The sequence below is a fragment of the Bufo bufo genome, chromosome 3, assembly GCF_905171765.1.
Source record: "Bufo bufo chromosome 3, aBufBuf1.1, whole genome shotgun sequence".
NCBI classification, from domain to species: domain Eukaryota; kingdom Metazoa; phylum Chordata; class Amphibia; order Anura; family Bufonidae; genus Bufo; species Bufo bufo.
In genome coordinates, this window is record NC_053391.1 from 368,665,507 (window position 1) to 368,717,774 (window position 52,268).

At 45.4% G+C, this 52,268-nt stretch overlaps 2 protein-coding genes across 5 annotated transcripts; one reads left to right on the forward strand and one right to left on the reverse strand.

Annotated features, from left to right (window-relative positions):
- The first annotated feature begins 8,512 nt into the window (after window positions 1-8,512).
- ZBTB8A (zinc finger and BTB domain containing 8A) lies at window positions 8,513-29,222 on the forward strand. Of its 3 annotated transcripts, none has more exons than XM_040424578.1 (5): window positions 8,533-8,637; window positions 12,151-12,272; window positions 15,518-16,452; window positions 23,165-23,334; window positions 27,782-29,222. In XM_040424578.1, the coding sequence occupies exons 2-5, from the start codon at window positions 12,211-12,213 to the stop codon at window positions 28,097-28,099; spliced, it is 1,485 nt and encodes a 494-aa protein (XP_040280512.1). In that variant the 5' UTR covers window positions 8,533-8,637; window positions 12,151-12,210; the 3' UTR covers window positions 28,100-29,222. The 3 variants fall into 3 exon arrangements, with proteins under 3 accessions (XP_040280514.1, XP_040280512.1, XP_040280513.1); XM_040424579.1 differs by lacking the exon at window positions 8,533-8,637 and adding an exon at window positions 8,668-8,696; XM_040424580.1 differs by lacking the exon at window positions 12,151-12,272 and having other exon boundaries at window positions 8,513-8,637.
- Window positions 28,536-38,896, reverse strand: ZBTB8OS (zinc finger and BTB domain containing 8 opposite strand). Of its 2 annotated transcripts, XR_005777587.1 has the most exons (8): window positions 38,767-38,896; window positions 38,655-38,679; window positions 36,893-37,014; window positions 36,140-36,222; window positions 36,011-36,063; window positions 31,884-31,920; window positions 28,898-29,221; window positions 28,829-28,840 (listed from the first exon to the last, which is right to left on the reverse strand). XR_005777587.1 is itself a non-coding variant. In XM_040424581.1 (7 exons), exons 1-7 carry the CDS (start codon window positions 38,846-38,848, stop codon window positions 29,135-29,137), a joined length of 489 nt encoding a protein of 162 aa, XP_040280515.1. In that variant the 5' UTR covers window positions 38,849-38,896; the 3' UTR covers window positions 28,536-29,134. The 2 variants fall into 2 exon arrangements, 1 of the variants encoding a protein (XP_040280515.1); XM_040424581.1 differs by having other exon boundaries at window positions 28,536-29,221.
- Between the last annotated feature and the right edge of the window lie 13,372 nt (window positions 38,897-52,268).

A 52,268-nucleotide genomic window follows, 5' to 3' on the forward strand; every position in this document is an offset into this window, starting at 1 on the left:
GAGTACCGGGATGTATTCGATAAGGTGCGCGCGGTTGCCCTACCTCCGCACCGCCCATACGATTGTGCCATAGAGTTACAATCTGGTGCCGTTCCTCCTCGTGGCAAAGTCTATCCACTGTCGGTAGCGGAGAATGAGGCCATGGAGGAGTACGTGAGGGAGGCGCTTTCACGCGGACACATTCGCAAATCTTCGTCCCCGGCAGGGGCTGGATTTTTCTTTGTGAAAAAGAAGGGCGGTGAGTTGAGGCCTTGCATCGATTACAGGGGTCTCAATCGCATCACGATCAAGAACGCTTACCCGATACCCTTGATTTCCGAGCTGTTCGATCGCCTTAAAGGGGCCACGGTCTTTACCAAACTCGACCTGAGGGCGGCATATAACCTGGTAAGGATCAAGGCGGGCGATGAGTGGAAGACCGCGTTTAACACCAGGACCGGTCATTACGAATCCTTGGTTATGCCCTTTGGGTTGTGCAATGCGCCCGCAGTCTTTCAGGAATTCATCAACGATGTTTTCCGTGACCTGTTGCAGCAGTGTGTGGTGGTCTATTTGGATGACATCTTGGTATATTCTGAATCCATGGAGGCTCACATTCTGGATGTCAGACGAGTGTTGCAACGGTTACGAGAGAACAAGCTGTTCGGTAAGCTTGAGAAATGCGAATTTCACCGATCCCAGGTAACCTTCTTAGGTTACATCATTTCCGCTGAGGGGTTCTCCATGGATCCTGAGAAGGTTTCGGCTGTCTTACAGTGGCCCCAGCCCAGTGGTCTTCGTTCCCTGCAGCGCTTTTTGGGCTTCGCCAATTATTATCGGAAGTTCATCAGGGACTTTTCCATGCTGGCCAAGCCTCTCACGGATCTGACCAGGAAGGGCAGTAATTCCCAGGTCTGGCCGCTCGAGGCCATCCGAGCTTTTGAGGCCCTAAAGTCCGCCTTTGTGTCGGCTCCGATTCTGTCGCATCCCAACCCTGGGTTGCCCTTTGTCCTCGAGGTGGACGCGTCTGAGACGGGAGTAGGCGCCCTTCTGTCTCAGCGTAGAACACCAGAGGGTCCTCTGCTTCCTTGTGGGTTTTACTCCCGGAAACTGTCTTCCGCGGAGTGCAACTATCAGATTGGTGACAGGGAGTTATTGGCCATCGTGCAGGCCCTTAAAGAATGGAGGCACTTGCTCGAGGGTTCGGTGGTTCCGGTTCTCATCCTGACGGACCACAAGAATCTGACCTACCTTTCTGAGGCCAAGAGATTGTCACCACGTCAGGCCAGATGGGCTCTGTTCTTGTCACGTTTTAATTACGTGGTCTCCTACCTACCCGGTTCCAAGAACATCAGGGCGGATGCCTTATCACGGCAGTACTCCGAGCTGTCCAGGGAGGAGTCGATTCCGACTTCGGTCATACCTCCGAATCAGATCCTGGCCGCCATTCGCACCAGCCTGACCTCTCCCCTGGGTGAGCAGATTTTGGCGGCTCAATCTGGTGCTCCCTCTGGGAGACCCAACGGCAGATGTTTTGTGCCTGAGGAGTTGCGCACTCGGTTGTTGCGAACCTACCATAACTCCAAGACCGCGGGGCATCCTGGAAAGAATCAGCTGTCCTGGGCTGTTTCACGTCTGTTCTGGTGGCCTTCCCTACGTTCCGACATCGCCGCATATGTAGCGGCATGCTCCGTTTGTGCCCAGAGTAAGTCCCCTCGGCACCTTCCGTTGGGCCTTCTGCAACCCATAGCCACCGGGGAGCGCCCATGGTCACACCTGGGGATGGATTTCATTGTGGACCTCCCTGCATCCCGAGGCCATACGGTCATTCTCATGATTGTGGATCGGTTTTCCAAAATGTGCCACTGTGTTCCTCTCAAGAAGTTACCCTCTGCACAAGAGTTGGCCACGATTTTTGCCAGGGAGGTCTTCCGGTTGCACGGTTTGCCCAAGGAGATTGTGTCGGATCGGGGGAGTCAGTTTGTGTCCAGGTTCTGGCGCGCCTTTTGCTCCCAGTTGGGGATTCATCTCTCCTTCTCCTCGGCCTACCACCCTCAGTCCAATGGGGCCGCAGAACGATCCAATCAGGCCTTGGAGCAATTCCTTCGTTGCTATGTCTCCGATCACCAAGACAATTGGGTTGACCTCCTGCCTTGGGCTGAGTTTGCCAGGAACACGGCGGTGAACTCTTCCTCTGGGACGTCTCCCTTCATGGCCAATTATGGGTTCCAACCTGCCGTGTTACCGGAGGTATTCTCTCCCCAGGATATTCCGGCTGTGGAGGATCACCTTTCCGTCCTACGTGCTTCTTGGGTACAGATCCAGAAGTCCCTTGAGGTCTCTGCGCAGCGCCAGAGACTCCAGGCTGATCGCAGACGAGCGCCTGCTCCTTCCTACCAGGTCGGAGACCGTGTATGGTTGTCCACCCGCAACCTCAACCTTCGAGTGCCCACTCCCAAGCTGGCGCCTCGCTTTGTTGGTCCCTTCCGAGTGCTTCGCAGGGTAAACCCGGTAGCCTATGCCCTTGCGCTTCCTCCTGGCATGCGGATCTCCAACGTGTTTCATGTCTCCCTGTTGAAGCCACTGGTGTGTAATCGTTTCACTTCCTCGGTTCCTCGGCCTCGTCCGGTCCAAGTGGGCAATCGTGAGGAATATGAGGTGAGCAATATCCTGGACTCACGCCTGGTCCGCGGTCGGTTGCAGTTTTTGGTCCATTGGCGTGGTTATGGTCCAGAGGAGCGTTCCTGGGTTCCCTCCGCAGATGTCCATGCTCCTGCCTTGCTCCGAGCCTTCCACGCACGCTTCCCTCAGAAACCGTTTTGTGCTCCGCGGAGGAGGGGCCCTTGAGGGGGAGGTACTGTCATGGTCTTACCTTCTTGCTGTTCTCCTTCGTTTGACATGTGCTGGCGGCCATCTTGGTTTCTGGGTTTCTTGTAGCCTTCCACCCTGCGGCTCCTCCTTCCCACTGGGAGGAGCTGGATGCCTAGCTCATATATATAGGAGGTCTGTGGCTTCAGTTCCTTGCTTGGTCCTCTTGTGTTCACATGCTTCTAAGACTGCTGCTGCTTCTGGTTCCTGATCCTGGCTTCGTCTGACTACCCTGCTGGTTCCTGATCCTGGCTTCGTCTGACTACCCTGCTGGTTCCTGATCCTGGCTTCGTCTGACTACCCTTCTGGTTCCTGACCTCTGGCTTCGCAAAGACTCTGCTCGGTTTCACCATCCGTTTGGACTTTTGCTTTACAGCTTTATTTTCAATAAAGCCTTCTTATTTTCACTTATCCCTTGTTGTACGTCTGGTTCATGGTTCCGTGACAAAAAAAGAGCCATTGTTTTTGTCACCTTACATCACAAGCGATCAAAAAGTCATATGCACCCTATAATAGTACCAATTAAACAGTCATCTCATCCTGAAAAAAAAGGGCCCCTACACAAGACAGTCGCCCAAAAAAATAAATAAAACTACGGCTTTCAGAATGTGGAGACACTAAAAAAACTTTTTTTTTTCAAAAATGCTTTGTTATGTAAAACTGAAACAAACAACCTGCTCTATAAAAATACCACATGATCTAAACTGTCAGATGAATGTTGTAAATATCAAAAAATAAAAACGGTGCAAAAACAGCTATTTCTTTTTACCTTGCCTCACAAAAAGTGTAATATACAGCAACTAAAAATCATATGTACCCTAAAAAAGTACCAACAAAACTGCCACCTTATCCCGTAGTTTCCAAAATGGGGCCACTTTTTTGGAGTTGTTTCTACTCTAGGGGTAAATCAGAGGGGGTTTCAAATGGGACATGGTGCTAAAAAACTAGTCCAGCAAAGTCTGCCGTCCAAAAACCGTATGGCATTCCTTTCCTTCTGCGCCCTGCCGTGTGCCCGTACAGCAGTTTACGACAACATATGGGGTGTTTCTGTAATCTACAGAATCAGGGCAATAAATATTGAGTTTAGTTTGTCTGTTAACCCTTGCTTTGTAACTGGAAAAAATGGATTAAAATGGAAAATCTGCCCAAAAAGTGAAATTGTGATACTTCATCTCTATTTTCCATTAATTCTTGTGGAACACCTAAAGGGTTAACAAAGTTTGTAAAATCAGTTTTGTATACCTTGAGGGGTGTAGTTTCTAAAATGGGGTCACTTTTGGGGAGTTTCTACTCTAGGGGTGCATCAGGGGGGCTTCAAATGGGACATGGTGTCAAAAAACCAGTCCAGCAAAATCTGCCTTCCAAAAACCATATGGCATTTTTCCTTCTGCGCCCTGCCGTGTGCCCGTACAGTAGTTTACGACCACATATGGGGTGTTTCTGTAAACTACAGAATCAGGGCCATAAATATTAAGTTTTGTTTAGCTGTTAACCCTTGCTTTGTAACTGGAAAAAATGGATTCAAATGGAAAATCTGCCAAAAAAGTAAAATTTTTAAATGTTATTTCTATTTTCTATTAATTCTTGTGGAACACCTAAAGGGTTAACAAAGTTTGTAAAATCAGTTTTGAATACCTTGAGGGGTGTAGTTTGTAAAATGGGGTCATTTTTGGGTGGTTTCCACTATGTAAGCCTGAACTGGTCCTGAAAAAGTGGGTTTTTAGAAATTTTCGGAAAAATTTCCAGATTAGCTTCCAAACTTGTAAGCCTTCTAAAGTCCCCAAAAAATAAAATCCAAACATGAAGTAGACATATGGGTAAAGTAATAACAATTTTTGGAGGTATTACTATCTATTATAAAAGTAGAGAAATTAAAATTTGCAAATTTTTCTAATTTTTTGGTACATTTTTAATTTTTTTATAAATAAAAATTAAACATTTTTGACTCCATTTTACCACGGTCATGAAGTACAATACGTGACGAGAAAACAATCTCAGAATGGCCTGGATAAGTAAAAGCATTTTAAAGTTATCACCACATAAAGTGATACACGTCAGATTTGCAAAAAATGGCCGGGTCCTTAAGGGGTTAAATCAGTAGCCCCATTCTGAAAAGCACTTTGTCCGTGAAGCACTATTGACCTTAGACAATAACCTATTTTTATTTAAAAAAATTAAATTGGGTAAAAATCCGGGATGCCCTTCTTAGGCCCCTTTCACACGGGCGAGTATTCCGCGCGGATGCGATGCGTGAGGTGAACGCATTGCACCCGCACTGAATACCGACCCATTCATTTCTGTGGGGCTGTTCACATGAGCGGTGATTTTTTACGCATCACTTGTGCGTTGCGTGAAAATCGCAGCAAGCTCTATATTTCACGCAACACAGGCCCCATAGAAGTGAATGGGGTTGCGTGAAAATCGCAAGCAAGTGCGGATGCGGTGTGAATTTCACGCACGGTTGCTAGGACACTATCGGGATGGAGATCCGATCATTATTATTTTCCCTTATAACATGGTTATAAAAGGGAAAATAATAGCATTCTGAATATAGAATGCATAGTACAATAGCGCTGGAGGGATTAAAAAAAATAAAAAATAATTTAACTCCCCTTAATCCACTGCTGACATCTCCTTCTGTCTCCTTCTTTGCTGAACAGGACCTGTGGTGATGTCACTCCGGTCATCACATGATCTTTTACAATGGTGATGGATCATGTGATGACCGGAGTGACATCACCACAGGTCTTGCTCAGCGAAGGAGATGCCGGGCTGCGCGAGCAAGTGGACTAAGGTGAGTTACATTTATTTATTTTTTAACCCCTCCAGCGCTATTTTACTATGCATTCTGTATTCAGAATGCTATTATTTTCCCTTATAACCATGTTATAAGGGAAAATAATACAATCTACACAACCCCGATCCCAAGCCCGAACTTCTGTGAAGAAGTTCGGGTTTGGGTACCAAACATGCGCGATTTTTCTCACGCGAGTGCAAAACGCATTACAATGTTTTGCACTCGTGTTCCCGCAACGCACCCGCACATTTTCCCGCAACGCCCGTCTGAAAAGGGGCCTTAGGCTACATGCACACGACCGTGCTGTTTTTTGCAGTTTGAAAAAAAAAATAAAAAAATCAGAAGCCGCCCGTGTGCCTTCCGCAATTTGTAGACATGCCTATTCTTGTCCGCAAAACGGACAAGAATAGGACATGCTATATTTTTTTTTGCGGGGCCACGGAACGGTGCAACGGATGCGGACAGCACATGGCAAAAACGGCAGCTCGGATGCGGACCAAAACAACGGTCGTGTGCATGAGGCCTTAGTTTGAGTGGGTATGGGTTATTTGGTGCTTAGAACCTCTGTCTCTACATGGCCAGACAATGCTTTTCTTATGCTCTTCTAGGGCATATGAAGGTCATAAATGTGGGGGGATCTCCCCACCAAGGACCCAGAAAATGGGCTATGACGAATTGTTCCCATTGTGGCATAGATATCATGTAATACTACATTGCTACAGCTTTTAGAAATGAGTTTACCTAACGGGAAAACCCCTTTTTAGGACATGTTCACATTACCATTTTGTTTTCTGTTCTTATGATCCATCAGAAGAACAGAAAAAAATAATCCTTCATTTTGAGCCTCTGTTGTGCTCATTTTGCAGAGATTTTTCTCGGTTCGGTTAGAGATGCATTACTTTAAGGCCTTAATGCACACAAATGTTGTTTGGGTTCACATCTAAGCCGCATTTTTTGCAGTTGGGATGCAGACCCATTCACTTCAACGGGGCCGCAAAAAAAGGACATGTTCCGCGGCCCTGCAAATTATATATTTTTTAAATAGAACATGTCATATTTTTGTCCATATCACGGACAAGGATAGGACTACTTAAGACCTGCCGTTCCGCAAAACACGGCTGTGTGCATGAGGCCTAAACAGGAGAAAAGGTTTTCCAGGCATACTTTTTCTCTTATCTAAAATACCAGATATCTGATGGAACTGACAAAAACAGATGCAAAATGAGGACAACGGATGGTCAAAATAACGGATCCGTTTTTTTTTTTTTGTTGTTTTTTTTTTTCCTGTTCCTCTAATGAATCAGAAGAACGGAAAACAAAGTGTGAGGTGAATGTGGCCTTATCCAGTTAGGACAGCACCAGTGTAATTACAGTATTTGGAGAAGCCTCCTGAGTGGGATATCCTCTCCGGTATGGACACCACTGTTTACTGAGGTAGCCTATCCCCCCAGCAATTAGCTGATAACCAGGGGTCGGGCTGATGCAACGCCTGCATGTCCGCAATGTAACTATATACTACTGGACGGAGCTGTCTGTGCAGGGAAAAGCTCCATCTAGTGTCTTCAGAACATATGGCCTCAGGCAGACCGTGCAGGGGAAGGTAAGAAGCCAACACTCCTGGTTTGTACTTAAAAAAAATTAAAATCACTGATTTCCAGCAGATAAGATTATCAAACAACCCTAATTTAGGCCTCTTTCACACGAGCGTGACGGACTGGCTCCGGATGCGTTCAGTGAAACTCGCACCATTTTGCAAGCAAGTTCAGTCAGTTTTGTCTGCGATTGCATTCAGTTTTTCACGCGCGTGATAGAAAAAAAAAACTGAAGGTTTACAAACATCTCCTAGCAACCATCAGTGAAAAACGCATCGCACACGCACTTGCTTCCGGATACAATGCGTTTTTCACCGAAGGCCCATTCACTTCTATGGGGCCAGGGCTGCGTGAAAAACGCAGCATATAGAACATGCTGCGATTCACACGCAACACAGAACTGATGCGTGAAAAAAAACGCTCATGTACACAGACCAATTGACATGAATGGGTCAGGATTTAGGGCGTATGCTAAGCGTTCACGTCGTGCATTGCACCTACTCGTGTGAAAGGGGCCAACCCTGAGCAGGTCCACGTGGCCATCGCATTGCTTCTAGGGGGAACCAGCTCTGTCCATACTGCTGTACACAGAGGTCATATCTCCTCTTGGTAGAGAGCCCCTTTAAGTGACTTACTATCTGCTAAATGTGTCACTTGGCTTTAGCACAATAGTGTGTACAAAGTCTATGGCCACCTGCCCACGGCGTAGAATACGTGCAGGTTTTTCACAAGAGTGTATTATAATCTCGTGTACACGTTGCAGATGTTTTCCGTGTGGAAATCGACCTGGGGTGTGGATTTTAGCATCCACAGCACGTCAATAACATTTGCGGTTTTTGCTGCGGATTTCAGCCTTTTCAATGGAAAGATGAGCTCTGCGACATTGAGGATATGCTGCAAAAAATGCAGATAAATCGGCACGGATCCTATGCGCACTGAGCCGCACTCGTGTTCAGTCAGAAACCAGTGACTCCAGTTATTACACAGGTCCAAACTAAGATCCTACTGTGTGGATCCAGAGGAAGGCAAAAATGAGGGAGACTACAACTCCTAGCATGCCAGTAAGCAGCTGGAGTGGCACTGGCTTTACCCATCATGCCAGTGTGGGATGTCTGGTCCAGGACCAGGTGAAGAGGTGCAGATACACGTGTGCTGGAGCAGAAAACGTTCCGTGCTTTATCATCACACCCCTCGGGTCACCAGAGGCATGCCACTCCTCCGGGTGTCTTGCACACCCCCCTTAGGCGCGGCCCCTTTAAGACAGTCTCAGCCCTCGGGCGTCGTCACGTGACGGTTCTTTGTCCGAACATTCGGGCGACGGAAACAACACCGGCGAAATCAAAAGCGGGTGAGAAGGAAAACGGAAGAGACAAAGACACCCGAAAGGGGGTGGCGTCTTCGGTATGTATATCTGCATGATGTCGGAACACTGCAGCCAGTAGAACAGTGCACCGACTCAGGTGACCCGGGTCCGGGCGGGGTGTGTGAATTTCAGCAGAATTCAAGGCAGGACTATCACAGGGACATCGGAGGCAGGCTTGGGCGTAATAGACCGCAGACCTGCACGGGTGACTGGCTTTTCGGGTCACTGGTCGCTAAAAATGGGCTGGCAGATGGATGAAAGATGACGGGAGAATATTAGCTATAGCACGCAAAGGAAGGCGGGAAATAGAAGTAGACCTATACCGGCACCGAATCTCCCGGTAAGGGTGTGGCATAAAATAGACAGCACCGGCTACCTATTACGTTTCTACGGTGCTGACGTCCCGCCTCTCCTTGAGTGACAGACAGCGGAGCGAATCGCTATGCGCATTCTTGATCCCGCCTTTACCGGCGTAGCTATTAGCCAATAGGAGCTGGAGTTAGAAGCTGAGTGTTGGTTTGATTGACATGTTACTCCGCCAATCAGTGACCTGTTTCGAGAGGCTTCATCTTGCGTGTGTGACAGCTATTGTGAAGTGTCAGTGGTGTTTATTGGAGGAAGGAGATGACTGGATGTGAAGAGCCACATTAGACCAGGCGTATCAATGCCCGTTATACCCTGTGCCCGGGGCGTGTAAAGGCACATATATAGATAGATATAAGCTTTCCGATACCCTAAAAAGAAAGAATCGCCCTGTTTTTCAGCACTGTAGCGCTGGTCCTGTTTACAAACTGCAGCGGTAATGTCCAGCCAGTCACTGAGGACAGCGATTGGCTGCAGTAGTCAAGTGCTAAATAGTTGGACGCCATTGACACTGTGAAGTGCAGGTGTACGGAACGTCACTGCTGCAGCCAATCATGTTGCCGAGAACAGTGCTGGTTGGAGTAAGGGTTGAGTGATTTTTTTTTTGTCTATTGCAGGGCTTGTACAAGATTTTTAAAAATCCCTTCAATGGTATAGTCACACATTGGATAACTGCTGCAGATTCAACACAGTTGGGCCACATTTATCAAGCTCGCCTGTTTTTAGGCATAAAATTAGACAGGCGCATTTGCTTCGTCTAGCTGTCTTTTGCCGAGTATTTCTAAAATGTCCCACAGCACTTCATGAATTAGGCCCCATTCACACATCCACAATTTCGTTCTGCATTTTGCGTAACGGAATTGCGGACCCATTCATTGCCCCGGCTCCGGAAATGCGGACCCGCACTTCCGGGTCCGCATTTCCGTTCCTGAAAAAAAAATAGAACATGTCCTATTCTTGTTCGCATTTGCGGACAAGAAAAGGCATATTCTATTAGTGCCGGTTATGTGCGGTCTGCAAAATGCGGAACGCACATTGCAGTGTCCGTGTTTTGTGGATCCGCAAAACACGTTACGGACGTGTTCAGACTTGTCGTATTGCTATTAGGGCTCATACACGCAACCGTATGTATTTTACGGTCCGCAAAAACGGATCCGCAAAAATACAGATGACGTCCGAGTGCATTCCGTATTTTGCGGAATGTAACAGCTGGCCCCTAATAGAACAGTCCTATGCTTGTCTGTAATGCGGTCAATAATAGGACATGTTCTATTATTTTGCGGAACAGACATACAGACTTCGTTTTTAGTTTTTTTTGCGGACCCATTAAAATGAATGGTTCCGCATATGGTCCACAAAAAAACGGACATGAAAAGAAAATACGTTCGCGTGCATGAGCCCTTAGGGCTCGTTCACACGACCGTGCTGTTTTTTGAGATCCGCAAAACATGGATGGCGCCCGTGTGTCTTCCGCAATTTGCAGAACGGAACAGGAGGCCTATTATAGAAATGCCTATTCCTGTCCGCAAAACGGAGCAACGGATGCGGACAGCACACAGAGTGCTGTCCGCGTCTTTTGCGGACCCATTCAAATGAATGGTTCCGTATACGGACTGTATGCAGAACGCAGAAAACGGCCCGTATACGGAACGCCAAATATGTTCGTGTGAACGAGCCCTTAGTCTGACCTCTGGTGGTTCTTTTTCAGTTCAAGAAAAAGGTGTTCTGGCTAAAAAAAAGATCGGTAGCTTAGTCCTGACGCACAGGGCTCAGTACCACCTCCATCAGCCAAAAACATTTTTAGACCAACATGTAGGCGCCAAACCACTATAGGTGGGTTTGTGATACTTAGAAGAAAAGTACCGTAGTGCTTAAAGGGCTTCTGTCACCCCCCAAATAGCAATTTTCAGTTTTGGACTTAATATATTTGCTAATGTACGCAGAGTCCATATATGCCCCTCTTACCTCTCTCTGTGCTGTAATTTCAGTAAAAATCATACTTTTGTGATATGCAATTTTCTTCACTACCAGCAAGTTGGGCGGACTTGCTGGTAGCCGCCGCATCCTCGGTCTGAAAAAAACGCCCCCTCCTCCACTTGATTGACAGGGCCAGCGAGCACTCTCATCCTCCAGCTGGCCCTGCCTGCAGCCTCAAATCCCGCGCCTGCGCCGTACCGGTCCTCATTCGGCACAGGCGCTCTGAGAGAAGGACGCTCGCTTGGCTGCTCCTTCCTCAGTGCGCCTGCGCCGATGACATCAGCCCTACACCCGGAAGCCCACTGCTGAATTTCTGTGGTGGACGTATGTTAAAGAGGTTGTCCGAAAAAAAGAAGGAGCACTGTTAAAAAAAAATAAAAAGATGTAAATAAGTTATACTCACCATTTTGAACCCCCTTCACTCCAGAATTTCGGTACGGCTGTCTGCGTCAAAATTACACAGAAAAAAAGATGTAAATAAGTTATACTCACCATTTTGAACCCCCTTCACTCCAGAGCAGCAGCTCCGATCTCATGACATAATGTTCTTGGCGACAGTGATGACGTCCTTGCCGCCAGTCCTGGCGATATACAGTACAAGACCTGTGAGGCCAGCTATTGGCATGTCACCACTGCAGTCATAGTACCTCTGGAGCAGAGTGATGTGATTATTATTATTATAGTACTTTCCTCGCCCTTTTTTTTATTTTTTATTCAGAAAATCCCTTTAAGGCCTCTTGCACACGACTGTATGTATTTTTCTGTATTTTTCGGTCTGTTTTTCACAGATCCGTTGTTCCTTTTTTTGTTTCCGTTCCCTATTTCCGCAAAAACATCTCCGTATGGTTTCCGTATGCGATCCGTTGTTTGCAGATCGCAAACGGAAACCTAAAATTTGTAATCATTACTGTAATGTTTGTAAACAGTAAACACATGGGCAAAGTGGGCATGGATCCGCAAAATACGGATGTGTTCCATATGCATTCCGTATTTTTTGCGGCCCCGTTGACTTGAATGGAGCGACGGAACGTTATTTGCGGACAATAATAGAACAAGTTCTATACTTTAGCGGGAACGGAAATACGGAAAGCACACAGAGTACATTCCGTTAAAATAAATGGTTCCGCAAACGGAAACCGCAAAAACGGAACAGAAACGGAAAAAAATATGTTCGTGTGAAAGAGGCCTAATACATATTTTCCTCTTCTCAGGCTCCATTCACACGTCCGTAGAATGGGTCCGCATTTTGCAAATTGCGGAATTCATTCTCTATGGGGCAGGAATGGATGCGGACAGCACACGGAGAAAGCAAGTGGCCGCCGGCAGAATTTCGGTACGGCTGTCTGCGTCAAAATTACACAGAAAAAATTGGCCCTGTGACCTGGCCCTTAAAAGTGTGTTTTAAAATTAGTGCATTTGTGGAAAGTAATTTCTGAAAGTGTAGCATGGAGCTTAGGCTATTTCACATTAGCGTTTTCAATTCCGCTATTGAGATCCGTCATAGGATCTCAATGGCGGAAGAAAACACTTCAGTTTTGTCCCCATTCATTGTCAATGGGGACAAAACTGAACTGAATGAAACTGAATGCACTAAAATGCATTTCGTTCCGTTTGGTTGCGTCCCCATCGCAGACAGAAAAACGCTGCAAGCAGCGTTTTTTTTGTCTGCGATGTGCTGTGGAGTAAGACACAATAGAAAACTGATCCGTCCCCCATTGACTTTCAATGGTGTTCATGACGGATCCGTCTTGGCTATAGAAGACAAAATACAACCGGATCCGTTCATGACGGAGGCAGGCGGTTGTATTATTGTAACGGAAGCGTTTTTCAGATCCATGAAGGATCCGCAAAAATCGCTAATGTGAAAGTAGCCTTAAAAGGGTTGGAAAGTTTCCTATTGGCGACATCCTCAGACTAAGCCATCAAAATCAGATTGACAGGGGTCCGACTCTGTGCACCCCCGCCAATCAGCTATTTGAAGAGAACACAGTGCTTGAGTGAGCACTGTGTCCTTCTCACTGTTTACCTGCTCGCTATCACAGAAGGGAGCAGGTGTAATTACAGCTCCTCCATCCCACCTAGGCTAGGGCTACACGACGACATGTGTCGCACCAATGTTGCGCGACAATTTTTCATAATGATAGTCTATGGTGTCGCACTGTGACATGCTGCGACACGACAGTAGCAAAAAAATCTATCCAAGATGGATTCTTCTGCGACTGTCGCGGCCGCAGCATGTTGCAGTGCGACACCATAGACTATCATTATAAAATTGTCGCGCCTCATCAATGTCACGAGACACATGTTGCAGTGTAGTTGTGCCCTATGTGTCGCGCAGCCCTTGCCTTACTCCAGGGCTCCTTCCCACTGAAGTGAATGGGATAGAGGAGCTGTAATTACACCTGCTTGCTGCTACAATGTCGACGGCAAAGAGAATGCAGCTCTCACAGGAGTGCTGTGTTCTCTTCAAACAGCTGATCGGCGGGGGTGGCGGGCATCAGACCCCCACCGATCTGATATTGGATAGGTCATCAGCATAGGAAGCCAGCCAACCCCTTTAATTAAGTTAGTGGTATTTGGCAATTAGGAAATGCCGATGCACAATTGCATTCTGACGTAGTCCCCCTTCCACCCCCTCACCACTGCTACATCAGGCCAGGCGTTCAGTCACCTGTTGCAACTTTTAGGCTAATTTCAGATGAGCATGTCCCCTGCAGGAAACTCGCTCTGTGTAGGAGCTTCATTTTCTGTCCTCTGACAGGACCACACACAGCATTAGGGCTCATGCGCACGATAACGACCAGCTCCTAGTAGAACGGGCCTATCCTTCTCCGGAATGCGGACAGGAATATAACATGTTCTATAATTTTGCGGATGGCACAGAATGGAAGTGAATGCGACCCGTTGAAGTGAATGGGTCCACATCAGACCCGTAAAGAATGCGGATCGGATGTGCACCAAAAATATGTTCGTGTGCATGAGCCCTTACAATGATTTATAATGCTGTGTGTCCTTGCCCGACCTTGGATCTAATGCATTGTACTATTGGCATTATGTCAGTATAAGGCTACTTTCACACTAGCGGTTTGCTTTTCCGGTATTGACACAATAGAAAACGGATCCGTCCCCCATTGACTTTTAATGGAGTTCATGACGAATCCGTCTTGGGTATGTTAAAGATAATACAACCGGATCCGTTGATAACGGATGCAGACGGTTGTATTATCAGTAACGGAAGCATTTTTTCTGAGCCCTGCCGGATCCAGTAAAAGCACTAGTGTGAAAGTAGCCTCATACCATATGGTCTTGGGGATCGTGTTTCCTGCGGTGGACACACTCGTCTGAAATTAGCTTTAGAAATGGCGCATTTGATAAGGTGGAAAATCACTTCTGATGCCATGCCCGCGAAACAGCTGGACTGCATAAACTGACTTAGGCTACTTTCACACTGGCGTTTTGGTTTCCGTTTGTGAGATCCGTTTCAGGGCTCTCACAAGCGGTCCAAAACGGATCAGTTTTGCCCTAATGCATTCTGAATAGATAAGGATCCGCTCAGAATGCATCAGTTTGCCTCCGTTCCGCCTCCATTCCGCTATGGAGGTGGACACCAAAACGCTGCTTGCAGCGTTTTGGTGTCCGCCTGACGATGCGGAGGCAAACGAAACCGTCCTGACACACAATGTAAGTCAATGGGGACGGATCCGTTTTGACTGACACAATATGGCACAATAGAAAACTGATCCGCCCCCCATTGACTTTCAATGGTGTTCAAGACGGATCCGTTTTGGATATGTTAAAGATAATACAAACTGATCCGTTCTGAACGGATCCGTCTGTGCAGATCCATGACGGATCTGCACCAAACGCGAGTGTGAAAGTAGCCTTACTAGTCGGAGATGACACGATATAAGCAATGCACCAGGAAAAGAAAAAAATCAGTTTCCTCTATTTTTAATCGGTAGTCACTGTGATAAACCAGGGCCAAAGTTTCTGGCTGATATATCTCATCTACATCTACCGCTGCTTAAAGGGCACCTGTCACCGGGATTAGCTCTGTGTGCATTTATTGTGTAAATACATATGCAAATGACCTGAGATGAGTCGGGGACCGGACTAATAGCATAATAGTTAAAATGTATGAATTTTTTAACTAATTAAATCCCACAAAAATAATTTATCACTTATCCACAGGATAGATGGTAACTATTGAATTAGAAAATGCGTATCAGGCTCCCCCAACTTACTCTTTCATCATGCCCCATTCTGGCTGTGGCTTATTCTGCTCTCCCCACTGCAAACAATATGGGTGCATGTTCATGGTGGGGTCGAGAGGAATGGCTTTCTTTCTTAGGTGGTCTTATTAATTCATAAGGCCTCATTCATACGACATGTACGTGTTTTTGGTTTGTGTCCGATCCGCATTTTTACAATGGTGCCCATGAAAAGCGCGGGATGCATATGGCCAGTATCCACATTTTGTGGACCACAAAACGGATACAGTCGTGTGAATGTAGCCTAAAGTCTTCATTTCCTCCATCCGTTATTTTGAGCTCACCAGACTTTTACTCTGCTACACAGTGCACTGGGAAGGATGGATTTCTCCTCTCATCATATTCGACTCCTGCAGCAGTTGGATGAGCAGAGAAGGAAAGACCTGTTTTGTGACTGTCACATCATGGTAGAAGGCCAGATGTTCAAGGCTCATAGAAATGTCCTGTTTGCGAGCAGCGGGTACTTCAAAATGCTGTTGTCCCAAAGTTGCAAGGACATGAGCAAGCCCACAACGGCCACCTTTGATGTTTTCTCCGCTGACACGTTCACTGCCATCCTAGATTTTGTGTATTCCGGTAAATTACCACTGTCTGGGCAGAATGTCATTGAAGTTATGTCGGCAGCTAGTTATTTGCAAATGACTGATGTCATCAGTGTATGCAAAATGTTCATCAAATCCTCCCTGGATATCAATGAAAAGGATAGGGATGGCTTCTTTAGCTTATCTGACAAAGACAATGGCACCAACGGCACTGGACTTTATGCAGCTGGGTGGAGGACTGAAAATAGCCCCACACACACCCATGAAGCAGCAGAGCACAGCGGTTTCATCGCCGGATACAATTACCCCCCTCCTATGACCTCACGGTTGCAGCGCCCTTTCTCCAAACATTCCCGTAAACCAGAGCATGTCCGTAAGCACCGTAGGCGGTTAATGCACGAGCCTCTGAACTCTTCACGCCTTACCTCAGTACCCTTAGGTGACCTTGTCGGTGGTTCTGCAGAATGTATAGTCCACGATGAAGAGAATACAATGCAGGATGAAGAACCACAATCGCATGAAGAATTGGTGTGCCCAAAGCTTGAAGAGGACGAAGAAGGTGACACGGCTCAAAGCTGGCCAGAGTCACCACAACTTGTAGATTCTGGGGACCAGGATATGGCTACACGTGTCTCCAAGGCTGAAGAGCTGTACAAAGCGATGCCTACCATCTTAGGTGTTATATCTGGTTGGAGCGAAGGTGAGAGTTATATATCTTAATACAGTATTGCTGGTCATGAGTAGAAGTCTATATTTTATTAACCAGTGACCATTCCTGGTATGTCAGAAACGTGAACTAGGAACGTGCAGGGTTTTCTTTGCTATCTTTATTATGGGTCATCAATATCAGATCATTTGGGGGCTGACTCCCGGCACCCCAAACAATCAGCTGTTAGAAGGGGCCACTGCACTCAGCTGAGCACTGCGGCCTCTACCTCAGCCTGTGACGTGAAGTACATCGCTCACATGGACTTTCCGCAGCTTCAGGTTAATGGGATTGAGCTGCAATACCAAGCACAACCACTATACAATGTGCTTGGTGTACTATAAAAAAAACGGTACCTTTTATCTGTGGCACGGGAGTAAAGCCCCTACACCTGCACTTCAGCAGCATCAGGCCAAGGCCCCCGAGGATAAGACATAAACGCTATATTATGGCTTCTGCTTTCTCCTTTCCTTGGTGTATAGCACTATGCAATGAATAGAGGAAGCGATGATGACATGATCACCGGGTCTTCAGAGGCCGAGCAGAGTTGCTGGGTCATAGCAGACCCAGATCAGCTCTGAATGTGTACAATGCCCCACAGGAGGCTGTTTTCCCCTATAAACTGGGGCTTTTTGGACTTCCATGGAAAAGTGCAAATAAAACAAAGGGGCACATTTATTAAGACTGGTGTTTTAGACGCCGGTCTTAATAAGGCCCTGTGGTGGTGGTGGTGGTGGTGGATCCGCCGACGTTATGAAGAGGCGCCGACCTCTACATAACTTCGGTGTATCCACTGCCCCTTTTAAATATAAGCTAGCTGCCTTACATTAAGAGCTCATGCACACGAACGTGTGCCAGCCGGGCCCGGTCTGCGATCCGCATCTGACGGTCCACACCGCAAAAAAGTAGTGCATGTACTACTTTTTTGCGGTGCGGAGGCACGGACAGAAACCCCACGGAAGCACTCCATCCGTTCCGCGCCGGCCTTCCGGATTGCGGACCCATTAAGTGAATGGGTCCGCATCTGTGATGCGGGGTGGACACCGCCAGTGCCCGTGTATTGTGGACCCGCTGTTTGGGGGCCACAATACGGGCATGGCCGCCACACGTTCATGTGCATGACCCCTCAGACCATGTTCTACGCCAAAAAAATAAATAAAAAAAAGGCCTAGAAAATGATGAATGAGATGGGCCTACCAGTCCTTTCCTGCCTACTTTTTTAGACCTGGCATGAGCAGGGTGAAGTCACAGATTGCACCAAAAATGTGCCTAATATAGGCGTATTTCTGGTTAATAAATGACCTCCAAAGTTTTTCATTGACCACTTTAGAGCCATATTATTTGCCTAAACTATATTGAAAATTTAAAAAAACTATGCTAGCCAAAACATCACTATAGTCGACCCTTCATGCAAAACTATACATACTGTATACTATATACCAAAACAACCGACAAAAAATAAGGAGCACATTTTAATCATTTATTTTGGTGTCAGTTTTCATATTTAAAGAATAAAGAACTATACTTTGAAACGGACTGATTTTTTTTCAATGTGTTAAATAGTTTTCTGCAACTAAAACTAAAATAAAAAATCTCAAAAAACATAAAGCACTGCGTGTGCAAAATCACAATTAAGTATGGTCATTAAAAGTGTTCTCTACCTTTTTAGATAATGATGACCTATCCTCTGGATAGTCATCAATATCACATCAGTTGGGGTCCGAAAGCCGGCACCCCCAACAATAAGCTGTTTGTAGCAGCTGGCGGAGCCGGAATCAATGGCTGGAACTGGAAGCAGAAGGCTCTATGCATTGTGTAGTGGTCATGCTGGCGTACTGCAGCTCAGTTCCCATTCAGGGAGAAAAGGACGATTGTCTAGTTCCTGCACCTAGTTCCGTTGCCAGAGTTAGGGCTCATGCACACGACCGTGTTTTTTGTCCGCATCCGATACATATTTTTGGCAGATCGGCTGCAGACCCATTCACTTTGATGGGGACAAAAAAATGCTTATATGTCCATTCCCCGATCCCGCAAAAAACATTACATGTCCTATTCTTGTCTGTTTTACAGACAAGGATAGGACTGTACTATAGAGTCCAGGACATTCTGTTCTGCAAAATGCAGAATGCACACGGCCGGTATTATCTGTGTTTTGCGCATCTGCAGTTTGGCGTGTGTGTGAGCCCTTAGGCTGGGTGCACATCATGTGTTTGCACTACGATTTTCCATCCTGCAGGGTACAGAAAAATGTATACATTAATAAAATATATATATTTATTTATTTTTTACAATGGATCTCAATGGTGACCGATACCACTGTATGGCATCTGTGCAGGGCCTTCTTTAACGCGGGGCAAAAGGGGCAGTTGCTCCCGGTGGGCCCAAGGCAGCTGCTTCTTGAGCCCCGCTGGCCACTGGAGGACCTTTCATGGGTCCATACTTTATTAACTAAGTAGCAGGACATGTAGGGCATACATGGGAGATGTCCCTGCACTTACTATTATTTCTGGGCACAGCTCTGTTGCGGCCCCCGTTACATTCTCCTGTGCTGTATGCTAAGTAACAGCATCGGAACACCAGGGAGGAGACATCAGCTTTTCTCCCTGGGCGTTCCTTCTCCCTGGCTGTAGCGCCAGGTGAGTTGTTTTTTTTTCTCCCTGGCTGTGACGTTCTGCGCTGCGATTGGACAGGGAGAAGGAACGCCCAGGGAGAAAAGCTGATGTCTCCTCCCTGGTGTTCCGATGCTGTTACTTAGCATACAGCACAGGAGAATGTAACGGGGGCCGCAACAGAGCTGTGCCCAGAAATAATAGTAAGTGCAGGGACATCTCCCATGTATGCCCTACATGTCCTACTACTTAGTTAATAAAGTATGGACCCATGAATGCAGCAGCGGCACTTGCCCAGGGTGCAATCAATATTAAAGACAGCCCTGCATCCGTGTAACATATACTTTAAACGTAAGACAAAAACGTCATGTGAACCCAGCCTAACTCCCAAACATAGGATATTGGTGCCATATCCTGGAGAGAGATCTAACGGGCACTCCACACAGTAAGCCTTTTTAATTAATTATATAAGTATTTACAGGGTCACTAACTTTTCAAAAAACTTTTGATAGGTCATAGAGACATATCAAACGTTTAAATCGGTGGGAATCTGAGCACTGAGACTCCCATTCAACCCCAGAATGAGGGGAGAGAATGACACGCATAGCATGTTCTCTCCCCTTGCTGCATGAGACGGGCTTCATAGAAGTTTATGTGCCCGTCTCAATTTCTAGTAGAGAGTTCTCTATGCAGATCCCTCTATGTATTCTTGTAAATATCAAAGCGTTTCAGAATAAAACATAGCTCTCGGTAATGAGGGAGCCTGTCACGTCACGATATATGCCCATGGTTCAGGCAGCGTGAAACACATGATTGGTCCCCTTTATCTTCCTTGACTGATCAGGAAAGCTGATGGTTGATGGAAGTCCTTAAAGGGAACCCGTCACCGGGATTTTGTGTATAGAGCTGAGGACATGGGTTACTAGATGGCCCCTAGCACATCCGCAATACCCAGTCCCCATAGCTCTGTGTGCTTTTATTGTGTCAAAAAAACGATTTGATACATATGCAAATTAACCTGAGATGTGTCCTGTACGTGAGATGAGTTAGGGACAGGACTCATCTCAGGTTAATTTGCATATGTATCAAATCAGGTATTTCTACACCATAAAAGCACACAGAGCTATGGGGACTGGGTATTGGGGATGTGCTAGCGGCCATCTTTTAACCCATGTCCTCAGCTCTGTACACAAAATCCCGGTGACAGGTTCCCTTTCAGGTTGTTGGTACATATGAATGCCCTGAATGTATGCACTTCATCCAAGGTTCATGTTCACTGTTCCTACAGCTACCATTTTCTCCAAGCAACATGTTGGGCTGTGTAACATGATTCATTTTTAGTGCTCCTATCCAGATAACTCAGGAAGGCCCAATGATGCAAAGATGAAGCCACTACACAACCCTAGGGGTTCAATGCAAGGAACTCGTGTGTGTCAGTGTAAGGTCCCATTCTGACCTCTTCTCCTTTGACAGGATCGCACAGCATTATGATTGCTGTCAGTGTATTACAATAGATTCCAGGACTCTCAGGGTCAAAAAATATTATAAATCATTACCATGCGGTGCGATCCTGTCAGAGGAGCAGAGGTCAGAACAGGACCTCACACTGACACACACTCTAAGTTCCTCACAATGAACTTGCTCGTGTTGTCTGCCTAAAGGCTTTCATGTCTGCATTATTGCTAGATCCGTCATAGATCAGCAAAAACGCTTACGTCAGGATAATACATATAATAGCCATGACGGATCCGGCACTAAAACCATTGTGAGCCAATGAGTGCTAGATCCGTTTTCTTTTGTGTCCACATCCTATGATGCACAATTGCCAATGAATGGGGACAAAACTGAACTGTTTTCCTCCGGTATTGAGATCCTATGATGGATCACAATACCAGAAAGAAAAAGCGCAGATGTGAAAGTAGCCTAAGGCCTAGTTCACACGAACGTTTTTTTTGCGGGTGTACGGGCCGTTTTTTTGTGTTCCATATACGGCCCCATTCATTTCAATGGTTCCGCAAAAAAAACGGAATGTGTTCCGTATGCATTCCGTTTCCGTATTTCCGTTCCGTTGAAAGATAGAACATGTCCTATATTTGGCCGCAAATCACGATCCGTGGCTCCATTAAAGTCAATGGGTCCGCAAAAAAAACGGAACACATACGGAAATGCATCCGTATGTCTTCCGTATCCGTTCCGTTTTTTCTGAACCATCTATTGAAAATGTTATGCCCAGCCCAATTTTTTCTATGTAATTACTGTATACTGTATATACCATACGGAAAAACGGAAAGGAAACGGAAACACAACGGAACTCAAAAATGGAACAACGGATCCGTGAAAAACGGACCGCAAAAAACTATAAAAGCCATACGTTCATGTGAACTTGGCCTAAGGCCCCATTCACACGTCCGCAATTTCGTTCTGCATTTTGCGGAACGGAATTGCGGACCCATTCATTTCTATGGGGCAGCACGATGTGCTGCCCGGATACGGAATTGCGGACCCGCACTTCCGGGTCCGCAATTCTGTTCCCGAAAAAAATAGAACATATCTATTCTTGTCCGCAATTGCGGACAAGAATAGGGATATTCTATTAGTGCCGGCAATGTGCGGTCTGCAAAATGCGGAATGCACATTGCCGCTGTTTATTGCCGATGTGTGAATGGACCCTAAGGGGTGGAAGGAAGGAGCAAATGTTCCTGCTCATCTCAGAAATGAATTTATGTAAAGAGCTCCTCCTAGTGGCAGAAAGATGGCAAGTCAGCCATCCTGAGTGCTATGGAGAGCAGCACACAGTTACACAGCCTGGCACCATGGTTTGAGAAAACAGTGGGCACGTGAGTAAAGTGTAGGGGCTTTTGGGGAATACATACATTCTGGGCAAAGATGAATTTGTATATAGGCTTCGGTTTGTACATTATAATAATTTTCAGCAGCAGGAGCAATTTTCTTTTTTTTCTTTTAAATGTAATGCATTAGACTATATATTAAATCTTTACTACATCCTAAGTAGGGATCGACTGATTATCGGAGTTACCGATATTATCGGCCAATATTCAGGATTTTTTAAGTTATCGGCATCTAACCTTGCCGATAATGTGTCAAGCGCGCTATCACAGAACATGAGCGCACTGCTGTCAGTGCGCTATGTTTCCTCAGCAGCACAGGGGAGAAGGAGTCACTCTCTCCCTCCCCCCTGTGCCGCGCTGCCAATGAGGAGAGACGGGAGGAGGAGGGGCGGACGCACTGCGCCACCAATGATAATTAACATCTAATACAAATACAGGAGGCGGTGCCCAGCCTACATGACAGGAAGCTGCGATCAGCGGCAGTTAACCCCTCAGGTGCCGCACCTGAGGGGTTAACTGCTGCCGCTGATTGCAGCTCCCTGTCAGAGGCAGGGTGCCGGCTATGTGATTCTGCGCTGACACACCCGCCTCCTGTATTAAATGTTAATTATCATTGGTGGCGTACTGCGCCCCCCCCCCCAGTATTAAAATCATTGGTGGTGCAGTGCCCCCCCCCCCCCCCCAGTATTAAAGTCATTAGTGGCAGTGGCCAAAGGGTCCCCTCCCATCCTCTTCATTGGTGGCAGTGGCAGCTTCTGATCGGAGCCCCAGCAGTGTAATCCTGGGCCGCGATCGGTTACAAGGGCAGCCGGGGTGCTACTGAAGCCCTGGCTGCCATGGTGAGCTCCCTGCTGCTGTGTGTACTATGTACAGGGCAGCAGGAACAGTGTGAGGTCCTATTCACCCTAATAGAGCTCTATCAGGGTGAATAGGACAAAGGATTAAAAGATCCCAGGTTCTAGCCCCTAAGGGGGAAAATGGTTAGTTATTAAATAAAAAAAATGACACCAAAATATTAAGTATAAATCACCCCCTTTCCCAATTTTACATAAAATGAAAATGCACAGAATATCGGTATAAGTTATCGGCTATTGGCCTGAAAGTTCACAGGTTATCAGTATCGCTCTAAAAAAATCTATATCGGTCGATCCCTAATCCTAAGTACTAAATGTTTCTTGAGTTGCTCTAATGGACACAGTAGGATGTCATTTTCCTTGTATTCTCATTATTTGACTTCTCTGTTTCTAGATGACCTGAGTCCCGTGAGATTTAAATGTCCGTTTTGTACCCACACTGTCAAGCGCAAAGCTGATCTGAAGCGTCATCTGCGATGTCACACTGGAGAGCGGCCATATCCCTGTGAGGCTTGTGGGAAGAGGTTCACACGTTTGGAGCATCTCAGGAACCATTTTCAAACAGTATGTAATGAAAATTTCTGCAATTATACTACATGCTCCTGCAATCCACGGTCTACAATAGTCTTGTTAGTATAGGCCATCAATATGTGATCGTTGGGGTCTGATCACTGGCACCTCTGCCAGCCTCTTCATTGTTCACACTGGCACAACGGCTCATCCATATGATCAGTTGGCACTTGAGATCCCTCCTACTGTAGTGAATAGGACTGAGCTGCCATACAAGGAACGGTCACAAAGGTAGGTAGATCTGTTCCTGTGTAAACAATGAGGGGGATTTGGTTCTTGCAGGAGTGCCATAGCCCCTTCCAATCAAATACCAATGGCCTATCCTATGGAAGGACTTTCAATATTATTTATTTGGACACCCACTTTAACCCTTTTGCTGCCTTGACCCGTCTCACGATTGCTGTGAATGGAGATGTGGTCATGTATGAGAGGTGCTCTTCTGTCACTTGTATGGAAGTTCTGAAAATAGCCACATAAGCATGCTCAGATATTTTTTAAATTCCTGTATAAGCGTCCACATCTCCATTCACAGCAGTAGTGGTGCAGGGAATCCCATTTTCAAGAGAGGTGCAGATTTCACCACTGGGGACCTGCGCCTACTTGCCATTTTTTGACATATCCTATAGATATGCCAAAAATGTGCAGACGATAATACTTTAATTCATGGGCTATGTTTAGAGGTGGCAGATTTGTGGTACCTATCTGCAGTACAAATCTGCGGCAATCTACAGTGCAATACATGTGAATTAGGCCTCATGCACACAAACGTTTTTTGTTTCCATGTCAGTTCAGTTTTTTTTTTTTCAGATAGGATACGGACCCATTCATTTCAACGGGTCCGCAGAACATGTCCTATTCTTGTCCATTTTAGGCATTGTTACAATAGATCCCCCCCCCCCCCCCCCCAAAAAAAACGGATGGCACACGGAGGTCATCAGTTTTTTTTTTTTGCGGATCCGCAAAACAAATATGGTCAAGTGCATGTAGCCTAAGGTTTTCAAAATCCCAGTTACATGGAGCAGAAAAATTCCAGACTGAGATATGAGCATGCTGCAGTTTTTTTTAACTCACTGGGGATTTTCCCCTTTGAATGTACTGGGTGAAATGTGCAGTGAATCCGTAGCACAATCTGAGCAAAGTGCAAAGGAGGCTAGAATATTTTTGGGTATAATCTGTGTGGGTGGGAGAGCCAGTTCTGAATAGGAATGTGAAACAAATCAGTGATGTGTGAGGCTACTTTCACACCTGCGTTAGGTGCAGATCCGTCTGGTATCTGCACAGACGGATCCGCACCTATAATGCAAACGCTTAGATCCGTTCAGAACGGATCCGTTTGCATTACCATGAACAAAAAAAAAAAAAAAATTCTTTTTTTTTTTTTTTGTTCATGATAATGCAAACGGATCCGTTTTGACTTTACATTGAAAGTCAATGGGGGACGGATCAGTTTGAAAATTGAGCCATACTGTGTCAACTTCAAACGGATCCGTCCCCATTGACTTACATTGTAAGTCTGGACGGATCCGTTTGCCTCCGCACAGCCAGGCGGACACCCGAACGCTGCAAGCTGCGTTCAGGTGTCCGCCTGCTGAGCGGAGCGGAGGACAGACGGTGCCAAACTGATGCATTCTGAGCGGATCCGCATCCACTCAAAATGCATTAGGGCTGGACGGATCCGTTCGTGGCCGCTTGTGAGAGCCTTCAAACGGAACTCACAAGCGGAGCCCCGAACGCTAGTGTGAAAGTAGCCTGAGCGCGGTCTAAACACTTTTACTATTATCTCTAGCTCTGCTGTACAGTGGCCTTCTAAAGTGCAGGGCATGAAGTATTATTACATAGAAACTAAATTATACTGACAAAATTACTTTTGTTCAGTGAACCATTCTATTAAGTTGAGAGCAAAAGTTAAGCTTCATTCACACCTGTGCTTGAACAACTATATTTTCTGCTAAAAATGTCCAATATGGGAAATGTGATAAAATAATAAAAGAAGCATTAAATAAAATATGGGCTGTAAGGAGCCCATGCACATCTGTGACCACTGCAGCCAGTTACTGACCTCTGCAGTATATGGCAGGAGCCCACTAAGTTCAGTGACTGGATACAGTGGTCATTTGAGCATACGTCCATGTCGTTGGTGCAACCAATTAAATAGAACATAGCATGGAGGACCAGAGCTGCAGCAATGGAACAGCGAGTCAATAAACCGGTAAGTAATGTACTTTCACATTTCCTCTCTTGGACAACCCCTTTAAAGGGGTTGTCCGGGATCAAAATATTTTTTACAAAACAGTTTACTCACTATTAATAGCTGTTTCAAGGTCCCCCCAGATGTTTTTATGTATTTTTCGACATCAGCAGTGCTCTGACAGTCCCCCACTGATTGTTGACATCTATGTTTATGTGTGCGGTAACTTCCTGCCGCACTAACTTCTGGGTCCGAGCGCAGAGCAGCATCGCGTGGTTTCTGGTGTCTGTCTGCTCCTCCGTGCATCCGCCCCCCTGATTCATATGCCGCCTCCTGCCGCATATATTCCTCCCCCTTAGTTACGCCCCTAAACTCTGCCTCCTTCACTGATAATAAAGCGCCCTGCCCGGTGACGTCACCGGACCAGAGGGGCGGGGCGTGGCTTGGTTTGTTGCCGCTTAGCTACCGCCCATCCATGCGCTGTGAATAATTACTTTGGCTGACGGTGACGTCACCATCTCCTTGCGAAGCGGAAGAGGCTTTGCTCTGCAGAAAGGGACCCGGTACGTCACTGACTCTTAGGCCTCTTTCACACGGGCGTTGCGGGAAAAGGTCCGGATGCATTGCGGGAACACCCGCGATTTTTCCGCACGAGTGCAAAACATTGTAATGCGTTTTGCACTCGCGTGAGAAAAATCGTGCATGTTTGGTACCCGAACTTCTTCACAGAAGTTCGGGCTTGGGATCGGTGTTCTGTAGATTGTATTATTTTCCCTTATAACATGGTTATAAGAGAAAATAATAGCATTCTGAATACAGAATGCTTAGTAGGTGATCAATTGAGGGTTAAAAAATTTTTTAAAAATTAACTCGCCTTCTCCTCTTGTTCGCGTAGTTCCCGGTCTTTTCTTTACTTCTTTAATGATAAACTGTGGGCTAAAGGACCTTTGGTGACGTCAGATCACATGCTCCAATCACATGGTCCATCACCGTGGTGATGGACCATGTGATCTGACGTCACCACAGGTCCTAGCCGGTAGTTCATCATTAAAGAAGTAAAGAAAAGACCGGGAACTACGTGAACAAGAGGAGAAGGCGAGTTAATTTTTTTATTTTTTTTTAACCCTCAATTGATCACCTACTAAGCATTCTGTATTCAGAATGCTATTATTTTCCCTTATAACCATGTTATAAGGGAAAATAATACAGTGAATAGACTGTCACCTAGCAACCATGCGTGAAAATCGCACCGCATCCGCACTTGATTGCGGATGCTTGCGATTTTCACGCAACCCCATTCACTTCTATGGGGCCTGCGTTGCGTGAAAAACGCAGAATATAGAGCATGCTGCGATTTTCGCGCAACGCACAAGTGATGCGTGAAAATCACCGCTCATGTGAACAGCTGCCCCATAGAAATGAATGGGTCGGTATTCAGTGCGGGTGCAATGCGTTCACCTCACGCATCGCATCCGCGCGGAATACTCGCCCGTGTGAAAGGGGCCTTAGAAGAACGGCACTTCCGGCTGAGATTTTGTGAATTGCAAAAGGGGCATCAGAAATGTCTGTTAAAGGTAGGACAGGCATGAATGTAATATTTAGGGGACTATTGTACATATACAACAATGTCCCCAAAACCTGGACAACCCCTTTAAAGAGGACCTTTCATCAGTTTTGACATAGGCTAATTATGGTATTACCTTGTAGGGCAGCCCCCACTGATGCCATGGTGTTTTTTTGGGGGTTTTTTTCTTTCAAAAGCCCCCCTCCCGATGATTTGACGCGCTGTATTATAATGAGCAGTATAATCGCAATGGGGAGGAGACGCAATCTTCGACTGTGGGTGTCTCCTTCTCCCTGGCTGTGAGCGCGATCCAATCAGAGCGGACCGCACACAGCCAGGGAGAAGGAGACGCCTACAGAAGATTGCATCTCCTCCCCATTGCGATTATAATACAGCACGCAAAATCATCGGGAGGACCAGATGGCATCAGTGGGGGCCGCCCTACAAGGTAATACCATAATTAGCCCATGTCAAAACTGATAAAAGGTCCTCTATGTTCTAGAAAACTTTTAGTTTTTTTTTTCCTTCTAAATGTTATTATCCCATTTTTGGCACACAATATAAGGCTTCTCCTACAAACCATTTAAATCTGTGCAATTGAAGCCTTTGACAGAACCTGTCTATGCCATGTATAAATTATATGTATGCAGGACTCTGTAAATCAGCATTTTCCTATGCCCTAAACCTAGATCCATGAAGCTGGCAAGCTCATCTGCAGACGTTGCAAATTATCAGTCACAGAGGTCACAGGTCGAGTAATTCAAGATGGGACAAGAAGATACCGTCTGTGTCATCCATGTCTATCAGAAGCTGGTTTGGATAATGTCAACTTTGATTTTGGGGATGACCAGCCCCTGGTGCTACCACCTGAAAATGAGCGGGAGCAGAGTTGGAACTTCAAGGACGATGCTAAAGAAGAGAACAGTCGGGATCGCACAGAATCAGAACTTGTTATCCAAGAGGTAGAGGACAGTGAGGAGGAAGATTCAAAGTCCCGAATAAAGTAAATTTTCACAGGAGTAAAAATTATCTCCAAAGGACTTTAGTGTTCTCCTCTCATGAAACTGGGAGTTCTGATGTTAACATCTATTTAGTGCTGTAATTTGATCTGTGTCCATGGTTGTTTTTATTGAGTTAGTCATTGTGCACAATTTTTAGTGGCAACTGTATCATATTAGCCCATCGCTATGACTGGATGCCAGTTTTCCCTCATGGATGTTACAGTTTGGTGGTAACTGCCATTAAACATTTCCTTTCGTGTAAATATCCGGCTGTAACACCCCTCCCCCTGTTAAATATTGCTCTGTATGTTATATGAGTGGTCCTGAAAGTTTCACTGTAATGAACTATCATTTTTACAAATGCTACTAGTATTGCTTCCTCGCTACAGCACAACCGTTCCACACACAAGTATAGTAATATGAACGCTGCCACAAAAATAACAGCTGCCTACAGTAATATTCATTAAAAATAGATTTATTTCCAGTCTTCAGTGCAAACAGCAAGTGGTTTCAACGCCTTGCTATAAGGCTGGGTTTCCACATTCAGGTTTTTTCATGCAGTTTCAGTGGTTAAAATCAGGATGGGATCTCTTCGAAAAGGATACATAAAAGAAAGCCTAAATCATTTTATTTTTTTTAAATCCACTCGTAGCTGCATCAGAAAACCTGAACTTGGACACCTGCCCCAAATATAGTCCTCTTAGGACAGATTCGCACCAGCGCTAGAAATTCCATTATAACGGAACCCTTTATGAGGAATTCCGTTTTGCTCCATCCTAATACAGGTCTACAGGCACAAATAACAGTTATGTTATTTGTGCCCATAGACATGTATTAGGACGGAGCAAAACGGAATTCCTAGCGCTGGTGAGAACCCGCCCTTACTAGTACAGATTAATTTACAGCCCCATGCAAACACCATATAGTTTCCTAAATCATGGTATATAAAAGTGTCCAGTGCAGAAGGTAAGGCAGCCATCTCCATGGTTGTTCCGAGGAATCTCTGCCGTCTCTAATGATCGAGGAGAATTCTAGTAAACTTCAAATATCTATAATGACGAAAACCTCAGGCTTCTCTTCTTCACAGATCTGCATGGCTGAATATGTAATGGCTTTCACTTCTGTGCCCTGCCAAAAAGAAAAGACAGCTTGATACAAAGTTATTTCATATTCATCTCCAAACAGGCACCTCTGTGCCACATCTTATCAAACTTGAAAGCAGTGATATTGCTGCATCTGAAACAAACCTACAAATATCTGGATAAGGCCTCTTTCACACTTGCGTTGTCCGGATCCGGCGTGTACTCCACTTGCCGGAATTACACTCCGGATCCGGAAAAACGCAAGTGTACTGAAAGCATCTGAAGACGGAACCGTCTTCCAAATGCTTTCAGTGTTACTATGGCAGCCAGGACGCTATTAAAGTCCTGGCTGCCATAGTAGTAGTGGGGAGCAGGGGAGCGGTATACGTACAGTCCGTGCGGCTCCTGGGGCGCTCCAGAATGACGTCAGAGCGCCCCATGCGCATGGATGACGTGATCCATGCGCTTGGGGCGCCCTGACGTCACTCTGGAGCACCCCGGGAGCCGCACGGACGGTAAGTATGCTGCTCCCCACTACACTTTACCATGGCTGCCAGGACTTTAGCGTCCCGGCAGCCATGGTAACCATTCAGAAAAAGCTAAATGTCGGCTCCGGCAATGCGCCGAAACGACGTTTAGCTTAAGGCCGGATCCGGATCAATGCCTTTCAATGGGCATTAATTCAGGATCCGGCCTTGCGGCAAGTGTTCCGGATTTTTGGCCGGAGCAAAAAGCGCAGCATGCTGCGGTATTTTCTCCGGCCAAAAGACTTTCCGTTCTGGAACTGAAGACATCCTGATGCATCCTGAACGGATTTCTCTCCATTCAGAATGCATTAGGATAAAACTGATCAGGATTCTTCCGGCATAGAGCCCCGACGACGGAACTCTATGCCGGAAGACAAGAACGCAAGTGTGAAAGAGCCCTAAGGCCTCATGACCATATGTGTGTTTGACGATCTGCAAAATACGGATACTGTCCATGTTGCATCCACATTTTCTGCGGACCCGTTGAGGGAGATGCATCAGAACTGGTGTATCGTAGAACTGGCTAAGTTGCCCATTGCAACCAACCAGACTCCAACTTTCATTTTCCAAAGGAGCTCTGAAAAATGAAAGGTGGATATGATTTGTTTCTATGGACAACTAAGCCAGTTTTCCCCTTACACAAGTTTTCATAAATCTACCCCATTGACTTAAATGGTTCAGTGATTTACATTTTGCAGCCAAGTATAAGGCATGTTGTTCTATCTTTATGTGGAATAGACGTAGGGATGTGGAAAGCACAACGATCTTCCATGTCCTTTAAGCATCCGTATGTCCGTTCCACAATAAAAGATAGAATATGTCCACCAAATGCAGATCACAGACCTATTGAAGTCAATAAGTCGGCAAAAAAAACTAAGTAAACAGCACATGGACCAGATCTGTATTTTCTTTTTTGTTTTTTAGGATCACAAAATGGATATGGTCATGTGCATGAGGCCTAATCTTCAACTGTTCTGCCTTCTGGTGCTTTATTAACAATCCCCAAGGTGTCTTGCAAAATGGGTGCTAGTTAGGCATCTTACCTACACACATCTTCCTAGCAGTAAGCAGTCACTTTTAGGCAGACCACCCCAACCTCCTCCTCTATGCTTTCCTGTGTTTCTTTAAGAAGCTAAGAATGTATATATCATAAGGCTACTATGGAAGAAAAGGAGGCCTCTCGTGTATCAACCAATAGCGAGGGGGCTAGTCACAGTTGTCCTTTCATTTTTATTCTTTATCAAATCCTATACTGGAGTTATGTTACACCCTAGCAATATGCCACTGGTTAATGGTAAAACGCTGCTACAGCACAGCGTTACGGCTGCCTGCGGCCACCACTAGGGGGAGCTGTCATAGCTTTATATAACTGCTATTCAGTTCTATACTATCTTTAAAACCTCCCAAAGCATGGCAGAGCAAAGATTTTGATGAATTAAATACAAGGTTTAATGAATCTATTGCCACAAAACTATGTATCAGTCTGCTTACCTCCTCCTGCTCTATAACCTGCTGCCTGCAGATTGGACTGAATTTCCCATGAGACAGGTTCACTTTAAAATCATACTGCATTTTTTTTATTTTATCTGATGCATGTTCTAGTTCAAGCAGTTTTTCCTGTTTGCTTTAGAAAACAGTTCTGGAACTGCTCATACACTGAGCCAGAAGCACTGCCGCCTGCAGGCCCACCTATAGTAATCAAATTTAGTTTTTCCATCACCGCTTGGATTAAAAGCAGTGACAGAGGTATGGATTACCTCCTGGCTAGCTTTCCTCTATACCTAGAAGTCACCTCAGCTTTGATCAGGTCTATAATAATTAACTGGGGCGTTTCTTTAATAATCCATCACGTTTTTTACATGAACATAGGCTGGTGGAGGTGCTGTACATTGAATATATAGAAAGCATAATATATACAGTATATATGTTCATGGATCAGTCTCGACTATTATAGTCTATGGGTCCGTAAAAACCGCATGACACACGGACAGCAAAAAAACAGACACACGGATCCGTTACGGACATCTTCACGGAGGCATCACTGACCACCTTTTCACGGATTTGAGTATGGACATGGACGTGTAAATGAGGCTTTACAAACATCCATGTTCACATGCTAAGTAGTTCACATTAAAAATTAATTGTGTAATCTGCCCTCTCATGGACTAAATAAGAACTTACCTGTGGGTGCTTAGATAAACTAAATTCTTCTCCCCACCTGAATATAAAAAAATAAAAATAAAAAAGACACAAATATAATTAAAAGGTTCAAATGTACAACATTTTAGTATCGTTAAGGGTACATTCACACGACCGTATTATTTTTCTCCGCGTCCGAACCGCATTTTGCGGAATAGAAGCGGACCCATTTATTCCTATGGGTGGATAAAATGTGCGGACAACATTCAGTATGTTGTCTGCATCCTTGTGTCCGCATTTCTATTCCGCCAAAAAATTAAGCATGTCCTACTATTGTCCTTACAGATCGGTCCGCAGCACCATTCATGTCAATGGATCCGCAAATTGCGGATGACATACGGATTGGTTTCCGTATGTCATCCGTTTTTTGCGGATCCGTTTCAGTATTTTTGAATGCCTTAATTCTCCCCCCCCCTCTTTTTTTCCTTTCGTTTTTTGCGGACCGTAAAAAAACGGAAGACGTACGGAAGTCATTTGTCCGCAAAAAGCGGACACGGTTCCGTTATTTGCGTACCGCAAAATCGGAAAGGATTACACACGGTCGTGTGAATGTACTCTTAATGATATGTCACCTCCATTCACCCCTTAAAGGGGTATTCCAGTTGGTACACGTTATCCAATATCCACAGGATAGGGGTTAACTATTGGATCAGTGGGGTTCCTACCGCTGGGACCCCCACTCATCGTGACAACAGGGGTCCCATACCCCATGCAGCCACTCTAAAAAGAACAGAGTGGCCGGGGATAACTTGTAACAAACGGAATACCCCTTTAAGATATTTGCCTTGTTAATAGCCTCTGTTATGTGTAAACTAGTGATGCTTTTCCTCCCCCCCAAATGTCTTCATATATCTCAGTAATCAGAATGTATATTATTCTTACCATTCATGCAAATTAGGTCACCACGCTCCTGCTCCCACCAGAACTCCACCTCCTGACTTTGATGAATGTTCTCCTTTGGGTTCATAGCACTGAAATACTTCACCTGTGTGCTGTGTCCAACAGTGATGGCCAGTTCGCATTGTTCGCCCGCGAACATATGCGGGCTGCCATCTTTTATCACAAGCGATTGCTGGGAGGGAATTATTCTCTCCCTACAATTGCTTTCTCGATTGGCCACTGAAAATCCTGCCTAGGTGCATTTCGCAAGCACACATTCCTAATGCCGACTTATCTCGGGCCTCATGTTTTTACTGCGCATGTTCCTTACTTACATCAGTGCAAGTGCAGAGGCTGTTGGACACCAGTGATGGCCAGTTCGCATTGTTCACCCGCGAACATATGCAGGCTGCCATCTTTTTTCACAAGTCCGGCGAGGCACCTGTGCGCGAGCCGGTCTGAAAACAAGTGCAGTCAGCGGGAGCAGGCAGTTCCGAGAACAGCCACCGGGGGCCTTCATCGAGCTGTTCTCTAAACTGCCTGCTCCCAGTGACCGCATTTGTTTTCAGACCGGCTCGCGGCACAGGTAAAGGCTTACCTGTGGACTTGTGAAAAAAGATGGCAGCCCGCATATGTTCGCGGGCGAACAATGCAAACTGGCCATCACTGGTGTCCAACAGCAATTGTAGGGAGAGAATCATTCCCTCCCAGCAATTGCTTGCTAGCAAGCGGAGGAGACTGCTGCTATTACATGCAGTAATCTCCTCCGCAGCATAGGGAGGAGTGATCGTTATGCCATGTCTAGTGGTTTGCCAGCGGCAGATTGCTATTAAACAGTATGATCTGCCGCTGGTAACCGTTGATTTTTAAGAATGCTTAAAAATCAGAATTGCCCGTTCATTGGGCAATCAGTGGCAGTATTATACTGCAAGAAGATCGCTAAGGAGCATTCATGGGAGCGCCCGTTAAAGGTTATTGGCCGAAAAACTGGAAAGTGTAATACAGCCCTAAGACCAGAAGTGTATGAGGATGCCTTGGTTTTACATTGTAATTCTGGGCTGGTTCCATTACAAACACTTATCCTCTATCCACAGAATAGTGTCTGAATAGTGGGGGTCCAACTGCTGAGGCCCGTGCCGATGCTCCTTTCAACTGTATGGAATTGCCGTAGATTCCACCACTGGCTATCTCCCAGTATTCAGACCTGGAAATTCATTCTTAAACCTCTAGCAGGAATAATAGCACAAGATAGAGATATATATATGGGCCTCTTTAACTCTTTCCCAACATGCACCTTACATTTGCTTTGCATGTCAGGTCTTTAAAGATGGCAGCCACCAGGAGGCAATGTTTGTGATCGGTGATAACACCAATCATGGGCATTTAATCCCTCAGATGCCATGGTCAATGACCACCACATCTGAGAGGCCTTTTCCTGGGAACGCTGAGTTCCCAGAGTCCGAACGGCTCCCCCACGTGATTGATAGAACTATCCGGATCATTGTAGTTTATTGGAGAAGGGATCTAATGATTGCATTTTGGAGGGGGGGGGGGGGGGGGGGACACGACTTAAAAAAAAGTTTTAACATTGTCAGTTTTAGTGCATAGGGAATGCTATAAAAACAAAACCCATAAAACTGTGGCGGAATTGCATTTTTTTTTCCAATTTCATCCCATTTGAAATTTTCTTCCAGCTTCCCATTACATACAATATTAAATGGTGCAATTAGAAAGTGCAACTTGTCCCACAAACAAGCCCTCATACACCTAAGTGAATGGAAAAATAAAGTCATATCTGGGAAAGCAGCGAGTGAAAAGTAAAAATGCTAAATCACTGAGTCAGGAAGGGGTTAAATCTGTCTGGGTTTCCCTTCAGGCGTAAACAAAAACATTTCTATCCAGTGACCACGAACACATGGAACGGTTTGTGCCCGGTCGGCATTTTATGCCGGATCAGACTGCCAGACATGTGAACACAGCCTTAGCTACAGCAATCAGCTCTTACCACCGGGGAAAACTGCATAGAGATGATCATTTCTGTGCAGGACAATAATTGTTTTAGCAATTTAGTGCAGGTTGCACGTACCTACGCGCTTACGTCAGTGGCCCGAGGAAGCGCAAAGACACGTGAAACCACCGTCGCCGCTATCATGTTTGAGAAACTGACATCTCGCCCTATGAGCTCTGCTGAATGTTATGCCGGATGAAATAAAGGACTATTCTTTTTTTACTACATTGGTGAGTGCCGCCATCATCATTTTCTACATATTGGACAAGAATGAGATTGGAAAGATTACATAACACGGCACAGATCATAAACCATCAGAAATCTGTGCCATCTGCAATTCCCTGATTTACTCCCTTTCCATAGAAGAAATTATTGATATACAGGTGAAACTCAAAAAATTCGAATATGGTGCAAAAGTCCATTTATTACAGTAATGCAAATTAAAAGGAATTGCATTAATGCAGCTTAAAATTAGAATTTTGTGAAAAGGTTCAGTATTCTAGGCTCAAAGTGTCACACTCTAGTCAGCTAATTAATCCATATCCCCTGAGCAAAGGGTACCTCAAAATTGTGACTTTGGGGTTTCTTAAAGAGAACCTGTCACCTCTACTATGCTATCCTCACTGAGCGTTTCTAAATGTTCTTTTGTGTTACCCTAAACATAGAAATTACACTTTTAATTTCATTTGCAGACAAATTCAATAAGTATTATGCATTTTTGTACTTCCTGCCTTTTATGCAAATTAACATGAAAGAGTCATATCTTGTGTGACCAGAGAAGAGTCATATTTTCAAGCTCTGACTCATCTCAGGTTAATTTGCATATGTATCAAATCGGTTTTTTTACACAATGGAAGCACACAGAGCTATGGGGACTGGGTATTGCAGACGTGCTAGCGGCCATCTAGCAACCCATGTCCTCAGCTCTATACCCAAAATCCCAGTGACAAGTTCCCTTTAAGCTGTAAGCCATAATCATCCAAATTATAACAAAGGCTTAAAATATCTCACTTTGCATGTAATGAGTCTCATATGTTAGTTTCACCTTTGAAGTGTCATTACTGAAATAAATGAACTTTGCACAATATTCTAATTTTTCGAGTTTCACCTGTAGGTATTTTAGGAAATTGCTGATCGTGCAGTTCCCTAATACCCAGTACCTTTAAACTCACTGCAAAAACTTGTTAGAAATCGGTCTCCCAAAGATTAAAAAGCAACTTACCCAATCGAACGGATCTTGAAATTCATTCTGTCTATGTGTAGCACTTTCACCTCCTAAATAAGAGAAGTGATTACTCTCTAGTACAACCTACACAGTGGCTGCTAAGGTACATTATCATGAGATACTTACCCGAGGTATGAAGTACTGATCAGCACTGAACTTATAGAGCCACTCGTCTAGGAAGTTATACAGTAAAGAGAGCAAATCACCCCCTGAGGAAAACCAAAGAAAACCAGGGTTGGGTTTTTGTTGTTGTTTTTACAAATATATTATCTTACAATATACCATGCACCATTAGGGTTTGTTTTTTGTCTTTGCCTGTCTACCATTACTTACAGTGCGAGTACATATGGAGAGAGCAAACTGTCAATGTGTAAAGAATAGCTGAGACAGTAATAATAGTCATTACTCGCATGGCTGCAGTGGAGCTTAGCATCTGAACTTTTATGTATAAAATAATGGAAACCTGAGGATCCATTAGGAGTCGGTTACAAAAAATAAAATCATATGTGAATGTTCATGCTCAAAAATCCAACGTGCATTTTTGCTGTGGAACCTGAGGCTGACCCTCAGATTTCTACCACGGTGTGCAATTCGCACTACAACAATATATGCATGGGGATGGAGAGGTGGTCGAACATGCACAGCTCTCTCCATACACTTCTGTGGGAGCTCTGAAAATAGAAGAGAATGTGTATTCAACTGTTATCAGAACTGTCATAGAGGCGAATAAAGGACCCGGAGGTGGGATCTATTGGACCCCCAGTCGATATGCCATAAATGTCCCCTTTAAGAACATTATTCCTTCTATTAAAGCCTTTCAATCATAATACTGGAATAAAGTAATACTTTATTATTGTGCATATAAAACACAATGCTCACCTTCAGCCTCCACTTCTACTGTATCTATAGGCGACACAGTCTCTATATCAGTCATGTAGCCGAACATAGCCATGGCACATTGTTCAAATGCTTCCTCCAATGTTTCCCCCCAAGCATGTAGTCTGCAGAAAAAGCACAATGCACGTCCATTAATCAAGTCTTTTACAATAAGATATATAAGCATAGAGCTAGGTCTCACTGAAATTTTTAATGGCATGATACCCCCTAATCTGCGTGTCCAGGGGAGAACATGGCTGCACCTTGCAGGTACTGTGCACACGGCTCTGTACCATCCATAGATCCATCTAAACAAAGCAATGGGGTGGGTATCTTCTCCAGTGTAATGCGCCATCTGATCTTTAAAAATACCTATACTATGAGAATGTGAATTGTGTTGCCAGGTATTCAGGCACTGCCTGGAAAGCTGCAGAATTATTCAAAAGGTAATCTGAAAGATTACAATTGGAAACTAGCTACACTGCCAATTAAAGGGAAAATCTGGTCAATGAAATAGAATCCAGAATGTGCCAGTGTCATACCACAGCAACCACCTAGAGGTGCACTGGGTGCTAGAAGCTAATTGCCTTGGTCCTGTGTCCAGCTGTTGTCAGTCGTTCACTTTGGGCACCTAGTGGATGACATATGGCTGGTACCATATAGTGATCGTAGTCTGCTGCTCCCGACTAGTGAAGGAATAAATAACACATGAAAACAAGATGCAGCCAGGTCTAACAGGGACTGACAGACCAAAAAGACTGAATTTTGGCCTGTGTTGGTGGAATGGAGCCTTAGGGCTCGTTCACACGAACGTGTGCTGCCCGCTGCCGTATTGCGGACCGCATTTGCGAATCCGCAATACACGGGCACCGTTCCGTGTGCATTCCGCATCACGGATGCGGACCCATTCACTTCAATGGGTCCGCAAAACCGGAGATGCGGAATGGAAGCACGGAACGAAACACTACAGAGTGCTTTCTGGGGTTTCGTGCCTCCGCACCGCAAAAAGATAGAACTTGCTCTATCTTTTTGCGGAATGGACGGATCGAGGACGAAGCGATCCCCATGCGGCTGCCCCACGGACGGTGCCCTTCGGTGCCACAACCGGGCTTCACGCGGTCGTGTGAACAAGCCCTTATGTAGATGTTTTACCTATATGTGGGCATAGGATCAGGACAATTATTGGGACCAAATGCTCCTATAAATGCTTATTCCGAATAATTGCCCTGTGTAAAGGTGCCGCCGACCACCCTACAAAGGAACAACTAGCTAATTTGTTGGGTGATCGCATCACATTATTTGTCAGCCAAACATCGCCCTTTGTAAACGGGGGTATGAAAACTGATAATTGCAATATTCACCCCCGATTCAGCCTGTGTAAGCAGAGACTGACTGCCTTGTACATCTTGTCACTGGCCCGTGTAACTGGATCCTTACTGCCCAGATTGCTGGGCTGATGCACAAGTCTATGATGGGGAATGAACTGTTCACTCCTGATCAGATGCACTAGGTCTGCACTGACATGCAGCAATAATCCCCTCTGTATGTGGATGAACGATCCCTACCATGATCATTCATGCCCATACAAATTCATTGTTTGTAGTAATGGCTGCCCCTCTGTATATCTGGCCCTTACTCATCAGGTGTAAGTATAACTGCTGTCCTCCAGCCTATGGAAAGAGCTTACATTACACTTATCAGACGAAAGAAAGAGAATACCGTCACCAAACACCAGCATTTCTACTGGCCGTAAATGGAAACATACTGTACGTCAGCAGTGTGGTCCAAATCTGAAAGACAATAAGTTGTAGATTAGCATAGAACTGCATGGCAACGTTCACACACGCTCAGAAGACGCCCGCGGTATGTGCACTTACATTCATGCTTCTTCACCACAGCCGGGTACTTGGCTTTCACGGCAGTCTGCTCCTTCGTCACCGTGTAGTAGCGCTCATCCATATCTTACGAGCGCCTCTCACACTTTTCCGGGTTGTGTTGTCATTTCCCGTCACGTGACCGTGTCAGCCCCTGATTGGTTCAGTGGGTCACGTGCTCAGTTCTCTAGCATGATAGGTAATAATAATAATAATAATAATAATAGAATATGACCAGTCATACAGGCAGAAGTGAGAAGGGAAGCATATGGCTACACACATCTAATTATAACCGACCAAATGCCAACAAGTGTTTGTTCAAGGCAAGGTCACAACCGACCACAGTGAATGCATGCCTCCCAAGTAGGGTTGCCATCTTTCCCAACAAAAAATACTGGCCAAGTTAAGCCACACCACAAATAGGGTTGCCACCCAGCCGGTATCTCACCAGCAAGGCCGGTAATTTAGTGGCCCTGCTGGTGCAGGTGATTTTTTTCTTTCCTGCCGGCAATGTTAACCCCTTAGTGACCAGCCTGTTTTGGGCCTTACTGAACAAGAGTATTTCTTCCTTTTTTCATCATCGCGTTCCAAGAGCTATAACTTTTTTATTTTTTCGTCTATATAGCTTTATGAGTGCTTTTTGGGGTACACATAACTTTCTGATTAACTTTTATTAACTCTTTCTGGGAGAGAGATGGAGAAAACAGCAATACTGCCACTGCGTTTTTACGTTATAAATTTTATGGCGTTCACTTTTTGGTATAAATAACATAATATCTTTATTCTCTGGGTCAGTACGATTACAATGATACCAAATACATACAGGTTTTTTTTTACGTTTTACAACTTTTTTGCAATAAAACCCCCTTTTTTTTTGCATTGCCACTTCCCAAGACCCATAACTTTTTTATTTTTCTTTATATGGAGTTGTGTCAGGGCTTGATTTTTGGGGAACAACTTGTATTTTTCATTGGTATCATTTTGGAGTAAATGGCGTTTTTTGATCGCTTGTTTATTACATTTTTTCTGTGGCAACTAAGAATAAATGAGCAAGTCTGTATGTTTTTTATTTTATTTTTACGGCGTTCACCGTAAGGGATAATTTACATGATATTCATTTAGTCCGAGTCGTTACGGACGTGGCAATACCAAACATATGGGGAAAAGCGTATTTTAAATGAAAAAAAAAAGCTTAATTTTTTAATGGGGTTTTTGAATAAATGATTTTTTTTTTTTTTTTTTTTTTACCACTTAATGGTCCCACAAGGGGACTATAACAGACATCTTTTTGATTGCTTTTAAAATGCAATGCACTATTCCTATAGTTCATTGCATTTTAATAGCAATGCTATTCTGACATTGACCAGCAGGCTGCACCAGAGAGGAGCAGCCTGCTGAAAATCACTCAAGGCTGGTCTGGGGCCTAAATCAGACCCCATTCAGCCTTCACACACATCAGCACCCCGTGATCGCATTTGCGGGGTGCCGATGGAGACAGATGGAGTCCACTCGCTCTGTCAGCACTTTACATGCGGTGGGCGCTAGGGATCGACCGATTATCGGTTTTACCGATATTATCAGCCGATATTCAGGATTTTGACAGTTATCGGTATCGGCATCTATTTTGCCGATATTCCGATAATATATGGGGAACACAGATCGCGCTGCTCTCAGCGCTCTCCGTGTTCCCTCAGCAGCACAGGGGAGAAGGAAGCAGTGTCTCCCTCCCCCTGTGATGCCGCTGCCGCCAATGAAGAGACAGATGGGAAGAGGAGGGGAGGGGCTTTGGCCACTGCGCCACCAATGAGGTTAACTTACTCATTCATTCAAATTGAACAGGAGGCGGGAGCTGGCTGCAGAATCACATAGCCAGCTCCCGACCTCTATGAGCGGTAGCTGCGATCCGCGGTAGTTAACCCCTCAGGTGCCGCGGATCGCAGCTACCGCTCATAGAGGTCGGGAGCCGGCTATGTGATTCTGCAGCCAGCTCCCGCCTCCTGTATATGAATAAATGAGAGATTTATGTTTATTGGTGGCGCAGTAAGCCCCCCAGTATTAATCATTGGTGGCGCAGTGCGCCCCCCACCCCCACCCCCGTATTAAAAACATTGGTGGCGCAGTGCGCCCCCCCACCCCAGTATTAAAAACATTGGTGGCGCAGTGCGCCCCCCCACCCAAGCCACCCCAGTTTTAATCATTGGTGGCAGTGGCCACAGGGTCCCCTCTCCCCTCCTCCTCCGATCGGAGCCCCAGCAGTGTAAGTCTGGGGCTCCTATCGGTTACCATGGCAGCCAGGACGCTACTGAAGCCCTGGCTGCCATGATAAGCTCCATGCTGCTGTGTGCACAGAGCAGCAGGGACAGTGTGAGCTCCTATTCACCCTGATAGAGATCTATCAGGGTGAAAGGGGGCTAAAAGTTAGTAAAAAAAAAACACCAAAATATTAAGTATAAATAAATAAAAAAGAAAGATTTACAAAAAAAACTACACATTAACAATAAAAATATTCATTTTCAGCAGATTTGTGTAGGAATTTTTTTTTTTTCAAAAATGAAATTTCACAGAATATCGGTATAAATTATCGGCTATCGGCCTGAAAGTTCACAAATTATCGGTATCGGCCCTAAAAAATCAATATCGGTCGATCCCTAGTGGGCGCCATTGCCCGCGGCATGTAAAGTGTTAAACAGCCTATAGGCCACTGGGAGTACAGGCCCCAAAAATTAGGCATTCACCTGACAGAAAATAACTTGTGATGATGTGGCTGGAGGTACATTAGGCGGTCACTGGATACAAATTTTACTGTAGGCCAGTACAGGCCCCAAAAATTAGGCATTCACCTAACAGAAAAGAACTTGTGATGATGTGGCTGGAGGTACATTAGGCGGTCACTGGATACAAATTTTACTGTCGGCCAGTACAGGCCCCAAAAATTAGGCATTTACCTGACAGAAAAGGTCTTTTATGCCGCTGTATATACATAAGACAAGGACCATTCTTTGTTCTGGGTGGTGGTGGATATGTGTGGGCTGGCAAGAGGAAATTCAATTACACGTGGTCATCACAGGTGTTAAATTCCTCAGAGATCCATGCCTCATTAATTTTTAGAAATGTGAGGTAGTCCACACTGTCGTGAGCTAGGTGAGTGCACTTATCGGTCACGATCTTTCCTGCAGCGCTGAACGTCCTTTCGGACAGGACACTTGACGAGGGGCAAGCCAAGAGCTCCATGGCAAATTGTGCCAGCTCTGGCCACAGGTCAAGCCTGCACAACCAGTAGTCCAGGGGTTCCTCGCTGTCACGATGCGGTGTTCTGTGAAGCGGGGACATCCGGGGCGCACTCGCGTCATTAGCGCGCCCGGCGTCGCCCGTTTCCATGACAACCACAATAGGGCTCGGCTGCATCAGAACTCAGGAGTCATGTGACGCTGGCCACGTCACATGACTCCACCAGCGCTCTATTTAAACAGGCAATCTGCTGGCCACAGATTGCCTGTTATTGAGGTCCTTCCTGCATGATACTCACCTGGTTCGTTTGTTCCTGCTTGGCTTCCGATTTCCCGTCCGTCTCATCCTCTGGTCTTGGCGTGCTCTCCTGGTTTGACTTTGGCTTGTCCTGATGATTCTCTGCTTGTTCCTCCGGTACCTTTTCTTCTCTCTTGGTTTTGACTCGGCTTGATTGACCTTTCTGTTTAGGTGTTTGTCTTCCCTGCACTATCCTAGCTAAGGGTTTGTCTACCAGTTGTCCCTTGTCGCTAGGACTTGCGAGGCAAGTAGGCAGGGACAGGGCTGAGGGTGAGTTCAGTGGTCACTACCCCCCCCCCCCCCCCCTGTGTGTGTGAGACACTCGCTTCTCAGACGTCCACATCGGCCGTTAAACCGATGTAGTTGGGCACCTGTCGGTCTAGGCGTTCCCTGAGGCTGGATCCTAAAGAGGGCTGTCGATGGGTTGGTTGAAATAATGATCTCATATCCGAAGTGACCAACACATCTTCAAACCGCCCTCTTCTTGCAGGCGCGGTAGGATTGGTACCCGCACCTGTTTTGCTGTGGGTGGAAATTCCTCTGCCAGCGCCCGCAACAGGAGAATGCAGCATCTCTCGCAGCAAGGCCTGGAAATGCTGCATTCTGCCAGGCCTCTGTGATGCTGGTAACATGTCTGCCATTTTCTGTTTGTACCGGGGGTCTAAGTACGTTAACACCCAGTACTGGTCCTTGCCCTTTATCCTTTGTATACTGGGTTCCCTCTTCAAACACTGGCGCATGAAGGCCCCCATTTGCACTAAATTGGAAGAAGTGGAGTGCCCTGGCTCCTGCTCATCGCCAAGGAGAATGACATCCTCGGTCTCCTCCCCCCAGCCACGGACAACACCAGGGATCCACAAAAAGTTTAAAGTCCCCCTCAAAGCCTCCTCTTCTTGCTCCTCCTCCTCCTTCCCTGCTGACTAGTCTCAGATGGAGTAGCCCCCCTGGGAATTCATTCAGCATTGCAACTTCCTCATCTTCTGCTCCTCGACGGCTTGATAAATGACACAACGCAATGCACGCTCCAGAAAGAAGGCGTAAGGTACGATGTAACTGATAGTGCCCTGGCTGCGACTGACCAGTTTGGTGATCTCATCAAATGGCCGCAGATGTCTGCATGCATCGTGCATGAGCAGCCATTGGCGCAGTGAAAAGAAACCAAGCTCCCCAGAACCTGTCCTGCTGCAGAGTTCGTACAGGTAGTCGTTAACAGCACGTTGCTGCTGGAGCAGCCTATCAAGCATATACAAGGTGGTGTTCCAGTGCGTCGGGCTGTCACAAATCAGACGTCTGACGGGCAGGTGGTGTCACCGATGAACATCAGCAAGGCGAGCCATGGCCGTGTAAGATCTTCTATAATGGCCAGAGATTTTCCTGGCCTGCCGCAAGACATCCTGGACCCCAGGGTTGCACACCACTTTACCAACAGTCAAATTAAGCGGGGTTAGCCACTGATCGGCCTGTGACCGCAGAGCTGAAAGCAGTGCAGGACCAGTGAAGCTCTTGGCTTTCAGGCACAACAGCAGCAGCACAGCATGGCAAAGTCTCACCTGGCACGTCGAATAGGTTCTGGGGAGCTTGGGGGGCGCAGCGGAAGAGGTGGTAGCAGTGGAAAAGGAGGAGTTAGTCGAGGAGGAGACGGAGGATGGAGTAGGAGGAGGAGAAAAAGATGCAGGCCTGCATGCAATCCGTGGCCATAACACCAAATCCACACGGGAGCCACGGGTTACATGCTTGACGGCCGTCAGAAGGTTCACCCAGTGGTCAGTGTGGGGATTTGCTCTGGTAGACAGGCTATCGGACGCAGTAAAGAGGCAACCACAAAGTCTTTAACTTAAACAGTTCAGTGTTTTATTCACACATAAGGAAAAACAAAAACTAACAGTTTGCAGTCTTGGTGTTTGTTCAGCAGTTTTTCCAACCGCAGTCCACAGCAGGCTTTAGGGCCTGTTTCTCAGCAGGCATATCTCAGTGAGATGTGGCTTCTTTCACTCCCAGGAAAGTTCTCAGTTCCCAAACACACAGAAACTGACAGTGCTCCACTGTCAGAGAGGAGAAAACCACACCCAGCTCAGACTGCTGGCCGGGTTTAATATAGGCCAATAAAGACCCGGCCTGGAACGTGGGGAGAAGCCAGCCACCCACCCAGCACTTTGGATGCTCCCAGTAAGAGCCGGATCGGCTTTAAAGCCATACTAACAGCAAACAGTGTCAGTCAGCACTAGCTGCCGCTGACACTCGATACTAACGGCTCAGACCTCACCGAGTCCAGGAACCTCGGTGACACATACCTTCCGTCAATGACGGACCCTTGCGCCTTTCTACAGCAGTAAAAGTTATGTACCTTCCCTGCCCGTGTTTGCTAGACCACGTATCTGTGGTCAGATGCCAGAGATATATTCACTTGCCGCTGAACGTGGCCATATAGCTCTGGGATGCCCTTCTGGGAGAAATATTTCCTTCCAGGGACCTTCCATTGTAATGTGCCAATGGCCACAAATTTTCTAAAAGCCTTTCGAGTCCACCGGTTTATATGGCAGTAGTTGGGGGGCTAGCAGTTCCGACAAGCCAGCGTCATCCTGCGTCATCAACTTTTTACGCTCAAACATTTGGGCCACGGAAGCCTGCCTTCTGCCAGATGAACGCGACGGCGGCACGGTGGAAGGTGGAGTGGAGGACAAATGGGAGGAGAAGGAGAAGAGGCAGGACGTGGAGCGCCGGGAGTGTGGCTTTGTGGATTCTGACGGCGTTGCTCCCACTGGGCTCGGTGATGGGAGGCCAGGTGCCTTCTTAAGGTGGTCGTCCCTAGGTGAGTGTTGGGCTTACCGTGACTTATGCGTTGACAGCACAGGCTGTAGATGGCAACACGTTAAAAAAAGCCTACACTGCGGAGCCATGTGCCGGCGTCCTGGGAGCGCCAGAAGTGACCGTTCATGGTGGATGGCTCGCTCTAGATACATTTGCAGTCTGCTTTTTGCCTCCTGTGCCCTGCGAGCTCTGCCTGCTTCTCCTCCGTCTCGCCCTCTGAACTCCCCTCTTCTTCCTCTGTTGTGGGCACCCACGTGACGTCCATTGACATGTCATCATCGTCACCTTCACCACCACTGATATTTGAGATCTTGGAGTAGGCAGCAACAGCAGGGACCTCCCTCCTCAGGCTGATCTGGGTACTGTCGTCAGACCCCTGGGTGGCGGCCGTTGCTACCTCCTCTTCTTCATCCGATGTCAAAAATGGCTGCGCTTCGGTAAGGTCTGGGAATGGATGGGAAAATAATTCCTCTGACTCGAGTGGAGGGGCTATGGTGGTGGTGTCTTTGGGGGTGCACACAGCAGAAAGTGAGGAGGGTGCAGATACAGAGGGTGAGGAGGGTGCAGAAGCCGAAGGCTAAATGAGCCACTCAACCAACTCTGGTGCATCCTTTGAAGTAATCGCACGCGTCTTCTCCAACTTCCCACTTAGGCTCCAGCCTGGTGCACCTGCCCGACACCTACCACCCCTGTGGAACGGCCTGCCTCTTCCTCTGCCTGTCATTTTCAAAATGACCCTGTGCCTAAGTCCCTAGAGAAGAGCAGTATTTGTGGAAGCAGGTATATCAAACACCTTAATCAGTATTTTGTGGAAGCAGGTATATCGCAGGCCTCAATCAATATTTTGTGGAAGCAGGTATATCAATCCCCTTAATCAGTATTTTCTGGAAGCAGGTATATCGCAGCCCTCAATCAGTATTTTGTGGAAGCAGGTATATCAATCCCCTTAATCAGTATTTTCTGGAAGCAGGTATATCGCAGGCCTCAATCAATATTTTGTGGAAGTAGGTATATCAAACCCCTTAATCAGTATTTTGTGGAAGCAGGTATTTTGCAGGCCTCAATCAATATTTGGTTGAAACAGGTACATTGGGGCAAAAAAGTATTTAGTCAGCCACCAATTGTGCAAGTTCTCCCACTTAAAGGATAACTGTCACATTTAGACCCTAATTTCAATTTTCATATATGTAGTTAATAATAACATGATATTCCAGAATCAGTTACTATTAGACTGACTTACCCCATATTTAATAAGATTCAGCCCTTAGCAACCACTCTGCATAAAACTGCAATTTCACTATTCAGTTAAGATGGCCGCCACTGCCCTCACCCTGAGGCTAATCCCGCCTGCCCTCATTACCCACAATGCATTGAGCTCCTCAGATGCATTAGCCAGTAACAATAGCCCCCCAAAAGTGTCAGTAACCAAAGCCCTCCCCCCTAAAGGGTTAATCTCCTGCAGCACAAAGGGGTCCTCTTACCACATGTTGCTTTTATTTATACACTGAGCAGATGGCAGATCTCCCTTCCCTGTTGTGCGCTGCTCCAACTCTGCATTCTCCAGCTCTGCTGAGTGAGGGAGCATCTGCCAAGCGCAGGGACAGGGAGAAGTGCATACAGCCCAGGCACTGTTATCAGCTGCTGGGGAGGACCTGGCTTTAATCATTTACTTACAGTCCCTGGCTGTCAGTAAGGTGAGCCTGCACGCTGCATGCTCCGTCTATCAACAGATAGACGGACCATGCCTAGCAACCCTATTTTAAGCACAGGTAAAAATAGTCAGTACATGGGACAAAAATGTGGAATTAAGGGGTAATTGAATACACAGTAAAAAGTTGAAATAGGGCCACCGATGTGATATTAATCACCACAATCCAATACTCCAAAAAAAATAAAAAATACGACAGTTATCCTTTAAAAATATGTAATTTTCATTATAGGTACACTTCAACTATGAGAGACAGAATGGTGGGAAAGAATACAGGAAATCACATTGTAGGATTTCTAATGAATTAATTGGTAAATAACTCGGTAAAATAAGTATTTGGTCAACTACAAACAAGCAAGATTTCTGGCTCTCACAGACCTGTAACTTCTTCTTTAAGAGGCTCCTCTGTCCTCCACTCGTTACCTGTATTAATGGCACCTGTTTGAACTTGTTATCAGTATAATTGACACCTGTCCACAACCTCAAACAGTCACACTCCAAACTCCACTATGGCCAAGACCAAAGAGCTGTCGAAGGACACCAGAAACAAAATTGTAGACCTACACCAGGCTGGGAAGACTGAATCTGCAATAGGCAAAAAGCTTAGTGTGAATAAATCAACTGTGGGAGCAATTATTTGAAAATGGAAGACATACAAGACCACTGATAATCTCCCTCGATCTGGGGCTCCATGCAAGATCTCACCCCGTGGGGTCAAAATGATCACAAGAACGGTGAGCAAAAATCCTAGAACCACACGGGAGTACCTAGTGAATGACCTGCATAGAGCTGGGACCAAAGTAACAAAGGCTACCATCAGTAACACACTACGCCGCCAGGGACTCAAATCCTGCAGTGCCAGACGTGTCCACCTGCTTAAGCCAGTACATGTCCGGGTCCGTCTGAAGTTTGCTAGAAAGCATTTGGATGATCCGGAAGAGGATTGGGAGAATGTCATATGGTCAGATTAAACCAAACTAGAACTTTTTGGTAAAAACTCAACTCGTGTTTGGAGGAGAAAGAATGCTGAGTTGCATTCAAAGAACACCATACCTACTGTGAAGCATGGGGGTGGAAACATCATGCTTTGGGGCTGTTTTTCTGCAAAGGGACCAGGACGACTGATCCGTGTAAAGGAAAGAATGAATGGGTCCATTAATCGTGAGATTTTGAGTGAAAACCTCCTTCCATCAGCAAGGGCATTGAAGATGAAACATGGCTAGGTCTTTCAGCATAACAATGATCCCAAACACACCACCCGGGCAACAAAGGAGTGGCTTCGTAAGAAGCATTTTAAGGTCCTGGAGTGGCCTATCCAGTCTCCAGATCTCAACCCCATAGAAAACCTTTGGAGGGAGTTGAAAGTCCGTGTTGCCCAGCGACAGCCCCAAAACATCACTGCTCTAGAAAAGATCTGCATGGAGGAATGGGCCAAAATACCAGAAACAGTATGTGAAAACCTTGTGAAGACTTACAGAAAACGTTTGACCTCTGTCATTGCCAACAAAGGGTATATAACAAAGTATTGAGATTAACTTTTGTTATTGACCAAATACTTATTTTCCACCATAAATTGCAAATAAATTCTTTAAAAATCAGACAATGTGATTTTCTGGATTTTTTTTTCTCATTATGTCTCTCATAGTTGAGGTATACCTATGATGAGAACTACAGGCCTCTCTCATATTTTTAAGTGGGAGAACTTGCACAATTGGTGGCTGACTAAATACTTTTTTGCCCCACTGCATATCAATCGCCATAATCAGTATTTTGTGGAAGCAGGTATATCGCAGGCTTCAATCAATATTTGGTGGAAACAGGTATATCAATCCCCTTAATCAGTATTTTGTGGAAGCAGGTATATCACAGGCCTCAATCAATATTTGGTGGAAACAGGTATATAGAACCCCTTAATCAATATTTTGTGGAAGCAGGTATATCGCAGCCCTCAATCAGTATTTTGTGGAAGCAGGTATCTCGCAGGTCTCAATCAATATTTTGTGGGAACAGGTATATCTAACCCCTTAATCTGTATTTTGTGGAAGCAGCTATATATCGCAGCCCTCAATCAGTATTTTATGGAAGCAGGTATCTTGCAGGCCTCAATCAATATTTGGTGGAAGCAGGTATATTAATTCCCTTAATCAGTATTTGGTGGAAGCAGGTATATCGCAGCCCTCAATCAGTATTTTGTGGAAGCAGCTATATCAATCCCCTTAATCAGTATTTTGTGGAAGCAGGTTTATCGCAAGGCCTCAATCAATATTTTGTGGAAGCAGGTATATCAAAACCCTTATTCAGTATTTTGTGGAAGCAGGTATCTCGCAGGCCTTAATCAATATTTGGTGGAAGCAGGTATATCAATCCCTTTAATCAGTATTTTGTGGAAGCAGGTATATCGCACCCCTTAATCAGTATTTTGTGGAAGCAGGCATATCACACCCCGCAATTATTTTGTTTGCCACAACTGTTATATCACACCACCCTGTTTATTTGGGGCAACAGGTATATCGCAGCGCTTAATCAGTATTTTGTGCAAGAATGTATATCACACCCCTCAATCAGTTTTTTTTGGGGGAACAGGTATATCACACCCGTTGCAAATAGTTGTTCCAATAGCTCTTGTCGCTCTATATAGCTGCGGTATCGCAGCAGAACCGCACACAACTGCTGCACAATACAAATGCACTACAGTATATACTTTCTATGTTACAAAGTATATTATAGGTATATCACACCCCTCATTTAGATTTTCTGGGGGCAACAGGTATATCACAGCCGTTGCAATTAGTTGTCCAATAGCGCTTGTCCCTCTATATAGCTGCGGTATCGCAGCAGAACCGCACACAACTGCTGCACAATACAAATGCACTATATACTTTCTATGTTTGAAAGTATATTATAGGTCTATCACAACCCTCAATCAGTTTTTTGGGGGGCAAAAGGTATATCACACCGATTGCAATTAGTTGGTCCAATAGCGTTTGTTCCTCTGTATAGCTGCGGTTTTTGGAAGGCAGGTTTTGCTGGACTGCTTTTTTTGACACTATGTCCCATTTGAAGCCCCCCTGATGCATCCCTAGAGTAGAAACTCCATAAAAGTGACCCCATCTAAGAAACTACACCTCTCAAGGTAATTTTACAAACTTCGTTAACCCTTTAGATGTTCCACAAGAGTTATTGGCAAATGGAGATGAAATTTCCGAATTAAATTTTTTAGGCAAATTTTCCATTTTAATCCATTTTTTCCAGTAATAAAGCAAGGGTTAAAACCCAATTTTTAGGGACCAGTTCAGATCTGAAGTCACTTTGCGAGGCTTACATAATAAAAAACACCCAAAAATGACCCCATTCTAGAAACGACACCCCTCAAGGTATTCAAAACTGATTTTACAAACGTCGTTAACCCTTTAGGCGTTCCACAAGAATTATTGGAAAATAGAGATATAATTTCAAAATTTCACTTTTTTGTCCATTTTAATATTTTTTTTTCCAGTTACAAAGCAAGGGTTAACAGCCAAACAAAACTCAATATTTATGGCCCTGATTCTGTAGTTTACAGAAACACCCCATATGTGGTCGTAAACTGCTGTATGGGCACACGGCAGGGCACAGAAGGAAAGGAATGCCATACGGTTTTTGGAAGGCAGGTTTTGCTGGACAGTTTTTTTTACACCATGTCCTATTTGAAGCCCCCCGATGCACCCGTAGAGTAGAAACTCCATAAAAGTGACCCCATCTAAGAAACTACACCTCTCAAGGTATTCAAAACTGATTTTAAAAACTTCGTTAACCCTTTAGGTGTTCCACAAGAGTTATTGGCAAATGGAGATGAAATTTCAGAATTTAAATTTTTGGGCAAATTTTCCATTTTAATCCATTTTTTCCAGTAATAAAGCAAGGGTTAACAGCCAAACAAAACTCAATATTTATTGCCCGGATTCTGTAGTTTACAAAAACACCTCATATGTGTTCGTAAACTGCTGTACTGGCACACGGTAGGGCGCAGAAGGAAAGGAATGCCATACGGTTTTTGGAAGGCAGGTTTTGCTGGACTGTTTTTTTTTACACCATGTCCCATTTGAAGCCCCCCTGATGCACCCCTAGAGTAGAAACTCCATAAAAGTGACCCCATCTAAGAAACTACACCTCTCAAGGTATTCAAAACTGATTTTACAAACTTCGTTAACCCTTTAGGTGTTCCACAAGAGTTATTGGCAAATGGAGATGAAATTTCAGAATTTCAATTTTTTAGCAAATTTTCCATTTTAATCAATTTTTTCCAGTAATAAAGCAAGGGTTAAAACCCAATTTTTAGGGACCAGTTCAAGTCTGAAGTCACTTTGCAAGGCTTACATAATAGAAAACACCCAAAAATGACCCCATTCTAGAAACGACACCCCTCAAGGTATTCAAAACTGATTTTACAAACGTCGTTAACCCTTTAGGTGTTCCACAAGAATTAATGGAAAATAGAAATACAATTTCAAAATGTCACTTTTTTGGCAGATTTTCCATTTTAATATTTTTTTTCCAGTTACAAAGCAAGGGTTAACAGCCAAACAAAACTCAATATTTATGGCCCTGATTCTGTAGTTTACAGAAACACCCCATATGTGGTCGTAAACTACTGTACGGGTATGATTTTTGCGGGGATGAGATGACGGTTTGATTGGCACTATTTTGGGGTGCGTGTGACTTTTTGATTGCTTGCTATTACACTTTTTGTGATGTAAGGTGACAAAAAATGGTTTATTTTCAAGCCATCAGGACGGAGTGACCGAAGACATTGCATAAAGTTGTGGACTTTCAATTTTTAGGCTAGGTTGCCTCCTTTCCCTTAGGGCCAGACAACTTATAATACTAGAGTCATGAGGATTAGCAAAGACGCTTATCTACTAGTGGAATAGCGGGGAGCTCACCATGGTAGAAGTCCCTAGCTGAACACAGGGAAGTATAAATAACACCTTAACTTCCATATAGGGTATAGCTTCAGTTCTAATTTAGTTACTGTTTGCGTATTTGATTCTCCCCCCTTCCCTGCCCCCACTACTACTCTTCTCTCCATCCCCTGTCATCCATTTTTCATTTTACAAAGGGACGCGCGACAACCCAGATTCGAAATGCAGATAATTTCATGGAACGTTAAGGGGTTGCGCTCCCCACAAAAGAGCTCTAAATTGCTGAGACATCTAAAACGCCTGAGGCCTGATATAGTCCTCATGCAGGAAACCCATTTGGAGGATAAGGAATATTTCCGGCTGTGGAAACTCTGGGTTGGTCGCCTCTATGGCTCCTCAGCAAAAGGCAATAAAACGGGAGTGATAACTCTATCTCATAAAAATTTCTCAGGAATGGTACTAGCCGAGACACATGATGAGGAAGGCAGATGGCACAGATTACTCTTGGAATATGAAGGTACCAAATATAGTATTCACAATGTCTATGCTCCTAATGGAGAAAA

Bases quoted from the DNA above. Each gene is read 5' to 3' on its own strand.
- ZBTB8OS (XM_040424581.1), bottom strand. From the start codon at position 38,848: ATGGATGAGCGCTACTACACGGTGACGAAGGAGCAGACTGCCGTGAAA. The intron at 37,015-38,654 runs GTATGTTTCCAT...CTTTTTCTGCAG, and splicing joins GACCACACTGCTGACGTACA to ACTACATGCTTGGGGGGAAA. The intron at 36,064-36,139 runs GTAAGTATCTCA...TCTCTTATTTAG, and splicing joins ATCAGTACTTCATACCTCGG to GAGGTGAAAGTGCTACACAT.
- ZBTB8A (XM_040424578.1), top strand. From the start codon at position 12,211: ATGGGGCAGGAATGGATGCGGACAGCACACGGAGAAAGCAAGTGGCCG. The intron at 12,273-15,517 runs GTACGGCTGTCT...TCTGCTACACAG, and splicing joins TGGCCGCCGGCAGAATTTCG to TGCACTGGGAAGGATGGATT. The intron at 23,335-27,781 runs GTATGTAATGAA...CCCTAAACCTAG, and splicing joins TCAGGAACCATTTTCAAACA to ATCCATGAAGCTGGCAAGCT.